General features: G+C 39.7%; 8 protein-coding genes and 1 long non-coding RNA gene across 13 annotated transcripts in view; 3 read left to right on the top strand and 6 right to left on the bottom strand.

Moving 5' to 3' along the window:
* The window catches only part of rrbp1a (ribosome binding protein 1a), a 20,314-nt gene extending 13,441 nt beyond the window's left edge, over positions 1-6,873 (bottom strand). For all 3 annotated transcript variants that reach the window (XM_012859286.3, XM_036128663.1, XM_036128662.1), the window contains exons 1-4: positions 6,655-6,873; positions 3,428-4,436; positions 1,690-1,847; positions 1,465-1,587 (exon numbers count right to left, since the gene is read on the bottom strand). In XM_012859286.3, coding sequence (XP_012714740.2) covers positions 1,465-1,587; positions 1,690-1,847; positions 3,428-4,418 — 1,272 coding nt within the window. In that variant the 5' untranslated portion in view covers positions 4,419-4,436; positions 6,655-6,873. The remainder of the gene's footprint in view (positions 1-1,464; positions 1,588-1,689; positions 1,848-3,427; positions 4,437-6,654) is intronic.
* A 9,792-nt stretch (positions 6,874-16,665) lies between these two features.
* snx5 (sorting nexin 5) lies at positions 16,666-25,554 on the bottom strand. Its single transcript, XM_012859272.3, has 13 exons — positions 25,381-25,554; positions 22,878-22,982; positions 22,635-22,745; positions 22,338-22,459; positions 22,099-22,222; positions 21,659-21,754; positions 21,441-21,546; positions 21,273-21,348; positions 21,129-21,168; positions 20,914-21,000; positions 19,663-19,822; positions 19,470-19,555; positions 16,666-17,878 (listed from the first exon to the last, which is right to left on the bottom strand). Exons 1-13 carry the CDS (start codon positions 25,411-25,413, stop codon positions 17,828-17,830), a joined length of 1,197 nt encoding a protein of 398 aa, XP_012714726.2. The 5' UTR covers positions 25,414-25,554; the 3' UTR covers positions 16,666-17,827.
* A 1,479-nt stretch (positions 25,555-27,033) lies between these two features.
* mgme1 (mitochondrial genome maintenance exonuclease 1) lies at positions 27,034-34,564 on the top strand. Its single transcript, XM_012859273.3, has 5 exons — positions 27,034-27,803; positions 28,413-28,650; positions 28,727-28,859; positions 28,981-29,111; positions 32,260-34,564. The coding sequence occupies exons 1-5, from the start codon at positions 27,290-27,292 to the stop codon at positions 32,294-32,296; spliced, it is 1,053 nt and encodes a 350-aa protein (XP_012714727.2). The 5' UTR covers positions 27,034-27,289; the 3' UTR covers positions 32,297-34,564.
* LOC105923351 (glycine N-acyltransferase-like protein 3) lies at positions 32,695-34,722 on the bottom strand. Its single transcript, XM_036128675.1, has 3 exons — positions 34,658-34,722; positions 33,263-33,389; positions 32,695-33,126 (listed from the first exon to the last, which is right to left on the bottom strand). Exons 2-3 carry the CDS (start codon positions 33,370-33,372, stop codon positions 32,730-32,732), a joined length of 507 nt encoding a protein of 168 aa, XP_035984568.1. The 5' UTR covers positions 33,373-33,389; positions 34,658-34,722; the 3' UTR covers positions 32,695-32,729.
* A 2,172-nt stretch (positions 34,723-36,894) lies between these two features.
* Positions 36,895-40,377, bottom strand: LOC105923283 (glycine N-acyltransferase-like protein 3). The gene is made up of 5 exons (XM_012859174.3): positions 40,287-40,377; positions 40,093-40,200; positions 39,056-39,170; positions 37,787-37,919; positions 36,895-37,703 (listed from the first exon to the last, which is right to left on the bottom strand). Exons 1-5 carry the CDS (start codon positions 40,359-40,361, stop codon positions 37,304-37,306), a joined length of 831 nt encoding a protein of 276 aa, XP_012714628.2. The 5' UTR covers positions 40,362-40,377; the 3' UTR covers positions 36,895-37,303.
* A 2,956-nt stretch (positions 40,378-43,333) lies between these two features.
* LOC105923366 (cystatin-C) lies at positions 43,334-44,396 on the bottom strand. The gene is made up of 3 exons (XM_036128678.1): positions 44,094-44,396; positions 43,811-43,921; positions 43,334-43,645 (listed from the first exon to the last, which is right to left on the bottom strand). The coding sequence occupies exons 1-3, from the start codon at positions 44,292-44,294 to the stop codon at positions 43,571-43,573; spliced, it is 387 nt and encodes a 128-aa protein (XP_035984571.1). The 5' UTR covers positions 44,295-44,396; the 3' UTR covers positions 43,334-43,570.
* A 6,197-nt stretch (positions 44,397-50,593) lies between these two features.
* LOC105923357 lies at positions 50,594-63,962 on the bottom strand. Its single transcript, XM_036128664.1, has 6 exons — positions 63,595-63,962; positions 62,100-62,210; positions 61,823-61,897; positions 51,664-51,927; positions 51,136-51,246; positions 50,594-50,934 (listed from the first exon to the last, which is right to left on the bottom strand). The coding sequence occupies exons 1-6, from the start codon at positions 63,787-63,789 to the stop codon at positions 50,800-50,802; spliced, it is 891 nt and encodes a 296-aa protein (XP_035984557.1). The 5' UTR covers positions 63,790-63,962; the 3' UTR covers positions 50,594-50,799.
* Positions 55,777-57,083, top strand: LOC105923358 (cystatin). Its single transcript, XM_012859291.2, has 3 exons — positions 55,777-56,068; positions 56,449-56,559; positions 56,771-57,083. The coding sequence occupies exons 1-3, from the start codon at positions 55,862-55,864 to the stop codon at positions 56,867-56,869; spliced, it is 417 nt and encodes a 138-aa protein (XP_012714745.2). The 5' UTR covers positions 55,777-55,861; the 3' UTR covers positions 56,870-57,083.
* Positions 63,963-64,793: 831 nt separating the features above from the next.
* LOC118558191 overlaps positions 64,794-68,914 on the top strand; it is a 5,924-nt gene continuing 1,803 nt past the window's right edge. Inside the window, exons 1-3 of one of the 3 annotated variants that reach the window (XR_004928207.1) lie at positions 67,409-67,710; positions 67,797-67,914; positions 68,448-68,509. This is a non-coding gene — a long non-coding RNA (uncharacterized LOC118558191). Of the gene's footprint in view, positions 64,939-67,408; positions 67,915-68,447; positions 68,510-68,914 lie in introns of those variants that run through there. The other 2 variants (XR_004928205.1, XR_004928206.1) reach the window with 2 other exon arrangements.

Genomic DNA, 68,914 nt, shown 5'->3' with positions numbered 1-68,914 from the left:
GTCATCTTTGACCTGGTAATATAATTATTAATAAACCCCAGATTAGAAGAAAATGTGATCGAGTAAAAAGATGCAGCAGGGTTCCTACAGCATAAGGCAAGTTAAATTCAAGACTTTTTAATGCCACTTGAAATAAAAAGTTAAGGCCAAATTCATGATAAACCTGGTAGCGACAACTTCACCCAAATGTTTATTTTAACATAAACCATTACTTTCTGGCCCAGTAGACATGTTTAAATTTTTGAAAAACATTTAATATAGGAAGAAAGCTAAAAAAACACAAATTACAGATTTATTTTTAACAACTACTGAACTGAATTCTCAAACTTTGTTTTGTTCCCTACTAAAATAAACTATTTTGGTATCTGGTAAACAATTTTAAGACCTAAGAAAGACTTATTTAAGACATTTTAATGCCAATTAAGGCCTTAGTTTTAAGTTACAGAATTCAATGCCTTTTAAGACTTTTTAAGGATCCGCGGGAACCCTGTGCAGGTAGCAGGAGACTCTGCCGCCCTGCAGGACGGATTCGGACTTTAATACAGAGGCTTTATAAAAAGATTTGCTCCTTTGTGGCTTCAATCGTCGAGTTATCGTTTAAACTTTCCTCTAGTGCCACCTTCAGGACAAAAACTAAACTACACTCTAAAGGCTGAGACGGATTCTAGTCGATGATCTTCCATAAAAAGGCTGAACAGAAATGACTTGAACCCGTAGTTTGGCTCTAAATGGGCGTGGCCCAGGAGGAGATTGTCAAAGTACGATGAACTTGAGTAAAAACGCCACTTTTACAATATCTACGCAAAAATCACAGCACATCCCTTCCACGTCGGACATGGACGACAATAATGGTTCTAATCAACTCCTGCGCCATTGCCTCAATCTGCCCACCTGTTCACGGTGTGTTCATGTGTGTCCTCCACACGGCGGCCTGCGCTTCATCTTTATTGCTGCGTTATTGTGTTAATGAGTAACCACATCACCACATGTGCGCACATGACTGGCAAAATTAGCCGACTTTAATTCTGATTTTATTCTATTTTTTAATGCTGAACATGATCCGCTTGCTTTCATTTCACCCTTTTGCCCCCCTTGACTTTTTTTTTTGGACAGGTTGCATATTTCAGGATAACCTTTAACAAATTGTTTCAAACTAAATGGAACAATCTTTTTCCTTCAGCGTTTTTTGAGCCATTGACTCTCATTCAAAATGTATTTTGTGAATACAATCTGACCCCCTCTTTACTCTGAACACCAACACGTTAACGGGACTTTTAAATCGCAGCAATACAGACCATTTTCTGACGTTGGGGGAAACCCTGTTTCGTTGTACACTGGTTTACCTCCACACTGACAAGCAGCTCTACGAGCAACCGGCATAAACCTGTTTGACCACTGCGAGTATTTAAAAGGATGCCAACGTGGCACAGAGAATGTGTTGTGACGGGTTTCTCGGTCCTGAACCTTGGTGAGCTCTCTCAGGCGATTCTTAGCTGCAGAAGCATCCTCCTGCTCCGCCGTCAGCTGCTTCTCTCTCTCATCCAGCTGCTTCTTCAGCACGGCCACCGGATCTCCCTTCTGAATGGCCTAGAATAAAAAAAAAAAAAAAACGTAATATATAAAAAAAAAAAACAGCTCTTTCTGCGACGTTTCTTTTTATCCTCACTCGCCGCCTGCTGTGCTCCGTACCATGTGCCAGGTATCCTGAATGATGCCGACCTTCTCGGAGAGGATCTCAATGAGCCTGAGCGCCTCTCCCTCGTTGAACATCATGCTGCGGATGGTGGACACCAGAGCTTTGTAGGGCAGGTAGAGCGGAGCGTCGGCAGAGTCGACCGCCGCCGCCGCTACAGAGGAGGGGACACGAGAGCAGCAGTGAGAGACGACAGCATATTGGTTCATCACTTAAATCCGGAGGATTTGAAACGGCGCTTTAGGAAGAGGACACGGTTGAGGTTCGGGACCGGGCAGTTTTCGCTGGCTTGTTGTGGCACCAGGCGGCGACCGGCGCCAGGGGAAAAGGAGACGGGGTCGGCCCCTCCTTTCTGCTCATTGTCAGAGGCACTGAAAAGCTTTGTAAGCTAACCAAACAGGGCCAACAGTGTTTGAACAAGCTGCTGTGCTCTATGTCCCCTCGGATCGGAGCAGAGGGCCAGACGTTACCCACGCTGCCCCCTTGGTACTGCGGGTACACAGCTGGTAGATCATCAATACTGAGATTGACCAGTTATGTAAGCCAACCATGCAGACGTGCCTTCTCCCTCACGATTCAGCAGCACGACGCGCATAAATCAGCGGCGCCGTGGCTAACGCAGGTTCCGGCTCCACCGCCGTTTCCTGCACCTCAAAGGAAAAAAAAAAAAAAAAGGGCTCGTTTCTGCCACTGTGGCAGCTCTAAAAGCGACACCGAGCGGCCACGATGGCGTCGAGCCTTCAGATAAACGACTGCTGGAGAAACGCAGTTGATGTGAGACGATAAAAAATAAAAATAAAAAAAAAACAAGATTGGTTTTATTTGAATTAGCAAAGTAACACTTTGGGCATGAGCGCAGAAAAACAAAACTGAAATAGGTAATATAGCTTTGGTGACACCGTTCTTATAAAAACAGACTTCCTGTGCCGCCCCCCCCCCCCCAATGTCATGAAGGATGGAAGGAAGGAAAGGCTGATAAGGAATGGACAGATGGACAAATGGATTAAGGACATAGACAGTGGACTCAAAGGATGTATGGATATATGGAGACTGATGAATGGGATGGACAAACAGATTAAAGCATAAAAAGGGACAGACGGATAACCGTGTGGATGGAAAGACGGACTACAGTGTGATGAGTGGACAGATCGACAAATGAGGGGATGTTAGAAGGACAGACAGACAGACAGAAGGATGCACTGCAAAAACGTATCTAAAAATAAGTCAAAAATGTATTTATCCTTGATTTGAGCAAGTAAATATGATTATCTGCCAATGGAATGAGTATTTTGACCCCTAAAATAACATAATTAGACATCCTGCACTTGAAATAAGATGACGGAGATGAATTGTTCCTATTTTAAGTGCAAAAATCTTATTCCATTGGCAAATCATCTTATTTACCTGCTCAAATCAAAGGACAAATGCACTAATTTTAAGAACATTTTACTTATTTCTAGTTCTGTTTTAGCAGCGTGGATGGATGGGTTGGTGATCAACAGCAGACTGATGGACGGCTGGACAAACGGGCAAAGGACAAATGACTGGCTGGAATGGATAAACAGATTAAAATGAAGAATACATGGAAGGATGAGGATGGATGGATGTGATTTTTAGACAAGAAGCCCACTGAAAATAAGACTAAATCTCAAATCTACTTGGGGTGAAAAAAAAAAATGTCTCCTAAAAAAAAATAAATCTTAAAGCAGACTTATGTGGACAGCAGGATCTTACCGGGCTCAGACTTCTTCTTGGAAGCCTTCTTCTTGGGCTCCTGTGCTTTTGCCGGAGCAGCAGGAGCCTGCTGAGAGCCGACGGGAGGCACGGCCATTACGGGGACCTCCCTGGTGACCGCCTCCAGCACCGGCGCCGCCTTGGATGGAGCCGGTGAAGGCTTGACCGGGGCCGTGGCAGACCTGCTGGGTGCCGGGGCAGATTTGGTCGGTGCCGGGGCGACAGATTTAGCTTGGGCGCTGGTAGACTTGGCCGACGCGGGGGCAGGAGCAGGGGCAGGAGCGGGAGCAGGAGCGGGTTTGGTTGGTGGAGGAGTCGGGGCAGACTTGGTGGAAGCAGGCGTGGGTTTTGAGGACGTCGGTGCGGACTTGGCTGAAGCGGGTGCAGAGGTCGCCGGGGCCGCTTTGCTCTGCGCAGGCGGGGGGGCGTTGGTTGTAGAAGAGGCGGCTGAGGACTTCACAGGCGCCGCTGGAGCGGGCTGGGCTGAGGCTGGCTCAACTTTAGCCACCTTCTTCTTCTTCTTCTCCTTAGGCGAGGGCACCGGTGAAGGCTCAGCAGCAGAGATGGCTTCAGCTGCGGTTTTGGGTTGCGTCTCCGCAGCCACTGGGGCTGCAGAGGGTTTAGCTTCAACCACCGGAGCAGGCTCAGGCTCAGGGGCAGGAGGTGGAGCAGGAGCAGCGGCAGGCTCAACGGCTGCTTCAGCTTCAGAGTCAGCAGCCTCTTCAGCCTTCTCCTGCTCCGGGATTTTTCCGTTGGGCTTTTCCTCTTTTTTCTTGCCGCGACTCTTCTTCTCCGCTATTTTGTCCTTTTTCTTTTTGTCCGCGCGGCCCGGCTGTACCTTACCCAGCTCCCTGCGCTGCTTGGCGAGGGCCTCCTCATAGGAGGTCTCCTTCATGGAGAAGGTGGAAACCAGGGCGATCCCCACGGCGGAGATCACCATGAAGCCTCCAAACACCATAATCCCAAGAGTCTGGGGGTCGTAGATGTCCATCTTTTGGTTTCAGTGAACCTAAAATAAGAAATGGGGACGTTATGAGGTGCTAACTAAATATGTTTGCAAAAACCTAATTGCCAATAAATCAGGTAATTAGGGTAGAATGGTATTGTATATCAGGCTAACCAGTAAATGAAAGAAGAAAACAGAAAGACAGGGAACAAGCGTGGTCTTTACTCTTAACAGCCTCAAGGTGTCGCTAAAGTCCCTAAATCGTTTTAGAGACGGCATCAGACTGGAGCAATGAGCTGAAGCTCAAAATTTGACCTAAAATATTACACAGAATGATCTTATGTACAGTTTAAATGCTGCTTATTAAAAAGAGATGTAACACTGAAAGTAGCAAGTAAAAGCACAAGGAGGCTGTGTGACCCAGCAGCTTCTTTGCATAGAACAAATATTTGAGAGAGGGAGGAGCTGTAGTTGTTCTGCTCTCTTCTTTTTTATATATATTAACGTTTGTCATGTTCAGAATATTTCTGCACTCTTTTTTCCCTTAAATCTGCAAGTGAGAGTATTGTGTTTTGTTGAGATCATTTTTAAATGTAAATTCTTTAAAAACAATAGTTTTTGCAAATATTTTAATATTAAAACATTGATTCAATATTTTTTTGGCCTATTAATGTATAAACTACATTTAGTATTTTTTTTATTTATGTCAAAATTATGAATTGTTTCAGAAATACAAGAAAATTATTTATCATCAATAAAATGAAGTATTTCTACTCTATTTCGATTCATGTCAAAATTATGAATTGTTTCAGTTTTTTAATATATTTTCAATAATAAATTAATTATTATTATTATTATTATTATTATTATTATTATTATTATTATTATTATTATTATTATTATTATTATTATTATTATTATTAGATGTTGAAAAAAATCTCTGTACAAGAAAATTCTTAATCATCAATAAAATGAAGTATTTCTATTAGCAAGCATTTCATATTGTGAATTAATGCGTGAAAAAAATTTCTACTACACATTCACACAAAGCAAAGTTTTTTGCAGAAGTTGGCTCAAACGTCCCCCCCCCCCCCCCCCACCACAAAAAAAAAGAAAGGGGGAAAGGCCTAGAAGGGCTATGAACCCACGACTCCACTCACAAACCAGAATGTTGAGCCTGCAGGCAGGAAAAGCTGCCTTAGATGCACTAAAACACCTTTATTACTTTCTCCCAGCAGCTGTTTCAGCTTTACTTGCACTTATCTATGTATTGAAATCCAAAAAAAAAGTAAAAAAATGAAAAGAAGGGAAATGTTCCACAAAGGGAAAATGTAAAGATGGATTTCTGCAAATAAATAACCAACTAAATAAATAAAGATAATTAAAAACAAGAAAACTCAGGAAGACTTTTTTTTTTTTTTTTTTTTTTTTAAAAGGCACTTAAAGTGCAATCAGAGTCCAGAGTCCCTGTTCATTGCAGGCTCCTGAAGGAAGAAGAAGACAGAAAAAGAGAGTGTGCTCTGCTTCCTGATCTGCGGTGACACACGTCAGTGCATCTCCACTCAGACTGAGCAGAAGATGAGGACTTGAAGAAAAAAGCTACAGGCTCGGTGGAGCCTCCGCAGAGGACCCGACCTACTCAAGAGTTTCAGGCGACGTGTACTTTCCGGACCCTAAACTCTCCTGCCTTGCATTGGTTTGCACCGGAATTCCTTCTATCGGCTACTTTGGGAATTAAAAGTCTTAATCCACTAGTCATTCCTCACACAGACGTGATGTAAAGCAATATCCAAGCACAGAAAAGTCAGTTTTTTAATATTACTATTATTATCTGTATACTGTTATAAAAGTAGTTTTTTTTTTCCACCAACTTTCCAACTGTTTGTTTAACGGATTTATAGGGCTCGGGGGAGGGATTAAAAAAAAATCATATGCACTGAATACAATAAAACAAAGACATAGTGTGCAGAATTATATTGACCAAACATTTACAATCATAGTTAAAAGCTAGCTGTAGAGCTATCAGAATTAATCAATGGATTTTTGCTCACGTCCAGCACCAACTGTTGGTCTAGGCGATTTAAAAAAAAAAACGCTATAAAGCCCGCAATAAAACCCGAAAATAAAACAAAAAACGAAAAGTCTAAATCATCCCTTTTACGTTTTTACCGGCGGTCCTTTTGTCAAAGTGTTTGTTTAACGGTTTAGCTCGGAGATAGCTGTCAAAGCTAGCTAAAGCCAGGCTTCAATGAATAAAATTTTCCAAGAATCCCATACTTACTGCGCTGGTGCTCCTCGGAAAGCTACGTCTCCTTGCTTCAAAAAGGTACTGGTTGAGGGCAAAAACGGGTTCTGGGTCGGAGATGTGGTGACTTCTGCTGAAAGCTGCCTCTATAATCCAGCTAACTTGATTCTTCTTCTTCTTTTTTTTTTACCCCCCCCTCTCTAACGGCTCTCCCCCCTCGCTCCGCTGGATCCGTGGTCTGCTGTGAAGTCGTGGCACTTCGAGCTGGCTAGACGCGCTGGCCCCGTGCCTCTTACAGCTACCATAAATCCAGAAGGCATCCGATTGGCTGAGAGGGAGCTCACACCGGAAGACGCTGCTGCTGGGACTTGTAGTCCTTCGCTGTCGCTCAGACAAAAGCGGGTTGTTTTTTGAACGAAGACCTTCCATATTCCCATCACTATGCCGCGATAAATACATTCAAACTTTCAAATACTTTGCGCTGCGTGTAGCAGCACTGCTAGAAATGTTAGCGGAGCTTTGTACAGGGGAGAAATTAAAGGGTTTTACAGACTGCAGAAAGATTTTCCTTCCTGTAGTCTTAGGAATGTGAATGTGAGAAACCTGAAGACAATTTATATGCAATCTGATAAATTTGTTGTTTCCAAAGTATATTTTGTAAAGTTTTGGGTATACATTCAAAATTCTTTTGTACCGTATCAAAGAAAATTTATATGAAAACTTATCAGTCAGTTTGTAGTTCTGTAGTTCATTATTGTAGTTAAATAATGTCTCTTTTTTGTTAAATTTCAATTGTTTGTATACTGTATATTTAAAATCTACTGTTTACTTCTAAATCTCTGCCGCATCTAAAACTGTAATTTAACTTCTACTGCGATTTACAAAAGTTGTACGAAACAAAATTTCCTTCTGTACGCACTTTGTGCATACCGAATGACAAATAAAGTTGTCTACGTCTAAGTCTAAGTTCTACCAATAATCGGCCTGGAGGAGTAATTATTTTTATTATATTGCTATCAGGGAGCCATCGTATTGCATAATTTAAAGAAGAAGAATTTGTTTATCATCATACGTTAAATAGTCATTTAAACAAGGCACACAGCACTGGGAGGATCATGTTCTTTGATTTCTCCAGTGCATTTAATGCAATTCAGCCTGACTTTGTCAGAAACTCCAGAAGACCACTAAGGTGGAAGTCTCAACAATAGTCTGACAAACAGACCACTGTTTGTGAGAGTGCAGGGGTGTATGTATAACCAAGTAGTCAGCATCAAGTGGCATGATGCAGAAACAATAATCTAATCCTGAATGTGAATACAATAAGGGAGATTATTGTAGATTCCAGGAGAAACAGAAATAGTACCAACACTATTACCATTCTAGGAGAAGAAGTGGAGGTGTGGGGGAGTATAAATTTCTCAATGTTCACCTGGAACACATGGACTGGAGACGCAACCGTGAAACTGTCTACAAGAATGGACAGAGCAGACCGTACATCCTGAGGAAGCTTAGGTCCTTCAGGGTTTGCAGAAAGATACTGCAGATCTTCTATAAGTCTCTTGTGGATGATGTGACTTCCTATATCATCATCTGTTAGAGTAGAAGCTTCAGAACAATTGAGCTATAAAAAGCTCAACAAGCTTATAGAAAGGCCAGCTCTGTTCTGGGATCTTTCTAGAACCTCTGGAGATGACATTGCAAAAAAAGATTCTTCACAAAATGAAGAAGATGATGGATAATTCTGAGCATCCTCTTAATCAGACTTTCATGCAACAACAGAGTGTCTTAAGTCAGAGGCTTCTCCAGTTCTGCTGTAAGACAGATCGCTACAGGAGATCCTTCCTTCCTGCAGCCATCATCATCTACAACTCGTTGAGGAACCCCCCATCAATTACACCAGCATTTAATTTCCCTTAGGGATCAATAGTGTTTTTGAACTGAATTGAATATGAATTTTCAGGCTACCAATGTTGGCACTTCAGCTGAAATATTATGATTATATCGGAACAATTCAGTAACTGAGTGAATAATTAACGCACATACAATTTAGGGAGAAAAAAAGTCAAGTTAAACAAAAAAGAAGCAAAGGACAGTAATGCCTTTCCTTCCCAGCCGGTTCTGACGCCAGAAAACACCCTTAGAAAAAAACGAGATACGTCTTACTTTTGGCGTTGGTCTTGTGTTACCTCTTAGTGAACTGGATTGGGCTCCTGGACCTCCAGCTTCTCAGGTCAGTTGTTTGTTTTGTTTTTGTTTCGTTTTACAAATAAAAACTTACTTAGGGGTATTCTAATACCCCTAAATAAAATGTAGTGCAACCAATAACCTTCAAAGGCCACCTAATGAGTGAACAAAGTCCACCTGTTTCCAATTTAATCTCAGCTGTTCTGTGAAGGCCTCAGAGGTTTCAGAACATTAACGAGTAAAAATCATTGTAAAGACCAAAGAACATAGCAGAAAGGTCAGCGAGAAGGCTGTGGAGAAGTTTCAGGCATATAAAAAAATTATCCTAACTTTTGGACAGCATGGAGCATTGTTGAATCAATCTTCTGAAACCTAAAGGCGTATTGAATCAACTGCAGGCCTAACAAGAAATGGGTTTCAATCTAAAACTCCCAGGCTGCCAGACCAGGAGAATGTTTATTAGAGGTAGCTAAATACAGGCCATACCTGGAGGAAACCCTGTTGGACGCTGCAAAAGGTACTTAAAGGGTAATTCACCCCCAAATCAACTTTTATTTGTTAATAAACTGTTAGCATGGTTGTCTTATAGTACCACTTACATATCCTGGTGATTATTTTGACAATTTACTACATTTGTTTAAATCCTGTATTTGTGTCTAAAACCGTCAGTGTGGCACCCTCCTAAGGTTAAAATAGTGATCTTGCACTGAATTTCGAATCAATATTGTTGTTAGTTCAAAGGTTATTTTGTGGCATCACTTGGAGAAACTGAAATGTCAGCAGTTCTGTCGCTGAGGGGTATAAAAGCAGCTCCGTCTTGTGCCTCCACGGTGAGTTGGAGTTTGAATTGTGAGTTTTGAGGTCCTTCTATCGATTTCCAGGTTAGGGATTTATTAGCTCAGCATTTTATTTGGCATTTATTTATCTTTTACTAGTAGCCTGGACCCCGCTCAGCCCTCACTCCCACACGTTTCCAGGGTTCGCTGGGTGCCAACCTCCTCTCAGCACATTTTTCAGGGATGAGATTGGGCGGAGTGAGGCTCTGGTACGGGGTGAGTTACACTTTAAGCCTGGGGTGGAGGCTCACCTTCATGCAGGTTAACTCTACACATAGATCCAGAGCTACAAGAGAAAGGTTTAGCTCAAAGCACGTTGGTTGGGTAGAATGGTCCAGTCAAAGCATAGAGGGAATTCCAATTAGAATCTGTTGCAGACATTGAAAATTGATCTTCACACTTGTATTAATGCAAACATCTAAGACTTCCAAAGACTCACTGAAAAACTCTCTTGCATTCACGATCTACAACAAACAGGTAGTCGGCCATCTTGGATTGAACTTTTCAAGCTTGACCTCTTATAGCTGTTTCTAGCCTCTGCATTTAATCAAACTCTTGATCAAATGCACCACCAGACCTTCTGTGATTGATCCACATCTGGTCCCCAACTAAATCAAGGGTCAATTGCTGACATCATCTTAGCCCGTCCACTGCAAACAGGAAGTCGAATATTTTACTTTGGAAGGTCCATATTTGACCCGCGTGGCCTAACGTGTTGGTGTAACTTGATGTCCACTACTGAGACTTTTTGCCAGAGGGTGTGGCTGTGACGGCGTTGCAAAATCTGATGTCACAACATGGTTCAACATCTGTTCAACATCTGTTTGGCTCTGATTACCACATACATAATTTCATCTGCACCAAATTGAACATGATCGATCTTAATTCAGCCCGAACAGATAATTAGTAAAAAAAACGTATTCCTCCAAAGCACCCCGAATTATCATCAAAACAATTAAAAATAATTGGTGCACATAACCTTTTAAGACCTATAAAGCCATCAATTGGAGCCATGCATGGTGCCAACCCCATGAGAAGTTGGCTGTGTTGGGTCAAAGCCGCAATTTAGCCACTTTTAGACACATTGCATCTAAGCGCTCTCCTTCAGTTTTCGACATACAGACACCGAAGATCAATTCAATTCAATTCAATTCAATTTTATTTATATAGCGCCAAATCATGAAACATGTCATCTCAAGGCACTTTACAAAGTCAAGTTCAATCATATTATACAGATTGGGTCAGATTATACAGATTGGTCAAAAATGTCCTATATAAGGAAACCAGTTGATTGCATCAAAGTCCCGACAAGCAGCAGTCACTCCTGGGGAACCGTAGAGCCACAGGGAGAGTCGTCTGCATTGTACATGGCTTTGCTGCAATCCCTCATACTGAGCAAGCATGAAGCGACAGTGGGAAGAAAAACCACCCATTAACGGGAAGGAAAAACCTCCGGCAGAACCGGGCTCAGTATGAACGGTCATCTGCCTCGACCGACTGGGGTTACGGAAGACAGAGCAGAGACACAACAAGACAGACAAACAAGCACAGAAGCACACATTGATCTAGTAATCTGTTCTACATTAGATGGTAGTAGCGGGTGAGCCGTCTTCTCTGGATGATGTCACAGTTAACAGAACGCCAGACCAGGTGTACCTACTATGAAGAAAAAGAGAGAGAGCAAAAAGTTAAAAGCTGAAATGACGACAGTCATTTCAATGTAATACAATGCAAAACTGGAGAACAGTAGAACTCAGTAGAGTGAGAAAAATAGACCCTGATGTCCTCCAGCAGCCTAGGCCTATCACAGCACAACTATAGAGATAGCTCAGGGTATGAGCCACTCTAACTATAAGCTTTGTCAAAAAGGAAAGTTTTAACATTAGTCTTAAAAATAGATAGGGTGTCTGCCTCACGGACCAAAACTGGGAGTTGGTTCCACAGGAGAGGAGCCTGATAGCTAAAGGATCTGCCTCCCATTCTACTTTTAGAGACTCTAGGAACCACCAGCAGACCTGCAGTCTGAGAGCGAAGTGCTCTGTTAGGAACATACGGGGTAATCAGAGCTCTGATATATGGTGGAGCTTGATTATTAAGGGCTTTATACGTTAGAAGGAGAATTTTAAATTCTATTCTTGAATTTAATAATAATCAAAAGTTATAAAAAGCGCTCTGAGGCATTAAAGCAACTGGGCGTTGCCGAACCTCAAAAATTGGATTTCTTGCCATAAAAGATGAATATGCAACCCTTCCACACGCAAGGTGATAGCTGTACCAGACTTTCTGAGCATCCTAAGAGGTCAGTACTCAATGCATTCAAAGGGTGACTTGCTGACATCACTGTAAATCCACCCACTTATAACAGGAAGTGACTTGTTTCACTGGTGGATGTCCTCCTTTTACACTCTGACTCATTAAAGTTTCAAATCTTGTCTGATGAAACAGAACAAGGTGATGTTGAATCCTGCTGTGAACAGCGTCTGTGTGCTAGACTGTGAGGGAAGGCTCAGCGGCAAATTTCAATATCTCGCCGCTTGCATACCATTGACTCTAAATCACACATGCATGATCCAATTTGTTCCAAACTTTTATCTGGATGATCTTTGTCAACCTAGTAAAAGCTCAATTGCATTACAATGGAACTGGAAGGAACTGCACCCCCTAAAATATTTGAAACTGCTATATTTCCCTCATGCATTAGCAGATCTACTCCAAATGACTGTTCAACACATTGACGTGGTAAACTGATGACAAAATGTCAGCCACGCCCACTGAGAACAAGGTGGAAGGATTCTGTGGTGAATGGCCTTCAATGAGAGTATGTAGAAGTTTCAAACTCTGACTGATGAAATATCCATCCACCCATCCATTTTCTAACACATCTATCCCTTGTGGGGTTGGAGGGGTGCTGGTGCCTATCTCCAGCCGTCAATGGGCGAGAGGCGGGGTACACCCTGGACAGATCCCCAGTGTATCGCAGGGCAACACAGCGACAAACAACCATTCTCGCGCACACTTACATCTGAGGAGAATTCAGAGAGGCCAATTAACCTAACAGTCATGTTTTTTTGGACTGTGTGAGGAAGCCGGTGTACCCAGATAGAACCCACGCATGCAGAGGGAGAACATGCAAACTCCATGCAGAAAGACCCAGGGCAAGGGTAGGACTTGAACCCAGGACCTTCTTGCTGCATGGCAACAGTGCTATCCACTGCACCCCTCTCTGATGAAATATATTAATTTTCAAAATACTGCTGGAAGTCTTCATTATTCTACCAAAGACGAAGTGACCACAACTTCCCGGAAGGACGGATTTCACACAAACTTTAAAGACTTCTCACTAGACCAGAACTGAGCCTGACTGAAGGTACCCCCCTTATACTACCCCCTAGTGGCGGTGTGCGTAGTTGAGTGGCAGGCACACAGGGGGTGGTGAGATGGCAATGAGAAGGTTCAAGGGTTGTTAATTGCTGTGACAATTTTATTTATTTAATATTTTATTTAGCATTTAGCTAATCATCTTAACTGTTTGACATAACACAATCTAAAGTGATTCTGGTCTGAGAGAAAAAAAATCTTGTGTTTGGCCTGTGCATGCTGGTGTTTGAAGTAGAGATTATCTTTTTTAAATAGTACATGGCACACTGACACACTGTAGCAGGTAAGAAGAAATTATCTTTCTTAGTTTTGCATTAATGCAAAAGCATCCTCTAAGTAAAGTGTCTAGATTATTGTTTTTCTCTCCACGGTGACAGCTAATATGATCAGAGTTATGGAATAAGTGAAGCCAGATACAAGGCAAACCTGAAAGAAAACCTGTTAGAGGCTCCAAGACATTTGAGACGGTGGTGGTGGTCCATCTTCTGACAGGACATCTCAAAGCTTAACCATGTGTTGGAATGACCCAGTCAAAGTAGAACTAAATCATGTCGAGAATCAGTAGCAGGACTTCATTAGTAATAATTAGCTGTTTTCATTCAATCTGAGTTTCAGGCTATTTGCAAAAAAGAATATTGCATTTGTTCCTGAATGTGCAAAACTGGTAGAGAGATACCTCAAAGGACCGGCAGCCGTAACTGCAATGAAAGATTTCTCACTGCATGCAAAATACTCGTGGATTGCAAGCGTTTCAGGATTTTCACTCCTGACAACTTTTGAAAGGAATGTCTAATTTTCCTCCCACTTTACAACAATGTACTACCTTTTTCAATAAAATACATTGGCGTTTGTAACATGAGAAATAGTGGATTATTTCAAAGCCTAGAAGTCCTTTTGCACAGTGCAAAGTAAAATTTGCTTCATGGGAATGGGAACCAGAAAAGTCAGAAAAACTCTATCTGTGTGCAAATTTCACTGGATGGACACCGGAAAGAAACATCTGGTTCTGTTTCAAAAAGGAAGCACCAGATGATTCAGTTAAGTCAGCTAACCCTGCAGGTGTAGTGTTTCTTTAACGAAGGCCCTTCAGGAGACAGTTTCTGTTTGAGTAGGCTTTCATGCAGTGTCTGCATGTCCTGTTTCGAGTCTTCAGTCTGGGTCTATGCCAAAAGCTTTTCAGTGGACTCACGTATAACATTGGGACATCAGGTAAGTGCTTTATTGGCTCAACCAGTGTAAGATCCTGTTAGGCGTCGCTTAACCATGAACCGTAGTCACAAGTTTGGGATATTTTTTATTCAGCGACATGAAATAGAAGACAAATAGACTGAGAGTGAGACTTTCTTTCTGGAGGCTGTCATAAATCATCACAGCAAAGCAGCAACACAAAATCAAGATGAAAAGACTAAATTTAGAAACTTCCAGGACTGAAGCCCCAGTTAGGTGAAACAATCCCTATAAATAAACGCCTTTGTTCACAGAGTTCGAACAAACTCATTTAAATGTCTGCGCCTCATTAAGCCTGACGTTACAAAAGCGGTTCTTGCTCTTTGGATCTGGCGTGGTAAAAACTCTTCAATGTTGTGCTTTTAAAATCTGTTTGCTCTGACCACAGCTGGCAAACTAATCTGTTTGCACAGATAATTCGTCATCAGCTCATTGGCTGAAATCTCCGGTGTTATCCAATCAGCGAACAGACCAAACCTTTGGAGGTCATTGTGACTGCAGGACTTGGGTCATCAGTATTGACTAATCCATCAGGGAGATACATTGCGCCTGTCTGCGCAAGTGTCATAACTTTTTAAGTCTCACTTATACCCTTTCACCACCATAATGTTGGAATTTACATGTCAGTCACGATTTAATAAGCCAGTTCGACCTATGGTAGCATTGGGTTTTATTCATGGTAAAATCATGACTTACTCACTATTCATACATAACTGCTATGATATGAAGCAGACTAGTTAATTCTGCTTGATAAGGTAGACAAAAACGTTTTGACATGTCCTTGGTAGTAGCTGTTTGTAAATGGGTCCATGAAGCATGCGCAGTTTGCTCATAACTCCCATGAGATCCTTGGCATTTCCTTAAAGTTTACCTAACACAGCATGCCGTCCCACACCGGGATTCACAGTGGTCAATGGATTTAACACAAGCATGCACACACAGCTGTGTTTAAAGAACCCACATGGCTAAACTTAGTGGGGCAGGATGCACTGTGTAAATAGATACTGCCCCCTGGTGGAGTTTGTGGGCCTTGTCTTACCCCCCCCCCTCCCTTTTTTTAATTTAAAAACTGAATCGCCTATAATTTATATTCATACAGCAATATATTTTAAGAAAAGATGTTCCATCTTCCACCTCAGTCATGGATTCTTCTGCTTCCACAAGTTTCCTTTCAACCAACTCAGGAGATGTCCCTGTGCCTCCCCCTCCCACTTTTCTGTCTCTAAAAGTCAGGTGAAGAGGCAGCTGGAGAGACTGAACTGCAACAAGGCTGCAGGTCCAGATGTTGTATATAAGGGTATTTAAGGATTCCTGGATCAATGTGTGCTTTTGTGTCTCTGCTCTGTCTTCTCTAACCCCCAGTCGGTCGAGGCAGATGACCGTTCATGCTGAGTTCTGGTTCTGCTGGAGGTTTTTCCTTCCTGTTGAAGGGGAGTTTTCCTCTCCACTGTCGTTTCATGCATGCTTAGCATGAGGGACTGCTGCAAAGCCATGGACAATGCAGACAACTGCCCACTGTGGCTCTACGCTTTCAGGAGTGAATGCTGCTTGTCAAGACTTGATGCAACCTGCTAAGTTTCCTTAGAGAGGACATTTTTGACCAATCTACCTGATTTGATTGAATTTGACATTGTAAAGTACCTTGAGATGACATCTATTGTGAACTGGCGCTATATAAATTTAATTGAATAACTGTGAAGAATCTGGATCAATAGCAGTTACATTTAATTTCCCTTAGGCATCAATAACGTATATTTGTTTCCCTTAGGCATCAATAACGTATATTTGAACTGAATTTGTAACATGACACAAAAGCTGCACAGAACACATTTAAATCTTCTGCACTGCTAGAGACTCCTAGTAAACAAGAAAATGCATTTGGGAGATAAAGAAAAGTGCATTTTGTATATGTTCCCTTTAATAGAAAGTTAAGTGGAAGGAAAAAGTGTGGTGGACACAAAAAGGTATTCTCACTATACTGCAGAGTGTTAAGTGGGTATGGAGGAATATGAGATAACAGACCTACCAATAAAAGGCAGCTGTTAAACAACCTGGGCTTCCATTAAACCTCAGCAGAGCTCCTCCTCATCATGCTGCACTCAGGTGGTAATTAATGCAAAAGGAGCCAGAATCAAGCATTGAGTACAGTGTAGTGCATGGACAAACGTTTCAGTAGGTCAGCATTTCCATATTACAAATCCAGTTTTGGCCTTATGAACTTGATTGGTCAAAGCCATAATCCCCAAGGCTAAGAGGGAAAAAAAGAAACATAACACGATATGTAATTGCAGTGAAGAGTTTTACTTTTTTTTTTTTTTATTATTACAAATTAACTTTTCCATATTCTTCATTGAGATGCAACTGCAGATTCCATGTGGCAGATTCAGAAAGAACATGAGCAGCAAAACAAATGAACACAATGTCAAAAAGTTATACTTGTGAAAGTACAATTTATTCAATGCCATTACAAATCCATAAAATTTATTTTTTTTTTGTAAGAAAAGGCATTATGAAAAAGAATGTGAACAGTTGTAATCATTTAGAAATACATTCAATTTCTTTAAAAAACTATAATGCATTGTAACACTCCGATGAGCTAGGACACGATTGTAGAGGGCCTTTTTCCATCTTTTAAGTGCATATCTTTGTTATTCCAAAATAAACCGTTTACAGGATGTGCTGAGTATACCTGGTTCATTTAGAAGACCAATAATAATCATCAATAAGGGGGAAAAGTAAAGAAACAAGTAACATAAAAGTAAAGAGATTACTGGCAAAAGATGGCTGGGATGAAGAAATGGGGCAGCGTGGTGCAGTGAATGTCCTCAAACCTACGAAACCTTTTTTTTTTGTTTTTCCTGGATGCTTTTCAACATCTTGGTTAAATATTATAAATGTAAAATATGAGGCAACATCTCTAAGAAACAAGAACCAGGTGCAAAACTAGTTTTAAACATAGCCATCATAATATTGTAATCCCTTTTATTTCCAATTCAGTCATGATTTTCTGTGCTGTAGATCGGTATATGACGCAGAACACAGGAATATTGTCGGCATCATTTTTCACTTTTGTTAGAGTTCCATTAGAAAAAAAAACAACTAAATATTCATCATGATGTGCATGGATGATGACAAACAAGCGTGTTTTTAAAGTTATCTTAAAGCGGAAATGAAGGAGCTTAGGAGTCAGAATGGTGGGAAAAAGTGTTCATGAAGAGAAAAAAAAAAGGGCAAAAAAAAAGGACTGACACTAAGTGCAGGAAAATGGGAAAATGTCATGTCTATTAATGTTTCATATTTATGGAAGGCCTTGATAACGGCAACCTAATTTTCAGGAGACATTCACATTGAGCTAGAGCTCCACATTAAATAAGAAAGATGGACCAAAGAGCAGAAGACAGGGACTCTGTAAACATGAGGACATTGTGCTTAGAAGATACGGCGTATCTTGCAGGGATTTAAAGTCGCATCAGACCCAGGTCGGTGCTCGGAGACATGTTGATGCAACATCCTGGGGACGCCAGGTTTCCATTTGCAAGGATTGGTCACTTAGTGATGCTGGGGCATTAATACTTGAAGACAGGTCAGTTGGTCTTAAGGAGATCAACGCATCCTTGCAAAAGAGACACGTTGTTCTGTGGGGGAAAAAAAAAAAAAAGCAATCATATGGCTGATCAGGAGCAATGTTGGAGCATTCTGGAAGTTCAAGCTGACGGGGTACATGGTACTCATGTTACGCAATGAGAACAGGAAAAAGGCCTGTGCACACCTGTATAATTAATATTTTTATTTATTTATTTATTGCACAAAAAGGCTCCCACATACTCAGACGTACTGTGTGCCGCGCAGACTCTCCACGAACGTTTTACCCTTCATAGTCGAGCGTACCGATTGCCTAAATTTCTTGAGGCAAACTCCTACAAGCTCAGTGCATCAAACTCTGTGTCACATTTAAAACAGTTCGATGTGAAGACTTCTTGCCGCCAAGAAGTTTATAGTGTGACACCGCGTACGTGGTTGTAAAAATGTAGCTCTGCGCGTACCTGTCAACACGGAGTCCACCTTCAGTATGCGTGGACTCCGCAGACTCATGTTCGAGCAGGTACGTAGGGGGCCTTTATTATGTCAACAAAAGTAAAGAAAAAAAAAAAAAACTCCCGTCTCCTTAAACTTTAGAAAAACCTGTAAATTAATTAGCCCGATAACTCTAAATATACGTATTTGTATGGTTAATACATTTATACCCCTTCAGCTTTATCCACATTGTGCTATTTTACAGCCAATTTCTTGTACTTTTATTGATAAGACACAAAGTAGAACATCATAGTAAGGTGGAAACGGATTACATGTTTGTCTCTCTTGTTGTGTCTCTGCTCTGTCTTCTCTAACCCCCAGTCGGTCGAGGCAGATGACCGTTCACACTGAGCCTGGTTCTGGTTCTGCTGGAGGTTTTCCTTCCCGTTAAAGGGGAGTTTTTCTTTCCACTGTCGCTTCATGCTTGCTCAGTATGAGGGATTGCTGCAAAGCCATGTACAATGCAGACGACTCTCCCTGTGGCTCTACGGTTCTCCAGGAGTGAATGCTGCTTGTCGGGACTTTGATGCAATCAACTGGTTTCCTTATATAGGACATTTTTTGACCAATCTGTATAATCTGACCAAATCTATGTATATCTGATTGAGTTTGACTTTGGAAAGTGCCTTGAGATGACGTGTTTCATGAATTGGCGCTATATAAATAAAATTTTATTGAATTGAAAAGCCAATGCATGGCATGTTCATCATGTAGAAGCGCCTTTGGCTGCAGTTACTAGTAGCTTTGTACATATAGACTGAAATTTGTGTCCATGCTTTGGAAAATCCTCAAACTCCATCAGATTGGATGGAGAGCATCTTTGAACACTAACTTTAAACTCCTGCCACAGAATCTCCATTAGATTTACACTTAGACTTTGAATAGACCATTTCAACACAAACATTTCTTGGCCTCAGCTATTCTATTGTAGCTCTAACTGCACATCTAAGATTGCATTTCTGCAAGGGTTGCACGTATTAGCTACGCAGATGACTTTTTAATGTTGCTACTTCTGTAAAAGATGATCTTACTTTCACACATAACATGATTTACTAGGGGTGCCGATGACGGTTCATGGTGTTTTATCCGCAAGCACGAAGGTTCGACAACAGACAGTGAATAAATGTGGGGTGAAATAAAGATACAGCTTACCTTAGCATGTTTTATCTCAAGCTCAGCCATTTCTATGAGGTTTTTCCTGAAGGCCACAACTCGTCTGCCCTTAAAGCTGGTGAGCTCTGTCACAGATTGTGCAGCAGAAAAACAGCTTGCTCAGTACAAATGTTTTTACGATTAAATGACTGAGCACAGACGTGTCGCGTCTGCAACACGCCCATGGACAAACCTTTCTTTGCAGATTCCGACAGCTTGTCAAATTTCTGAAGACACTGACGCTGGTGGTCCTCTGCCTGAGCAATGTCCTTGCCCTTCAGTCGGGCTTTATCCAAGGCCTTGTTAGAGTTCTCGTAGTCCACTAGTGCTCGGGCTCGCCGGTACAGAAGGTCCTAACAGGTTTCAAACAATTTCGCAAGATAAAAAAAAGGAAAAACAAAGTTGACTTAAACACAAATGATCAAAATCAAACTTTTTTGTAAAAACAACACCAAGCTCAATGCTTGTTGTTGCAGGAGTAAGACTATTGACCATTTAGTTTTATTTCCTTATTATATTGAAATTTTTCCACATGTCCCATTCCAACCACAAGCAACTTTGTATTTTATCGGTATTATATGTGATAGACCAGCACAAATTAATGCAGAATTAAAAAGTGAAAGAAAAACTGATTTTCAGATATTTGTTTTTACAAATAAAGTCTGAAAAGTGTTGCATGCATTTGAACCAAATACCCTTGAGTCAACACTTTGTAGAAACTCCATTCATCAAAATGACAGTTGCATGTCTTATGAGGTATGTCTCCATTGGCTGTGAACATCTATTGACGCTTTGCCCGTTTTTGGGTTAGGTTCGGTCAGATTGGATGGAAAGTATCCGTGAAGTTCGATATGGCATGATGGCTCGTCATCATGCCAGGTCAGACGTGATGTGGGGCGGACTTCTGCAGCTGAGCATCTCGTGCAATATGTATAGACAGAGCCAAAACCAACTTTTTTCCTGTTCATCCCACCCAGACTATGAGAAAAACTCTTTACTCCCATGGAGGAGTATGTAGGGGGCCTCCTGGCTGCTTGTTCGATTAATGCTCTCCTTCTTCAGCATTTCAGTTTAGAATATCGCTGTGTGAGCAACTTATACCTTGTATTATTGTTTTACATCCTAACCTTGCTTGAAACTTCCACACAGCCCTATCCCTCCCTGGTATGGTTGCACTCAGCTTTATTTAGGGGTTATCAGCATGAAGGGGCATGATTTTTATTTGAAAATAAATACCTGTAACTTTTCCTTCTAAACAACTGTGCACTACTTTGTGTTGGTCTGTCACATAAAAGCCCCGTAAAATGCATGGAGGTTCTGTACGTGGGTGTAACCCGACAAACGTGTAATGATTTGAGGAGTATAGATACCGTCTGTAAGGCACTGTGATCTCAATTAAATAAACTAAATAAAGCTTTTTCTATGTAGGTGGAACACATCTTACCTTGGCCGCCTGGATGTCCCTCATGTAGTACCTCAGCAGCTCTGTGAGTTTCAGCTCCTGGTCAGAGGCTACTCTTCCCTCCACTTTCTGGAGACACGCGTTAAAAAAAAAGAAAAGAAAAAAAGATCAAATTCAGTTACCAGAAATGTGTAGATAGATTACGGTTACAGCGTCTCTAGGTGTCTCAGATTGTTGTTGGATACGCTTATACTTACCCTGAGTCTCTCAAACAAGTCAGACAGCTTCTCAAGATTCCTGAAGTGAACAGGGGGGGAAAAAAAGAAAGTCGCAGCAATGGCATTAGAAACTTCTACCACCAGGCCCAAAGTAAGCCCGTGCAAAACGTGTGTTAACCTCACTTCTTATTTGGTGTACTGTCTTCAGCACAGATGCTGTTCAAAGTGGCAGAAATGTGAATGTAATCATCTGCAATATCTGTAAACGCAGAGGTCGAAATTAGAATGGAGCAAGCACAACATTTAAAAGAACTTCAATTGATACCTGTGACGTTAAAAAAGGTGGAATACTTTTGTGCGAACGCGTCATTTTCTCTGCTTTGGCAGTGGAATCCTTTATTTTGCTGAAGTAGTCGAGCAGAAAGGTTTTCTCCTGCTCAAAAAAGTCGTCCACTTCCTGCTCAGGGAACAAAAACATAAAATATTAATTGAGGAAGTTACTATAACCCTACAACTGTAACGCTGCGACCGACAGAGTGAGCCGGCGGTCACGCCGACGCAAACTTCACCTTTATTCCAGAGATGAGGACCTCGTCGGCAGACTTCACCATGTTTTTGAAGAATCCTCCAAACATCTCCTTGGCATTCTTTCTCCTCACACTGAGCTAAAATGAGAGAATTCAGAGAGCGTTAGAAATGTGTGTGTTTAATAAATAACTTGTATGTGATCAAGTCTTCTGAACAATGAATTTAGATAATTTAATGCTCATGTGTCCTGGGGTGAGTTATCTAGGCACCGGTTTGTTTCACAGTAGCCAGTGTTTTATTATCTTACTGCTCTCTTCATTACACTGAATGAAGTGGCCGAGTTCTGCTAGCAAACAGAGATAAGTGGAACTGCTGATCACAGCAGGATGCGTGCCATGTGTCACAAGTCTCTGGTAAACTCATCTTCCTTTCTTTCCAACAGACAGCACGGAAAAGGAAGTCAGCATTATGAGAAACTCACATCCTGGTCATACTCTAAGAAAATCTGGAAGTTTCTGTCCTTGCTTAAAACAGGGTGGGAAGACAATCTCTGCAAGAAGACCTCGTGCACTTGAACGGTTTTCTTAAACACAGCCAGGTATTCCCTGGAAAACAATGAGAAAACAAAAGAGACAGAAAGGGGAAAGCAATGTGTCCACGTTTTTTGGCAGCATGTCATGAAATAGAGCTTTTTTGCCTTGTGCTGAATGTTAAACTCACGCCTCCAGCTCCTGCTTCATTTTGGTGTATTCCTCTTTAGTCATGGTGGATTCACCTTCCCCCAGTTTGTGCATCTTCTCTCTCGGGCCCTCAAAATCCGGCTTGGGGGGAGCTGGAGGGATCTAAAGACGATCAAGCAAGGTAAAAGTGCGCTCAAAGATTCAGAACAGATTGACAGCACCTTCATATCCTGAACCCTTCCTCGTTTACATGCACAGATCTGCTTCTTTTGTGTTATATGCAGGCACAAAAGACAGCCATTATGTAATAACTCCTGTCTCTGTCAGTCCAACTCACGATCAGACCAGCATAGTCCTCGGTTTCAACCAGAGCGTCATGCAGCCAGATAAAATCCTCATGCTGCCTGGGAACAGAGAAATCCGGCTTCTGGAAGGTGCTCAAGGTAGTCTGAGAAAAGAGATCACGTTCTTTGTAAAAAAGATATTGTAAATAAAATAGGACATTTACAGAATCGGGGAGGGGAGGGGGGGAATAAGATGAAGCTTGTGGAGCATTTTCATGCTTGGGATATTTTTATACCTTTGTATGGACTGTGAACTTGACTTTATCCCTTTCACACAGAGCGTCAGGAATGTCAATGAGAAGCGAGGCGTCATTGTTCAAGTCCACAGAAACAGAGCGCAGCTAATGAAAAAAAGAAGAAGCATTTTATTAACAAAGATATTTCATATTCATAACAGAAGTTTGATATTTTTCAAGTACCTATTTCTGTTATTTTTGATGATTTTGGCTTACAACTAAACCCAGAGTTCAGTTTGTTGGAACTTTTCTGTCAAACCAATAAAATAAACTTATTTTCATACAGAAATGTCTGAGTGCTAAAAAGTATGACCATGTGCTGTACAATATATGTACTTTACTTGGTTGGGACTCGTTTTACGTAAATGACTACATCATGCAGCGCGGCATGGAGGGGATTAGCCCAGGTTGCTTTAAGAGCGACTTTTAGCTCATCTTCACCGCTGGATCTGGTGCCGATTCTCTTTGGGTTTTAAGGGAATTCGGTGTGCTTGCTAATCAGGCACAGAGGTGCCATGGACATTAAACCAGGTAGTGGTACGCTTGGTGATGTGGGGAAGTGCCAAGTTGTGTTGACGTCAAATCAACGCCTTCATAAAGCTTGCTAGAGAAGGGAAGCATAAACAGACACAGCTGCACTGAGCTCATAAGGCACAGCAGGCAAACAGATGACACGGTTCTCCAATCTGTCACTGAGGGTTATAGAACGTCACACTGGACATCCAACACCTTTCCACTCTTCCCTCCAGACTCTGGGGCCTTAGTTAACGACTGAAATCCTAACTTTACTTTCTTCTGAGAACCGTCCAGTTCGTTTTCTTCTTAAGACAAAGAAACGTCACTGTTCAAGCTCATGTCATGGATACCTCTGTGTGTGGTGGCTCTTGAAGCACCAACTGTGGCCGCAGTGCCCACATTGTGAACCTCCCCCAAACTCCTGAATCCATCTTTGTTTCAGTGTGCTCTCAAGGTCGGCTTATCCCCGTTGCCTTTCTACTACACTTTTTTTTTTAAATCTTCCTTTCACTCCACTTTCTACACAGCACTATGAAAGACCAGCTACTTTAGCAATGACTTCTTGTGGCTTACCATTGTTGTGGTGGGTATCAATAACCATCACATTTTTTGCATTCCAAATTTCCTTTCTTATTTGCTTTGTTCTGCCTTACTAAGAAACTGAATTTTGGGTTTAAATTATTTGTAAACCATTATAATGAAAAATTAGAAGCAATAAATGATCAAAACACACAACTGAGTTCACCTTTTTGAATACAATAACCGCTGGGTATTCGAATTCACGGAGAAGCATCAGTAAAACGTAACTGTGTGTAACAACAATCAGGATAATCTTCGTAAAGCAAGACTTGATTCTTAAAACATCTCGTCAAATCATCCCAGCCTGCTGCCTTCCATAGCCCGACAAGCTGTTCAAAGGAATGTTGGTTTACAGACACCAGTTCAGCAAAGCCACTTCCCATCACCACAAAATACAAAAAACAGGTTGCAAAATGGACCACAAAGTAAAGAGCCTTTTGACTCACAAAATGATCTATCTCCCTTTACGTGGAGTCTACAAGCATACTAAGGAATAATTTAAAAAAAAGCATTTACAAAGGCAACAGAAACAGTAGGAATAGCAAACATACTACCTAAATCTACTGTTGCCTAATCTCACCCATAACCAGATATCCTACACCATAATCATTTAGTTTCATTTCCGTAGAGGAGCTCAGACCCCGAACACTTGTTGATCCACTATCCCCAGCTCTGGGAAACCACTGTTTTGGCCAACTACCAGCATAGGAGGCGCATCAAACTGGAACACTCCAGGTACTTCATGCTTCCAGGACGCAGGAGGAGCATGCTTGGGCTTAGAAGCAAGGCCCACACCCTTCTCTGTGCAAACACTGCTGAAATTAAGTCACCGATTTGATAAGCAGGAAAACAGGCAACGCGTGATTAACTTTTTATCATTTGATCAAACTTTTTCAGTGGGCTACAAAATGTAACTTCTACTTTAGCTCGCCACCTTTCTTTGACCCTGAGGAAAAAAAACAAACAAACAAAAAACTTTGACTTCACTGGTAACACAAGTTAGGTGATAAACAGCTATTATTAAAAAGTATACAGAGTATTATCAACAAGTGAATCTAACAAAAAGGATCTTTCCATGAGTTACTCCTTAAAAACTAGCCTGGCTTTTCGATGCATACTTCACCGCTAATCGCTGCTCGTACCCAAAAAAAAAAAAAAAACACAAACAAAAAACGGGGGTAAACTTCCTCCTTTAACAATTTAATGCAGCGAGGAAACAAAAGCAAACAACCATCTTAACTTACAGGCCCCCTGTTTGAAATTTCACTCATTGATCGAGCTATCAATGTACCGTTGGTCGGGGTTTTAGCCAGAGGCTAACGCAAGCAGTCAATAACTTTTGCTAAAAAAGAAACCGTTAATGTTAGCTAACCGTCTCAGGCTACACGGCGATACGCTACTGCGGTACCTTTTCCTTGTTGCTGTCGTCTATGGACGTCATGGTAACGCTCAAATTGACGAAAAAAGAGAAAAACAAAAGGTTAAACTAAATCAAACTAGATGCAGGAAGCCGTCTATTCGGGGACTGTGTTAGCTACCCGACAAGCTGTCAAACTGTTTTTCCGCCCCCATCCTGATGACGAAAGATTTAAATCCCGCCTTGATTCAACCCGATTGGTTAAGAATTTATTCCACCAACGCTCCCATTGGATACACTCTTGATCAATCATACCAGATCTTCCCCGGTCGATGAAACATTTTTTTCGTTCTATGTAACAATGTTACAACTTTTGAAATATTGAAAATGAAAAACAATGATGTCCAAAAAAAAAAAAAAAAAAAAAAAATACATAATGTGATCTCAAGGAGTGCCCCCGGAACAAAATAGTGATACATTTAAAAACCTTTTGGCAGGAAATTAAGCTCAATGCAAGTGGCCTTTTGTGTTAAAACATTTGCAAAAAGCTTTGCAAGTTATTCCAGTGGTTCGAATACAAGCTTTGACAGTGTGATGTGAAGGATTGGCAGCATAAGGTCTCTTCTATTTTTCTGTTAAACCAAATAAAGTTTAAGTACTCTAACTATTATTAGATTAAAATTTGTGATTTGCTGTATTTTTCTTAGAGGTTTTGCAGTTTAGAAACGCTGTTTTATCATGCCTTAGATTTGCAGATATTGTTGTCTCATCATCTTTGTCTTAATTACCATAATTATTTGAACTCAAAAGGAACATGTAATATTTTATTTAAAAACAAACAATCTAAATGAATTAACAATAACAGCCATGGGTCGGAGAACACAGTTTCTAATGAGACTGTTAATAGTTTCCAACAAAAAATTGCCACTCACAATATGGCGATAGGAATTACGTATCTGGTTTTGACAGGGCGCACCACGGCGTCTAAATTCTCTAAGTATGTTAAATGGCCGGTTTCACCAAAGGTTAAAGAGACTCATTTTAAAATCTCTCACAATATTTACCCAGTGGCAGAGTTTTTGCACAAAAGATTTAAATTTTACTTAACATGCTGTGCCTTTTGTGAATCTCCGGATGAATCCCTTAATCATCTCTTTTTTTCCTGTCCTTTTTCCTTTAAACTATGGAGAGACATTAAAAATTGGTTGTCCCTTAAAATTGAGGACATCCCAGAAATAACCATCACTCACATATTGTATTATGTTGATGACCTTTATAGTAAAATATCAGATATGGTTAATATTGTATTCCTTCTTGTCAAATATCATATACATTGCTGTAAATGGAGAGGTTCTACTCCTTGTTTTGATTTTTTTCTTAACCAATTTAAACTGTATTACACCTCACTAAAACATTTGAAATCTGTATCTGCCAAAAAAGTAACTGCCAGTATTTCTACATTTCTTTTGTTTTGAATCTTGCTCCATAATCTTTCATTGGCCTTATTGTTTATGTATCTGTTCTTATTGTTTAGACCCATTTTTTGAAAACCTTTTCTACCCATGTTGTAATGTTTGTACCTCAACGAGTCTTTGTACACTATTTGTTTGATATATTAATAAATAAAAAAAACCCACGGCGTCTAAAGAGAGCTACTAAAGGTTACGCCTCTCCTTGTAGGTAATGTAGTTTTTATTGTCGCGGACGGCCATGCGAAAGGCCCAACAGAACTTCATTTCCCATCTACACGTTCTTGTGCCACCAAGAAGGCGCGTCGTTTAGAAACACGACTGTTTCCTGGAGCGAGTTAGCTGGAACATGCCGGGGCAAGTACCCAGGCTGAACAAGTGCTAAACTTTGATTTGAAACTATTTAAAACGCCGAAACTACCAGAAACATACGTCGTTTGGTAGCTGATAGCGTCATTTTCTCTGCGACTGTTTGTGTTGAAGTTGCAAGAATGTTCGTTTTGAGCCGCGTTTTGTTTGCTGGGAGCGTCATGGTCCCTGAATGCACCTCCCTCACTGCGTGCCACTTCTCTGCTGTCCACCGCCTGTCATCCCCCAGGAGAAACAGTCCCTACAGCTCCGTGGACAGCGAGCGCTACTCTTCTCTGGTGAAATCCGTCATGTCTTCCAAAGTCAGCGCTCAGACCCCGGAGAGTCTCCAGGCGGAAGACGACCAGGTCTATGGACCCGTTGTCAAAGCCCAGACGCCTTCACGGACCGAGCCGAGGCTCCCCAAAACCCTTCACCCTTTCTTAAATCCTGAGCGGGCTGCAGAGGCGGAGGAGCCGGATGCGGGACCACCGGCCCGGATCTTGTTGAATCGGGGACGGGGTCGGTCGTCTACCCCGAGTGTGTCTCGCATTCTTCAGCAGACACTTTCTCCAGAGCAGATCTTCTACCTGGAGAGATGGAAGAGGAGGATGATCGCTGAACTGGGGGAGCTGGGCTTCAAGGAGTACAGTCAGAGTAAGATATTGTGTATTTATCATATTTTTTTTGTTTGTTTAATTTTGTTTGGTAGAAAACTACCAATCGTAAATATGTCATAGTAACAATGGTGGACGTATCTTAGTTTAGGTCTTAGAGGGCACAAGAACTTGCTTGTAGTTTTTTGATCAGGTTCTATTCTTTAAAGCTTGTGTGCTGCTAAAAAAACGTCTGCAATAGATTCCGAGTGAAGTATAGTGTTTTTTTTACATTTTTGACTCTACAGTGTGTGGTTTAAAGTACTTTTTTAATGACGCCCACTTAGTGCCGGCCACTGCCTGTCAGCTGGCTGAAAGTAGCCTCCAACGCTTTCCTTGGCCTAGCAGTAGGACAAATTCAGCTGTTTAGGGATATTTCCGGTCAGCACAAACATGACCAGTGAACAAATAAACTAAAGGTGCTCCATTCGAGGTTTTTATTTATTCTAATCCTATTGTAAAGCAGAATGTATGAGATAAATACTCCAACCCCTGTGCTTTGATATTATCATACTGGCCCATGCGTATGTTCTAGTAGGGAATATAATTGAATCAAAGAATTGATAAAGTGAAAACTGATTTTATGTTTGTTTTTTGTTTTTTTGTCCAGATATATTTAGACAGGGGAAGGTTTTCCACTCGGCTCTGGAGGACATTCTGACCTCGGCTGAAACACTGAGGGACAGGAATCTGTCAGAGGCCCCGGAGTGTCCTGCGGAAGCACAAGGATACATCCAGAGCGTCTCTCATATACTGGAGGACGTCAGGGCGGTGAGGGCCGTTGAAAGCACCGTGCAGCACGCCGCCCTGAATTACCTGGGAATTGTGGACTGCGTCGCTCGCTACAGGTGAAACTTTCTCTGGGTTTGATTTTTTTTTTTTCTTACCGCCTTCGCGCGTCTCACAGTCCCGTTCTTTCCACAGGGGTGTGCTGTGTGTTATCGACTGGAAGACCTCGGAAAAACCCAAACCGTTTTTGAGCAACACCTATGACAACCCTCTTCAAGTAGCAGCATATGCCGGGGCTCTGAACAGTGACGACAACTACAAATACCAGGTGTCTTTATAGAGATCTGCTATTATCTTATGTTTATTTGTGTTTCAGTACCTGGCTGTAGTTAAATTCCCTTTACCGTCTCTGTGTTAACAACACAATGTCTCATGTGTTCTCGCTGCAGGTTGAAAATGGGCTCATAGTCGTCGCCTACAAAGATGGCTCGCCTGCTCACGCTCACCAGATAAACTCAGAGCTGATGTCAGAGTACTGGAAAACTTGGTTGTTGCGTCTTGAGGAATTCAAAGAACTCGGGTAAAGAGTTTTTTTTTTTTTTTTTTTCCAGAGAGACATTCATGTCGATTACTGTCCACATTTACTGGCACCTCAGATGTTAAAAGGTCAACTTTACTAATTTTAGCCCATTTACTCCCATAAATCCCATAAAGTTAAAGTGTTTTGTAGAAGGAAACATTTTCAGCACCCCACATCCCTACAAAATGGGTGAAAAAATGTTACTTTTATTGTTCTGTGTTTTTAATCCATTAAAGCTGGCATTATAAAGATTACCCACAATCCCTTTTAAAATGTATAACACACACATGTCAACATTGCCACACTTTAACTATATTAACGATAATATAAATGGCTTTTAGCCCGACTCGTACCTGCAGGCAACCTTTTAACTAGCTATGAACCTCATAAGGCAAAAATAATATCAATACATTATTATTAAAGACAAGCTTCAGTTACATTAAATTTTGTACTTTATTTATCAATTTATTTATTTATCAATAGTATTTATACTACTGACAGCAGGTAAAGACCAAACAGCAGGATTTAGAAGGCCTGTATTTTCTGAACAAAAAAAGTCAGGGCTGTTCTTAATCCCCATGCAATACCTTCGTCCCTCCCTAGGGGGCGCACACTACTATTTGAGAAGCGCTGGTCAAAGGTCACTTTCATTTCTGTTGCTAAACTACAAAACACCATTTCCAAATTCCAGGGGTTGGACCAACCTACAGGTTGCTTTGGGGGATAAGAAGTTTGTGCCAAGATAGACAAGTGATTAAAACAGTAATTAAATGTTTGGGACTACAAAGCATTTATGATGTGATTTTATGAATTTTAATGCATTGCCTGAATCCGCTCTTCATAAAACAAGCCGTACCAAAAAGACAGTTATCAGAGGCGCACAAAGAACGAGGTGAATAAGTGACTGAAGCTGTGTGTGATTCAAATTCAGGGAATTATTTTAGTGCAGCAGTTTTAGATACAAAATAGACTTTAAAAACTATGTTTACTTCATATTTATTACCCGCTTTTTAATCCAGTGCGGGATCACAGGCACTTTAGTGCATGCATGATCAATTTGGAAATGCAGTGGAGTGGGATTCCTCTCTGCTCTTTTCCTCCAACTCCCTCTAAAGCAGGGATTTCAGGAGAAGGCAGCAGCTGCTGTGTGCCTGTGAGACGGCGCTGAGGGAAGAGGGAACGGCCTCCTGCTGCTGCCTCAAGACAGTGACTCAGAACTTGGTGCTTCCACTATAAAGGCCCTATTAACACAGACAAAAAACGCTGGTCGTGTTTTTTGAAAGAAAGTCACCAAGTGTAGCAACAAAGACGCTAAATGGGCAAAACTGGACTGTCTCTAGTCTTCCTTCCCTCCTGAGAGCAGCAGCACAGTAGCCGCTAGCTCCAGCCAGACAGGAAGGAGCGGGCGGTGTTGGTTTTTCAAGACAAGCTAAATCTTAACATTTCATGATATTTAAATGTTTTTTTGTCGCTCTAAATTCGGATCACATTAAACACAGAAGTTTAGTTATTGAAAAGGTTCAATTACCATATAACAGATAACTATCAAATAAAAAAAATAAAAAATGAAACCACTGTTCATCGTATTTGTCAGTTTTGCCTTCATTATGTGTAATGTGAACTGTAAGAGAAATTTCGGCGCGGTGACGAATAAAAATATTCTATTCTACTCTTATAAAAATCTACGATTGTTCCCATGTTGTATGTTCAAGAGGTTGACTTTTCAGACTCTTTTTTTATTATTATTTATTTAAGCACGAATTTGTTCAACATGCTTATGGTGAGATTATTAAAAATTATGCCCCTAAATTCTCAGCTACCGGCTTAATTTATAAGTTTGTAATATATATCAGAAATAAAAATAGTCAGATATATAATACAGGTGAGAAGGATTATAAGGTAGATTGGAATAGAGTAGAGGCCCAGTGCTCTAAGCACTGGGCCTCCACTCCTCTAGTTATCAAAGGTCAAAGGTTCAACCTTGTGAAATGGACTGAATGCTGATCTGTTACCAACAGGGGATGTACAAACGATAGACCGCAGAGTCACCAAAAAATGTGACACCTCTGATTTAGTTAAAAGAGAAATTAATACATTTACTGAAATTAAAAGTAGGATTTTTCTAACATTGTCAGTGAGAAATAATGGTACTACAAAAAAGTTATTTCTAAAGCTTTATGCACATCTTTTATCAAGGGTACAGATGAGTGCTGCTGGCAAATTATATATAAACATGAATGAAAAATTATAGCTGGAAGTCCCAAAATTTGATACAGAATAAATGATTGGTTTCATTCTGTGTAGTTCTTCTATTAATCTTGTGGGTCTCAGACGATGAAACGACATTAAACTCTACTATAAGTGAGTGCAGCAGTAACATTAATGACAGCGCGACATACAGGTGCCTCTGAAAGATTTCCTGTGTCACCCACGTTATTAAAAAGCTGCCGTTGGCATAAAAACAAGGAGCAGCACAGAGAAGTTGTTCAGAACTGAGAGCTTCCCCTTGTCATGTTAGAAGAGCGATGTGCAGGTTGAGAATATTTTAAATAAATCATCGACAGCGGTGAAAAACAATAACCCTTGAAAGTATATTAATCCTGAAATGAAAAGACATTTAATCGTGGTCTTATCAGCCTCCCGACAGGGATTTATGTGGAGTATTTGTGCTCCAGCATACAGGCACCTCCAGAAAAGGACCTGCCTTTCCCGACGCTTTCATGTGCAGATCTCAGCTAAAAAGAAGGAAAAACTCAGAGTTTGCCCAAACAACTCTGCTCGGTAGCAGGGTTGATTCGCAGAGGGATTTGTCGTCAGAATAACTCAGGTTAAAGGCTTCTGAGCTTCTTGAAATGGAAAAGCCTAAGTATGCAGGAATTTACCACAGAAGTTACTCTGGATATCCACTAACCCAGCTTTCTGAAACGGGGCCCTGGTGTTTGGTTTTGAGTTTGAGGGTTGTCAAAAAAGCCTGACTTTGCTCTTTGCCTTTATGTCCTAATACTTGGGAGTAACTAACCAGATCATTAGTTTTTAATGATCCAAAGTATTTGGACAAAGATTTTGTTTGTCTCTTCTCTAAAACCTGTATATTTAACATTAATCAAGTCCTTTAAAGTCCTCTTTTTTTTTTTCTTCCAATTTTCAGATCAAGTGCTTCATCAGATACGTCTCCTGTAAAGTGAGCCGTGTCAAGAGATCTGCGCTGACAAAGACCCAGCTTAAAAACTGCAGCCTGAAATAGAAACTAACAAAAGGGGAATGTTATCTGTTTATGCTCGGCTCTCCTGTCGCTTGTTGTTTTTAAAAAGACAACTCGCACACATATTTCAATCATAACAGGGTTTCCCCCGCCGTATTATAAACCTGACACGCTAGCTGTTGTTAGCTCGACGCACACTACGTTCACGCTGCACTCCTCCTTCGAGTTGCATGACACGAAGCTCCTGGTGCTTCCACCGTTCTGCAAAACCCAAATACCCTGACGCCCGCACCTCCTGCAACTCAACACGATACCTACCGCGAAGATTACCCCATTTTCTGGGGGAAAACCCTGCATAATTTTATGAATTAGAATTTTTTGGTTATTTATAAGCTTAGTTTTTGTCATTGGAACATTTAAAAATTGAATTCGGACCACGTTGCTCTATATGAGGGATCCTCGGAGAAGCCCATGCTTTTAAAGAGCTGGTAGGAGACCAGGTTCTCCTCCTCTATGAAGCAGAACACCGGGTAGCCGTGACCAAAGAACTTCTTAGCCATGCTGCTGATCAGGACTTTAGCGTAGCCTTTCCCTCTGTGCTCTGGCAAAGTGTACAACACTCCTATGGCGCCGGACACATAGGTCAGAATCCAGGAGACGGGCTTTCCTTCGGCATCCAGCACGCAGCAGGACGGGAAGTTGCGAGCCATGTTGCGGATCATCCCGACGACCTCCCGGTTCCTTGCGAACTTCCACGTCCGGGTCACCAAGTCGACGTGGGATTCGTCCAGGGACTTGAGGCAGATCCCTGAGCTGACGCAAAGCAGAGGAAAGGAACATTTCAGATAATGTTTATGTTCTGGTCATAAGATGTTATTCTTATTATTAGTTATAATTTGCTGGAACCAGTTTGTTTTTTTGTAACTGTGCTGTGTGTAGTAAGCCGTACCAGTCTACTCTGCGAAGCTTGGATGCATCATCCAGCATCATCCTGTGACAAACTGCCTGTATGTTGCTGGGAACGTTTTTTTCTGATGCAACTGCTTTGACGATCTCCATGTTGGGAAGACTGCTCCCTTGAACACAAGCAATCACAGTTTACACGACAAACCTTTTTTTTTTTTTTTTTTTTTTTTTTTGCATTACCAGTAAAATTCATATAAAATCTGTCGTGCAGGGCCACAAATGTCCCTGTGGTTTTACTGGGATTTTATATAACAGACCAAAACAAAGTAGTGGATTGTTACGACCTGGAAGTCCTCAATCATTTTACAAAAAAAGAAAATTGAGCCATGCATCTGTAATAAGCCCCTTGTAGTCTGACACTCCTAAACAAAACATCTACAGAAGTCACCTAATCAGTAAACAGTGCCCACCTTTTGTGTAAGACGGGTGAGGAATACAGTAGAGTGTGACACAGCTGCCAGGAGGATGTGCTCTGGTCAGATGAGGCCAATATTTTAATATTTTTAGTAAGGGATTGCTGCAAAGCCATGGACAATGCAGACGACTGTCCATTGTGGCTCTACGCTCTTTCAGGAGGAGTGAATGCTGCTTGTTGAGACTTGATGCAATCTGCTGGGTTTCCTTAGATAGAAGCTTTTTGACCAATCTGTCTGGAGGATATAATTAAATTTGACCTAGACAATATTTTACTCTTGAGTCTGCATGTAAAACACTGTGTGGTGGAAATCTAACACTGCAATTGCAAAACAAAGATAATCATAATGAGGCAGATATTTCAGTCTAGATTGACTAAGCTCAAAAAGCATTGATGTTTATGGTTGTAATGTGACGGGGTGTGAATACTTTTGCTAGGCTTTCTATATCAGTACAGAAGGAAGTTGTTACTGTGACTGCACTGCATGACAATGACGACGTGAAAAGGAGGCACAAGCAGAATGTGGGGGGGAAAAAACTGCATCTGTGTGCAGATTTCCCTCATGGGACAAAAGTAAGAAACATCTGGTTCTGTTTTTTTTTTTTTTTTTTAAAGGCAGCACTGCCCTGCGGATGCACTGGTCCTGGCTGTTCTGTACATGTGGAGCATTCCTGCATAAATATGAAAAGGCTTGTTGAAGCGGACCGACTGTAGAACTTGTTAATGTTTTTTTTTATGTTTTAAGTTATAGCACGTCATCAGGATTCAACTGTCTGTCTTTGTGACCAACAGGGATGCCATGTTTTCCTGTCTGTGAATGATTTAAAGAGGACTTTGGACACGATGACAATAAAATTCTAACTAAAGTGATATTATAGCTTGGATTCTGGTGTAATAAAAAGTCACCCATACATGCGCAGAGAAAAGAACTAAAGGAACACGTTATTACCGAGACAAAGGTACCTGTTCCAGTCAAGTACCGAGGCTTTCCTTATTGTCTCCATGAGAATAGCTCCATCGTTTGCAAAAACCATCGTGTCTTTGAACAGATCAGTTTGCTAGAAAGACAACAGATTTGCAGAACATTATGCACTGGTGTACACCGATAAGGTCTGCGTGTTCTTCTTCCAAATACCTGCTCACAACGGGCTTTGCAGACAAAGACACTGAACTTTGGCCACCGGTCCACTATGACAACGTACGGGTCTGATTTCACTCTGTTCCTGAGGACCAAGAAGGCGTAAATCTGTTGAAAGACAGAACACTGAGCAAGACTTTTAATCCAAAGCCTGGTTTAGGAGGCACCAGAAACACGCGTGTGTGTCCGCTAAATGAATCCACGTGTAGTAGACAATAATTCATGGAGCAAACCTCTAGAGACTGAGGAAGATATCTTTGCAGTTCAGTCTCGGCCGCCTTCAGCTGCTCTTCTGTCAGCTCCATGGTTAAAACCTGGAGAAAATGAGGCAAAGTGGCTCAGCTCTGCCCTAAACCCGGATTTTTTCACGTCACATTTGAGCCACGCCCACATGTGGTCCTGAATCCGGATTCGTATCTGATCTGTTGGAGTTACTCCAATGGGAACCAAGGCGGCCTTAACGCGTCTTTGACGTCACTTTTAATCGACACGCGTCGCGCGTCACACCTTTGCGCCGGCAGCAGCTGGGAGGCGATAGCTAGCAGTTAGCATCATTAGCATTAGCCGCCTGCCACAGCGAGAGGCTGTGCGTCTCCGCAGCCAAACAGACCTCTTTTTAGGCTAAACTTTGTAAAATGCCAGAGTTTCACTTTCGTTTTACCCCCACTGACACATTAATTGCCTCCGTTGGAAACTTTAACCCATTGAAAAGTGTTTGCTGGACAAAAGCGTTTTGCGTGAAGTCATTAGTATTGGTCTTTTGCGCATGCGGGTCAGTTTTAGCCGCAAACAGTCCCCGCTGGAGTCCATGTACAGCATGGAGACGTGGGGATTTTTATTTTATTTTCGCATTCCCTCGCAAAATGTTTTGCGATAAAAACTCGCGATAACCTACTAGACAGTTCCTGCAGCATGTTGAATACTGAGAGTCTTTCTGCTACAATATATGGTTTTATAAGGTTTGCCCGTGTATGTTAATATCTGGTTAGTGAAATATCCGAAGTTTTATACAATTTCTTTAAGATACAAATGCACCACAAATTTATGTTCAAAATGCAAAAGCAAAAGGGGTTAAATATGGGCTTTCCATCTTTTCTAAGACAAACTTTTCATAAGAAGTAAAGAAAGAAAAAATACATTCAAGCTATTTGGACTATTTTGGGGTTATTTTCACTGGGTAATAAAGTCATCTGACAGTTTTGACTGTGTCTTTTTTGTGTTACAGCAAACAGTCTTAAATCAGAGGCAACTGGACTTTCATTGAGTTCTTTTTGAAAAGGATTTGACATGAATCCAGGAGTTTTTGTCAATTCTGGTGGCTCGCACTTGAACAACCTGCTGTTGGTGTGCTGCTGTTTTTAAGGACATGGAGGCCCATCCTCCTAGGTGCTTTCTCAGTCAGATGCAGATCAGTGACCCACCCGTCACTGTCCTGGGTGGTTAGAAGCTATTGCTTTGTGTGAGCGCAGTACTTGGTCATCTGAATCATGATGAGACTGCTAATATAATCTCTCTGGAATGAGTTGGAGGACCGAGCTGTAAACACTGGGAAGTTGGAAGCACAATCCTCCTCCTCTGTTCAGCTTTTCTCTTTTGACCAAGATGGCTTCTTTCACCCATCTTTCAAACCATCTGTTCTGTTCAAAATCTGGACATCGTTGTCGTCAAAAGAGTGCCCTTTGTTCTTGAGGTGCAAGTGGACTGCTGAATCTTGTCCTGAGCTGCTGGCCCTCCTGTGTTGAGCCATGCGTTTACATTGGGTAAAATTTATTTTTCTTCCACCCATTCATCCCTTGCTTTTCTCTTTATTATAGATCACTTTTGTGGCTCTGCTGTCATTTGTTCTAGTTTTTCTTCTATTTTTTTGTATCTATCAGTATCCCCCCCCCCCCCCCCCCCCCAGGTGGGGTCAATAAAGTTATATGCTATGTTAAATGATAGTTTATTTATTTAATGATAATAGTTATTATTAATATACTTTCTGTATATCAGTTCGGAAAGCATTTTACAGCTGATTACAAAAAGGCTGATTGATAGAAAGGACTCTCAATGTATTTTCAAATTATATAAAATCTTTATTTTTTGAAAATCGCAAAACAAAAAAGCGCTAGAGCAGAACTAAGTTCTTATAGGATGCTAACTGAAGCTTGCATAGAAGCTTGAATGGCGACCATGGAGTAGTGTGTCATCATTTGTATTCCTGCATGCTGTGCTATTAGCACAAAAACATGATATAGTTGCATTAAAAGTGCCAATGACAGATTCCAAGTATGAATCTAAATATGTGTAATGTGGTGCAAAAGCAAATCAGTCTTTCAATGCACGAATGCATAACGGAGCCCAAATCAACAACGATTCAAGTAATTATGTTGTTTGGTTGTTTTTTAGGAACTACTGATATAAACATGAGAGTTTAATACCATTTTGACAATAATTAGTTAATAGCTGCTGCTTCAGAGTCATCTAGAAGATCAGAAGTTAAACTCAAACCACAGGGCTCTGTAGGTAGGATCGTCAGTGAAGCCCATGTTTTGGAAGAGTTTGTAGGACACCTCGTTGTCTTCTTCTATGAAGCAATAAACTGGGTAGCCCTCTGCATGGAGCTTCTTGGCCATGGTGCTGATCAAAACTTTGGCGTAGCCTTTCCCTCTGTGCTCTGGAAGAGTGTACAATATTCCCAAAGCGCAGTAATCATACACCAGGATCCAGGCCACCGGCTCACCCCGAGTGTCCAAAATGCAGCATGTTGGGAAGTTGCTAATCAGGTTTTTAATGTTCCTGTAACCCTTCTCGTTCCCGCCAAACTTCCAGGTTTTATTCACTATGTCAACGTGGGAGAGGTTGAGAGATGAAATCCTGCATTCGAGTTGACTGTTTAGAAAAACAAGAGAAAAAAATGTAAGTTTTCTCATTTTTTACATAGGCTAAGGACCTGATTGTATTTTCAAGCGTACCTTTCAGCATCTGGTGTGAGAAGTTGGCTGATATCTGGAAGGTACAGAAGGCGCACCAACGTAAAGCCTTTGTGGTTCACGTTTTTTTCAGCGGAAACCTCTTTAAGTGTCAGTAAATAGGACATATCAAATCCTACAGGAGAAAAAAAATGCTTTAAAAGTGTTTTTCCTATTTATCTTTGTTACTTTAGGTCAAAACAGCTGAAAAGAACACAGTAAATTTGTAAAAGTAGTCTAAGTATTGAAATAATAAAAAAAATATATATTAGATTATTATTAGCCTGCTATAATTCTGTCCTAATGTTTTCTTTTCTCTTGATTATCCTGCTCTCATAGGAATATACCACAAATTAAAAGTTAATTAAGCTACATAATTTGCTAAAAATAATCGGAAACAGCAACAAAAGTTGTCAATAGAGAAACTGGGTTGGAGAGCCACAGCTCAGGTGGAAGAATCTGTCTACAGGTCAGCTGTTAGTTAGGCTAAAAAAAAACAGGCATTTATGTAAGAGTGGCAAGAAGGATGCCCCTATTAAAAGAAAACCATAACGGTCCGGTCTGCAGTTTGACACGGGCCATGTTGGGGGCAAAAATCTAACATTTTAGCAAAATGCTGTGTCTGTGAAAACCAACACTGCACATCACCCTGAACACATCATTCCTATTGTGAAATATGGTGGTGGCAGCTTTATGCTTTGGGGACACTTTTCTTCAGCAGGACCAGGGAAGATGGTCAAATTTGATGTGAAGATGGGCAGAGCTAAATGCTGGGCAAGCTTGGAAGAAAGCCTGTTAAGAGGTCGCAAAATACTTTAGACTTGGGTGAACCTACAATGAAATGGTTAATATTAAAGCATGTATATATATATATATATATATATATATATATATATATATATATATATATATATATATATATATATATATATGTGTGTGTGTGTGTGTCTTAAAATGGCCCAGTCAAAGTCCAGCATTAATCCAATCGAGGACCAGTTATGGTAAGACTTATAAATTGACGCCCTCCAACTAATCTGACTTTTATTTTGATTTTCGAATATTTTACTTTATGAAAAGACCAACATCACAAAAACAAAATAGCATTTGCTCTGATGATCATTTGATTTAAGATGCATTCATATATATAGTTTGTTTTTTGGCTGGTTCTACTGTCATATAAGAGCTAAGCAAACTACATGCCCTGCAAAATCTTATCTGAAATAATAATAATTATAATTGTAATAATAATTGTTAATTTTCTATAAAACTTACCTCCAACTAGGAAATAAGTGCTCCAGTCAACTTCTTCTCTCAGCATTTTCCTTAAGACTTCTTCATCCGTGCTGTAGAAGGACACCTTTTTCATGAAGTCCTGGGCACACTTGTTCTACATTAAGGGTCAACATAGGTACAACAATAAAAATAAGTACTTGAAAATATCAATATAAGTGATAATTTAAATACAAGCAGAAATGTGTATGTTGAATGAATAAAAAAATGTTTCTATAATTATCTAACAGTTTTAATAGGTTATAAAATACTTAAATAATTATACAGGGAAATTATTTCTTAAAATTTGAATTTGTTAGCAATTATACACATATAATTATTTTTAGTATTTCTTAAAATATTTTACAGTACTGTTTAGTGACTTTTTGTGAGTTCATGTTATCTGTCAACCTGTTAAAATCAGTAAGTGGGGCTAACACTATCACATAAAGTGATCGGTCTGTAGTTAAGCTGCCTTACAGGTCAGCCAATCAAGTATTAGAGTCTAATTACTGAGCCATGAATAAACTAAAATAACTATACACAATTCTAACATATAATGAATTCAGGTTTATAGTAATGAATTACTCATGTAATAATTTGGGTATTTAGTATTGTATACATTTATACAAATATTGATATAAACATTTGAAATAAAAACTAATATAATTAGGACATATAATTAATTAAACAGATAATTATATATCTAAAAGTATTATTATTATTATTATTATTATTATTATTATTATTATTATTAGTAGTAGTAGTAGTAGTAGTAGTAGTAGTAACTAGTAGTAATAGTAGCAGCAACAATAATAGTAGTAGTAGTAGTATTAAGAAACAATTTCTTGTTTTTATTATGGTTTTATTTACGCTATCACATATATCTATACTATTTCAACAGCTTATTTATTTGTTGGACTGTAGTTTTTCTGGTCCTCGATAGTCCTGAAAGGGTAATGGGAATTTATGCCAAACAGAGTTCCCCCATTTTTACACAGTTGCCCCATTTCCAGTTCTCCGCCGGGCCGTGAACTCACCTTGGGATCCGGGCGCAAAAGAATAACTTTAAACTCCGGCCACGAATCAACAACAACCTCCAGAGTGCTCGGCTTGTTCCTGTTCATACCGTAGAGGAAGCCGTAGACCTGGAAAAAAACAAAGCAGTCACGGCTGCAATGTGTTTTTTAGAGCATTAGAGTGCCGTTACATAACGGCATGCACAGCAATGTACCTTATAGCTCCTCGGGATGTGTTCCAGCAAAACTCTCTCAGCGATCTGAAGCTCGTCTTTATTCAGCACCCTCATGTCTGACTAGTTTATTACGTATAGTCTATTTATTTCCTCAATTTCTACGCATGGTCTCTCCGATTGAAAAGCTTGTATGAACTCGAAATGCTTCCACTTTTTTTTTTTTAAATAAATCATTTACATAAGTTCATGGTTTCACCGCGGTGGAGTTTAAACATCTTCCTGTGTTGAGTTTAAAAAAATAAAAGCCTTTGGTTTATTTCCTTTCAAAATATAGGCTTAGGTATTTAATAGAGACTCAGGGTCCCTAGATGTTTCTTATCAACCTCACAGGCTTTTCTCATTTAAAGTTTGGTCTGGACTTTGGGACATTATACCAAAATGTAAAGGAAATTATACATGTATTTTGTTTCTGGTTTTTTGAGAGCCTTTACACAGCAAGACACACAGAAGGTATTTTGCTCAGATGAAAACAGAACTGAACCTTTTCACCTACATTCAAAACATGATGTAGGGCAGAGAAGTAATGCTTCACACACCCCTAAATGCATCATCCTAGTGGTGAAACATAGTGGTGGCAGCGTCATGATGTGAGGAAGCTATTCTTCAACATGGACAGGGAACCAGGTCAGACTTTATGGGGCGTGGGCTGAAGCTACAAACAAGGCACTCCTGGAAGAGAAGCTGCTAGAGGCTCCAAAAGACTTGAAACTGGGTCAGATGTTCACCTTCCAGCAGGAGAATAGTCATAAAGTTTCAGCCAGAGCTAGAGTAGAATCATTAATTTCACAGTGTGAACGGTTATGAAACTGGGGAGTAAACATGGCAATGCACAGTGTTGCAAAAGTATTCATCATACAGCTTAGTCTCTGTCTAATTTTGTCACATTGTAACCATAAACTTCCAATCTTTTTTTATATTTTATTTTCCATGTTTACGTGATAGACCAACAAGCCTTAAAGTTGGAATTCTGTCTGGGAAAATCTATCACTACTTCTAAAAGGGTATATGTGGAGAGCAATGCATTGTTGGATCAAAACATATTCATGTCTGTCACATAAAATGCTAGTTTTCCACTGCACACAGCATTTTATGCATAGACCAAAAAGTTTCATGCTGATTTCATCAGACTGTGGAGACCATAGCTAACGCTTTTGTCTCAAAAGTTGGAGCTTGGAATGCTGTTAAATGGCTTGTACTTGTATAGCACTTTAACTAGTCCAATGATCCCAAAGGGCTTTACACTAAAGTCAGTCATTCACACCCTGATGGTGGTGAGCTATCATAATAACCACAATTGCACAGGAACAGACTGACAGAGGCAAGGCTGCCATACATCGGCATCACTGGGCCCTCTGACCATCACCAGCAGGAAATTAATGCGAAGTCTCCTGCCCAAGACTGAACCAGTTGGAGCAGGGATCAAACCAGCAACCCGCCAATTTCAGGACAAACTCCCTAATTCCTGCGCCACTGTCACCCCTTAGCAAGCTTGCATGTCAGAAAACAATGGCATTTGCTTTTTGCCATGAGCAACAGGAGCTCAATAACAATGCATTGCTAAGTGTATCACTGTCACTAGCTCTTTCTATTATGTTAGAAGATTCAATAAAAAAATTAAAAAAAAAACAAACAAAAAAAAAACCAATGCATTGCTCTCCGTTTTGATGCTTTGAAACAAAAAACGAAAATGTTCATAAGTAGAGATTTGACACCACCGTGTGTACCAGTGGGTTAATGACATATACACGTTTAGAAGTAGTGATATATATATATATTTTTAATCTGCAACCGTCAAAACACTCCACATTTAATGCATGGCAGCCGTAAATAAAACTCGGGGCTGCCAGCAAACTCTGATTTTCCCAGACAGAATTCTAACTTGTTGGTCTATTGCGTGACATGGAAAATAGTTGATGGTTACAATGTGACAAAATTAGAAAGAGACTAAGATGTATGATGAATACTTTTGCAAAACTGTGCATTGCAATGTTTACTCCCCGTGATAACCGTTCACACCTTGAAACATGTGATTGAAACACTTTGCATATCAGGTGACAACCCAAATGACTCACAGGGTGGATGGGTGAGTCAGTGAATCATGTGAACTACGCAAAAAACAAACAAACAAAAAAAACAGCCAAACAAAGAATTATTCAGTGCATGATTGGACCAGAAGAAGCACTTTGAAAATTCCAGCTACCGTCGATGCAGAGCTTTTTCCTCTTTTTACAGCGTATTTAGTCTGGCTCTAGCAGGGCAACCGCTACCACAGTAATAACTAAACCTGAGGCATGTTGTTCGCTCAGTTCTCAAAAAAATAAAATAAAATCACACAAAAGCAACTCAATACATGATGGCCAAGAGGTGATGGCGATGACCTGCTGAAGTTGAAACTGATCATAAATAATATGTGGCATGTTTGTCGGTCCAAGCGGGCCGTTCTGAGTAATAGAAACTGCAGATCTACTGGAATTTTCACGTGGAACCATCCCTTAGAGGGGAAGAAAAAAAAAAAAAAGTAAATATCCTGTGAGTAGCTGTTCTGTGGACGAAAACAAGCAGACGTCAGAGAACGGGCAGACTGGCTAAAACAATAGACAATAGTGGCTTAAGTAATGCAGAACATAATCTCTGTCTGCAACACATCGGACCTGTGTAAGGGATGTTCTTGGCAAACTTTGGGTCCCTTAACTAAGCATTGTTAAAAAACACATCTACCCTGAGCATTATTTGTTACCATTTTTATCTCTTCTTATGCCCACTTCCACCAGGATCCTGTTTCAAAGCTCAAATCGCCTCACTGGCATCAAATTCTGCTCAAAAATACTTTATTAACACCAAAGGGAAATTAAATCATGAAAAAGAAAATGGCCTCAAAGCATGGACCTTTTCTAAAATGTCAAGAGGAACTTGAGGACAATGTGAGGACCTTTTCCATGCCGTTCTAGCAACCCCTTTGTTGTCCAACACAATCTGTACGGTGCAAACCAAGAGCGCATTATGTAAAAATGACATGGAGACATTTATAAAAGTTCAAAAGCAGCTTTATTCTAAAACTGTGTAGGTTTTACAAGTTTAAATGAACAACTCAGTTTTGTTACTTCTCTGCCTCCTCCTTGTTGGAGCTATAGTCAGAGTTCTAAAAGCATTCGAAACAGAAAGTGAAGAAATAAGACTGTTATGGCTACGTTTGTTCGTCTAAACATAAAATGCGTTTTAATAGATGAAGTTTGATCTGCCAACGGCGCTGAGAAGATTCCTTTCTAGCATTTTTCATCGATGACCCTGATGTCGTTCATCCACGGGCGGTCCCACACGGTGAATTTGCACTGGTAGGGCTGAAAAAGAGAGATTAACATGGCTGGGATCATTCAGTCCTGTACAGTAACATGACGCAGACAGGATTAAATACAATCATTTCAGTTCAGCTCAGCTCAGAGGGATTTGTACACTTTATATGGAAGAAAAGAAGCGGCCTTTCATTTCCTCATCAAAATATTTACCTGAGCGTCAGCTGACTTTCTTTGGGCGTCGCACTGCTCGTTAGCCCGGTCCTTTCTGCAGCTGGTCTTCTCCAGATTCACAGTTAAGACGTACTTCAAGCCTGCAACCACCTTAAAAGGAGAAGCAGAGGATGCAAATCCGGCTAAAAGTCAGCAGACAAAAAAAAAAAACAAAAGGGCTGGCTACCTCTGCGGCCCTGTTTTTAGGCAGCAAAGGGTTGTTTACGTCGTCTTGTATCAAACAAGAAAAGCATTCTCAGATTTTAATAGATGAAAAACCGACCTGAACTTGAGCCTTGACCACTTGAGCCACCTGTCTGAGGTAGACGTCGTTGCTCTTCCGGTTGTGTTGGACAACCGCGAAGTTCAGCGCATTCTGGACACCTTCGTTGTTGACGTCTATGTCCCTGAAGCCGCCGACCATCATGTCGGCCTCCACAGCTAAAAGAGCTGAAAGCAGAGCGAAAACAATCTTCCACGTCATGGCGATGCGAGCTGTGAAACAGGAACGGCAGCGATGAGACAACTGAAAAGAAGCTTTGCTGTTATGTAAACACGATGGGCCGAGTCCAGGAAGTACGCGCAGAACACACAGCCAATCAGCGACACAAGTCCCGCCCCCTTGTTCCAAACAATTGTTTTGATTTGACGTCATCCTCTCTGGTTGTCAAGGGGATTAATGTCACATTATTGGACTAGAGCCTGTGTTGTTGGTCAATGCAGGGCATTGAGCTGAAAGTTGACATGGCAGCAAAAATTAGTAATAATAATAATAATTAAAAAAAAAGCCAGTCCACAACCGTCCTTATTCACAACATGTTTACTTCGAGTTTATTTACGTGATACAGGTTCACATTATTTATTGGCTGTATCTAAAAAAATGTAATATATTTTAAATTTAAATTAAAATATAAAATAATACAATGCAACATACAATGACTTAAATTTGTATTATTGTGTATACTTGGTCATCAAATCAGTGTCAGTTAACTCTGTCCACCAGGTTGCCTGTAGGGATTTTTAACGTCCAGCAGGTGTCAGTATTCAGTGACATAGTATCGGCACAGTATCAATACAGTTTGGCAATAGACCCTTTTCACATGACGTCACCGTGAAAAGGGTCTATGTGTCGAAACGCCTCATCGACCCATCACTAAACAGTAGCCTACTAAAATAAATCAAATTCAGCGCAAGACTTATACTATAATTATGACAATCCAAAGGTTGCGCTCCTATATGGGTGTAATAATTAGATACACACTACATAAACACATTTTTGAAGGGACTAATTAACAGCTCTTCACCTCAGCACCATAAAACCCACCTGCTACACTGCGTAACCCTCCATATGCTCCATACGACTGACTTATGACATGTTTTTTTGTCTTGTTACGCTTTATCATTATAGGTTGCAAAGCGAGTTCAATAAATGTCAAGTCCTTCAACCAAGTTTAAAATAGTAATACAAAAATGTGCCACTTAAAGCCCTAGTTATTCCAGCCCACATATAAACTCTACACTGGACTTAAAAATCACACAGACCCTGACATAAACCAGAGTGATTAACCAATAATCGCAGCAACGTTAACACACCTCAGGTTTTAACGCAACAAATTTCAGGATCCCAAATAAATTCACACCTGAATTACAACAGGATTAGGTCTGCTGGATCTAAGGGCTTGTGTTTATAAACTTTAAACGTCTAGGTGTTTATTTATATTAGACTTGTCTGACCATAAAACCAGAGCAGAAAATTAAAAACTAAGCTTAAAGTTGCCCTTTTTTTTTTTTTTTTTTTTTTTTTTTTTTTTTTTTTTTTGTTTGCACACTCTCAATACGTAAATAAAACTGGTTTCACTGTGAAAAGTGAGTGTCTTGTGTATGTGTGTGTTTTAGCACTTTCCAGCTCATGGGCAGAGCAATACCACCGGTTATTGAAGGGGACAGTGTGGCACAGTAACCTACAAACAGCGAAAGGACAAAGAAATTTCAAAGAAAAAACAAAAAAACAAAATCGGAAACTAACGCAGAATCGCCCTCTAGTGGACACAGTGGCTAATAGCAACGCCAGTTTGGCAACATAACCCATGGGGACAGCGATAGGATTTCCTCTTCTTTTATTTTTGGACCACATTACCACTAGCAGTATTCATTTAAGTTTCTAATAATGGGTTTAGTTCTCCTGAACCAGCTTTGACCACATAAGGTTAAACAATAAGCCCAAACACTCTGGAACATTCTATAATCTAAATCACATATCCAAAACTTTACCAAATGGAGGAACTGAAGTTATCATAAAATATGACTTAAAAGAACTCAGCTATTTGTTTTTTCTTAAAAATCAATCAAAACAAACAAACGCGAGAAGATTAGAAGCCCAAAGATCAGATTTGGCTTTCTTAGAACCAGGAGGAATATTTGTTTGAGGCAGATTTAGCATCTGATAGAATGGCCTTCAACTTTGATAAAGCTTCTGCAGATTTTTTGTACATTTCTTTTTTTTTTTTTGCAAATTGGTTCCTGGTTCCATAATCTGAGTTTGGATGCCTCTCAAAAAATAGAAAAAGAAAACGACAAATGATATTGAAAGAAAATATTTTTCTCCTTCTCCTTTTTATCTCCGGGTTTATTGTGTACTCCCTGGTTGGTATAAACCTGGCGGGCCAGATTGATAATGTGTAACACTCTGTTCTGCACATTATCAGTTGATTGGGCATTGGGGGCCCCGCAGAGCCAGCTGTGCCCGCCCTGCACAGGAAACAACATTAAATGCTCCAAAGTAACCAGTTTACTTTTAGGTGGTGACATGATCAGGTAATCGCAAATGCGTGCTGCAGTGTTTAGATAAGTGCAATTATTTACCAACCCATTTCCTGTAACAGTTTTATCACGGTTGCATAAAGAGCCGGGTTACACAAATATCCCAGTGTTTTTGGAAATTGAACCCTTTTTATCTTTGTTTGGTTGGCACAAGCCTAAAGCAAACAGAGGACGATCAAAGGTTTTCCAGCAAATTGATGACACAGCAATGTAAGTAAGAGTAAGTAAGTAAAGTAAGAGGTCGCTTAGGTATTCAACGCTGCTGAGGGAAATTATTGTACATCGGCTAAAACGTTTTAGGAGACAGAGCCTTCATGACTTCTGATCCATCCACACTGGGTTAAGGAGGAATGCAGCTCTACAATAAATAAGCTGTGATTGCTTCAGTTTTATCTCTATCTCTTGTCAAAAAATAATAATGAAAACTAAAAAGATTTTTTTTTTTATTTAAAGGTGTAGGGTTTTGAGTGCACTTCATTAATATGCACCCACCGCCCAAGGGGGATCAGAAAGATTTGCCAGCTTTGTTCTTTGAGTTATAAAGAATTGATAGAGCTATTCTATACAGTTACACCTCAAGTATTATCACATTTAAAACTGCTGTTGATCTCAAAATGTCAGCTTTTATAAATGAAAACATAACAAAAACACAGTTACCCTTACTAGACATAGGTTTGTTTCCATCATGTTTTTGTTGACTGGAAGTTATATGATTGTTTTAAAGTGGCCTATTCAAAGTATTGAGTCAAAATCCGACACATAATTTATGGATGGAGCAAAAGATAAGTTGGATGGCAAGCAGCTCTTTCAACCTCACAGACTTGCAGCTCATCAAGGCCTCCACTGGTATAAACTTTATGTGTGGCCAAAATAGAAAAGAATGAGAGAAAGATCCATTATTGTCCCACAGTGGGGAAATTCATGAGTACCAGCACCAAATACCTTATTTGGAAAATGAGAAAAAAGTACTGTTCAGTTATTAAAACTAGCACACTCAAGAAATTAATGAAGTGTGCAACTGGGTAGGGTGAAACTGTGCGAAACATGCATGCATATCTATGCATCCAAAATGCTAACAGACAATTTACGAAAATGTAAATGACTTTCTCACTTCTGCAGCTGTTTTGCGAAGACTTGTTGAGTTTGTTGGGAGCAGTGATGCTTAGGAAGGCTGGCAGAAAAATAACAGTGGAGACGTACAAAATGCTGGTTAGCAATTCTAAGAAGGGTTGGACATCTGTAACGCCAGTGTATATCTTTCCTTTGATACCTGAGAAGAGCGTAAGTAGTTTAGGACATGTCTCTTAAAGAATAAAATCTGAATCAAAAGACAGAAAGATGCAACTAACAATCATAAAAGTGTGGTGTATATTTATATTCAGCCCCTTTACTCCTACACCCTTAAAAAAAATACAGTGCAAAAATTCCTTTTAGGCTATACCTAATTTATGAGTCCAACTGTGTTTAATGTCACCATAATTGTTTGCAGGGACCAACAAAATAAAAAATAGAACGATCCTAAAAAACTTGTTAGAGGGTGCAAAATACTTGATAGACAGGGGAGAGGGTCATCTTTGTAACCCCTAACCTTAACAGGTGCTTTAGAAAGTGTTCGTGTAGGATTGAATAAAAATGCCAAGCACCGTTTTTAAAAGACTCCGAAAACGCTGAGAACCATTTAGCACTTCCGTTCCACTTCTCAGTGATCCATCATTTTTGTCTTTGTCTTTGCTGTGATTTGACTGATTTTTGGAAAATGCTGAGGATTTCTAACCACCGTATTGACAAACTATCTTGAGTACAAAAGTCACTTACAGCATGGCAAATATAGGATAATTGACAAAAACAGAAGATAAAAGTCTGTTGCACTGAAAGCATTGTGAAGAAGCAGAATGTGATTCTTAACTGGACTTAAAATAAAAGAACTATGAAGCTATGAAGTAGATGAAATTTTTTTTGAGAGATAATGCCCGACGAGCTGTCCATAATCGGAAATTAATGGACGATGTGGAGGGGTGATAATGGACAGCTTGAAGACCTTTATCCCGCTTGTACCATGGTCACTTACAAAAAAAATAAATAAATTAAATAAATTATTAATACCTGAATGTTTTTTTTCACAGTATTTATTGCAAAAAGTTGTGAAACCAATCTAATCCAAACAAGTTTATTTGCCTTTCACAATTATGCAGTACTTTCATAAAAATTAGCAGATAAAGTCTCCTTTTATTCATTGCAAATGTCTATATATTGTCACAGAACATGAAACAGCTCAAGCAGCATACTTTTTCAAGGTACTGCCAGTATTTACTGAAATTGTGCCTTTTTTCAATTCTAAAACATGCATTTAGGTATTCCATACTGACCATCGCATTAACCATAGAACACAATATTCAGTTTCAGAGAAGTTTAAATGTCACTTTAATGTGAAACAGTGTGGATTTTTTATGCTAATAACTTCATTTTAGTTAGATTTTTTTATTGTCGCACATAAAGCTGTTATAATGTGGAGGTTTCTGTTAAACACCGTACATTTTAGAAGCTGTTAGGTTGAATTTACTGAAGAGACCTTGAGAGGATATAAAGATAGCAACACCTTGCATATGTTCAATAGAAAGTGTTTATCACATCAGCAAAGATTAAGACATTTACAGTTTTTATTGATTGCTTTGACCGGTTTAACGAAACTGGCAAACCATTCTCATTGGTTTGACTCATTTTCCCCGCCCTTTTACAAAACCGTTTACGCAGGTGTCCTTCAAGCAGTCCAATCTCCATTGCTTTAACTGAGGTAGCAAAACAGAAACCATTTGTTTCAAGCTCTTAGAAACTTCTTGATCAGTATGAAATCACTGAAGCACCCTTTTGACACTTCTTACCACAATTTTTCAATTTGCAATCAGTTTGCAGGCTTTACGTAAAAGGTGCCATGTTGTGTGTTGTTCTTTGCAAGCATGGATGGTCTAAGGCAGATGAGAGTCAGAGTAAGAGGTAGAGGGGTCAGGGGAAGAAGATTATGAGGAAGAGGAATCCATGTGCAAGGTGGAGGTGTAGCTGGAAGGGCTGAAGTTACAGATGAAATTCAGGCAACTATGATTGATCATGTGGTAAATCATGGCCTTTCACTTAGAGGGGCGGGACAAAGAGTCCAACCTGTTACATCCATTGTAAATGTTTTTCGACAGTAGAACAGGTATTGCTGCTATACAATATATACATCTCTATCTATTCCTATAGAGGAATTCTTCAGTGCATGGAGATGGAAGGTATATGATCACTGCCCCTATGAGCAGATGCTCTTGCTCAATGCAATGACTGCTGCTGCCCATGATATACATGCAGAGGCATGTCAAGGGTGGATCAGGCATGCAAGAATGTTTTACCCTAGGTGCATCACAAGGGAAAATATTGAGTGTGATGAAGATGAGGCCATGTGGTCTATTCATCAAGAGAGAAGAGACTAGAAGAGACAGACAGCTCTAGTATCTTCTGTTGGATTATTTCATTTGTAGCCACAATCTGAAAAAAAAAAAGAATGAATAATCAATAAAATCTGGATCACAGCATATCTTATTCTGGATCCATTTTTTGCAAGAAGGCAAATTTGACTACAAATGACACTGACATGTAAGCTGTGTACAGTCTTTGGCTACAATGAACCAGCAATGCTGCACTGATTCACATTGAGTGTGGTATTCTGCATTTTGTTGCCCCTTGTGTAATGAGTGATTGGAAGGGCTCAAACATTTGTGTGCAGGTTGTGTTGTTTGAGGGCAAAATTTGCTTTTGGTTCATATTTTAAATGTTTTGGCAGAGTTGGAGCCTTTTGCAAACAATTTTGATCATTGGTGCCACTGTTTAGGCCTCTGCGTTAATTTTTTTGAAAAATGTGGGTTTTGAGTTGACTGCTGCGTCAAAGCAATCTATAAAAACTGTAATATAAATCACACAAGCACATTCTGAGAAGTTTAAATATTGCTTTATTTTTTTCAAAAGTGTACATTGTTTATGCAACTGAAAACTTCGTTTAAGTAGGATTTGTTTCTTTGTTGCGCACAAAGCTGTTTTAAGGTGGAGGTTTCTGGAAAATAGTGTATGTTTTAAAGCTGTTACGGTGCATTTACTGAAGTGACCTTGATAAGATTCAAAGATGGCAACGCTGCAGATCTTCAATCTTCAATAGGCACGGGAACAGGCTTGAACCCTAAAGGAGGTGGAGGTGCAGAACTTGAGCACCGAATTTCGGTCAGCTGGGTATCGTTGAGCCATGGGCGACTCCATACGCTGAATGTGCACTTGTAGGGCTGGAAAAGAAAGCCCGCAACACACTATAAGACTAAAACTACATCCACATTTATCCAGACAAACATTATTTGTGTTTTTAAGGTGGCAACAATTCAACATTATGAAATGTGAACTTGTCGTTGGTGACTGAAAATGTTTGAGCTTCATCTCTTGAAATCCCAGAATTTAAATTTCAGGCTTTCCTCATCCAGCATGTTTACCTTAGCTTGCTCTAGCTCACTGTGGACGGTGCAGTTTTCCGCTGGTCCCCTTTTTTCACAGTTGGTTCTTTCCAACATCACAGTCATGATGTACTTGAGCCCTTCCACCACCTTTAGGGAGGGGCAGTCAAGACGAGGAAATAGTTTATTTTAAGATAATAAAACAACGTTAAATATTAAAGACAGGCTAAATCACAGTTTAAAATAGTTTTTCGCTTGGACTTTGGACACATCATGCGTTAAAACAAAGTACTTTCATATGTGACATCTGGTGCCAAATTTGGACTGATGTCTACATTTAACAGTAAATCTTCCTTTTTTTTTTCTTTTTTTTCTTCCTTTTTTTCTTCCTTTTTTCCCTTCTTTTTTTCCTTTTTTTCCCTTTTTTTCCTTTTTTTCTCCCTTTTTTTCCTTTTTTTTCTTTTTTTTCCCCCTTTTTTTCCCTTCTTTTTTTCCTTTTTTGAAAGAGAAAAAAAAAGTAAACCTTACTTTAATACTAAATACATCAATATTTAAAATTTTACTGACCTGACTCTCAGCCGACAGCACCTTAGTGACCTGCCGGATGTGCATGTCATTGGTCATGTTGTTGTGTTTGGCGACGGCAAACTGCAGCGCTCTCTGGAACCCCTCGTCGTTATCTGCATCTTCTATCTTCTTTACCCCCCCAGGCATACAAGACAACCCGACGAAAAAAGCGGCGAGCAAAGGGAAAACGGCTTTCCACATCTTCGCTTTAGAAGTGAAATAGTAAAAACGTAAGACTTTAAACTCTGAAGCTCTCTGCCTGCTCTTTCACAAATGAGGCGCGTCTTTATAGTGTAAGAGATGTGTCCCACTCATTACACGTCCAATAAACAAACAGCTGTCAAGCAAGGGGGCTGTCGCTATAGTCTCCGATGGTCGGTGAGTAAGAGGAAAAATACACGTTGGCGAGGTCAACAGTCCATCAGAGATACACAACCATGCAAACACACTCACACACATATGGGCTTTCTTGTTTTACTATTTATTATGAGATCCTTGCATCTGACCCTTTTAAATGTTTCCATGATCTGGCCCTGACCCTAAACCTAACTATTACCCGTACATGCCTAACCCAGTGATTTTGAAATGTTTTCTGTTGCGCACCCCTTGAAGAATGAAAAAAGTTGAGGTCCCACCATCCCAACAAAATGGATCCAAAATTTTAACTTTTATTGTTTTCTGCTTTACTGTAATACATCGAAACCGTCACTGTGAAGATTACCTAGAATCTCATAAAAAGAAATATCCAACAATGTTTTGGAAAAAAGCTGTTTTTCCCACAGATATTTCTCAAGAGTTCTCAAGTAACAAATTCATTTTTCATGAGTGGACAGGTCGGGGACCTGCTATTCAAGCCAGACACAGTTTTGAGTTTAAAAGGTTTATTAATAAAGGCAGATATCCTTTGCAGCAGCAGGCTAAAAAGTTTGAGGCAAGCATGTGGAACAAGTAGGTTGGGTAGAAGTTAAGAGGAACTATTGTGATGAACAGGATACAGGAACCAGGGATGAACCAGAACAGAATAGCACGGATGCATCTTTGTGTCTGACAAGGAGAGCTGAACTTAAAAAGGGGAAGAGATGGAGGGAAACATTGGGTGCATAATTAGGCACGGGTGTACAAAGGGAAACAATCAGCTGCAGGAAAGGAAGGACAATGAACTAGCAGGAGAAGAGGGAGAACAAAATCTAAATAGAGAATACAGTAATGAGTCTGACATGGGGAAAGGAAGGACTGAGAAGGAACAGACAACAGAACTACACAAATAATAAAGGCCATTAGCTAAATAAATTCATCATAACAAGAATACACAAATAATATACAGAACAGAAACTAAACTAAAGAAAAGTAAGAATAAAATACAGATCTAACAGTCAGGGGATCAGACATCCTTGATTGCCGGAGACAATCCGCATTTTAGTTGACCTGTCGTCGACAAAAGCTGTCTCTGGAAATGTCCCCCATGTCAATGTATAATGATGGAGTAAACAAGTATTTACAGGGTGCCGGCACTGGGGATCGAACCGGGTACTTGCATACTTGCATATATTGTAGACTTTTGTTTCATTTGCACTAGCCTACAGTCACCAATGAACCCTCAAGAGGTCACCAGTGAACTGATGAAACAGCAATAATTTAACACTTTTGAGGTACATCAGGATCCCCAGGGATGGGATTGCGTATGTTAGCTCCCTGGGGATCCTGCAGTCTGTTGGTGTGCACTTGTGTATTATGCATCCTTAAATCATCATTTGTGTCACCTGTTAAGTTTTCTGCTTGGCGTTTAGGTTAATGTTATTCTGATATCTGCTAGATCCAGCTTCTGTTACCTTATGTTCTTATTATTCTACTAGTGTACTGGTAGATTTAGTTAGCTTGTGGTCCTTTATATTTGTAGATCTGTAATATCTTATTCCCTGTTAGGTTCTGTTATTCCCTGCTCCTGCTAGTTCATTGACCCTCCTTTCCTACAGCCTGATTGTATCACTCAGTTCACCTGTGCCGAATTATCCACCTATTGTTTCTCTCCCTCTTTAAGTTCAGCCCACTCTGTCAAACACATTGTTAGGTCCTCCGTCTTTATTTATGCTGTGTTCCTGCTTACCATTTCCCTGTCTATATGAAAGCTTTGTTTATTTATTTAATAGATCATTTAATAAATCATCAAATGAGTTGCCTGTATAGCTTTGGTGCAACTTTAACAACCAAACAAATATTCATTACTGGATAAAAGGGGAATACATAAATAATTGGACACAGCTCTGCAATCAATGAGTAATGATTGTTTACATTTGACATTGCATAGTAATATTAATTTAAAAACTACTAATTTGTATCTAGGATTTGGGAAATACTTCATTTTGCAAGTTATCTCTACTGTGGAACTAACACCTGATTTTTGTCCCTTTGAGAAACAACCTTTTTACTTTTAAAGGTGCATAGCCACGTTATTTGACTTTTTATTTTTTATACATCAATAGCTCCCTCTAGTTGCATGCAATGTTTTTATGAAAGATAATCATGTCGTGCTGACGTATTAGTTCTTATTTTGGTGTTTTACGCTTTGCTTTTGTTTAGTTTGTTAATAAATAAAGCCTTTCTTGTTTATTTATAACAACGGAAGTATGTACTGCACATGCACAGCAGGGGATAAAACAAGGAAGCGGCCTGTGGCTATTAGCATCTCTCAGTGAGACAATGAAGAATGGTCCACGATTCAGTGAAAAAAAACCCCAAAAATATATGACTCCAAGAGGGAAAAGACTGGAATGCTGCTGAGAATACAGTCTGAACTCGGTGTTCACTGAAGCAGACGCTAAACCTGCCGATTGCTCATAGGTGACCACAGAGTTGATGTGAGAAAATGTTCTGATACGAGGCTCTTAAAGTTGCTGTAGATTGGTTTATTTAATTAATAACGGCCGGTCTTTGTCACACTGAGGTACCCCGCTTTACTGCGAGGCATTGCAGAAGGTCAGGCTCGGTCCTGCATTATTTACAAGAGAGGTATTACAGTAATTTAGCAAACCGACATTATGATAGTTCTCCCATACTGCCAGTAGATGGCGCCACTTCTGTTTACATCTGCTCATTGTTTCCATTGTGGGGCTACATTTAGCCTCAAGAAGGACCATCAAAACACTATGAGGACGGACGCTTGGGGTATGTATCATCTATCCATTATCTAACACATCCATACCTTGTGTGGTTGCGAGGGGTGCTGGTGCCTATCTCCAGCGTTCACTGGGCGAGAGGCGGGGTTCACCCTGGACAGGTCGCCAGTCTATCGCAGGGCAACACAGAGACAGAAAGGACAAACAACCATTCTCACACACACTCGAATTTCAAAAGGCCAATTAACCTCAGCTTCCTTCCACAGTCATGCTTTTGGACTGTGGGAGGAAGCCGGAGTACCCGGAGAGAACTCATGCATGCACAGGGAGAACATGCAAACTCCATGAAGAAAGACCCAGGACAAGGGTAGGACTTGAACCCAGGACCTTCTTGCTGCATAGCAACAGTGCCACTGTACAGACCCTTATTTCATCATGATCAAACGTTTTTATATTGTCTTTTTTTAAAGCATATCACTTGGCTATATACATTTTAAAACTAGGCATAATACTAAACTTCTTGAAAAAGGCAGAGGAAGCATGAAGTTAATGGTAGCAATAAAAGCAGGTGATATATTTTTGGAGAGTAGTAGTATAAAGTAGCAGAGTGAGGAAAACTGGCCAGTACGTCCTTCAACAGCCACCGGCTCTTGCAGCATAGCTACAAAGATGTTAGGATATACATAATTAATTTCCATTAATTGGTTGGGTGTGATCCGTGGAAAAAACCCGTGAGCCACCTCAGTAAAAATGCCCTGCTTTGTTATGTGGAATTTGCTCGTTCTCCCCGTACTGAAGGGGGTTCTCTCTGGGTCAATCCTCCTCCCAGAAACATACATGTTGGGTGACTGCAAACTCCAGTCAGTGTGGGTAAAGGTTTGTGTGTCTCAGTGATGGACTGTTGACCACTGGAGATAAGCCCCAGACCTTTGCCAGACAGTTCATTGACAACTGATTGGATGACTCCTCTGTTAACGCATGAACAGTTGCATCACTTTTGCTTTAAAACAGCAGACAGAAAGTTTCAGAGGTTGATTTCATGTTCCAGGGTTTTTTTTTTTGCCGGTTTCACCTACAGGACAAAGATGTTGAAAGTTGTCTTTCTGTTTTCTGGCGCTCTTTTAGGCTTTGCAGTCAGTCAAAAACTCCTTGGGGGCCTAGAGAAGATAGAGGATGCAGGTAACGATGAGGGGTTCCAGAGAGCGCTGCAGTTTGCCGTTGTCCAACACAACAACAGGACCAATGACACACACATCCGCCAGGTCACTAAGGTGGTGTCAGCTGAGTCTCAGGTTGGTACCATTCAAATATAATGCGTTTTAGATTTTAATAAAGGCTTCTGGTAAAATATAGACATTTAAACAACTTAGGGACCAGATGTCACATATGAAACCCTTTCATGTTGACCTATCATCTCGCCCATTTACAGCTGGAGATAGACACCAGCACCTCTCGCGATCCCAATAGGGATAGACGTATTAGATAATGGATGGATGGATGTTGACCTATTTACTAGACTAAATCTATAAAAATGCTAAACTGTTTTTTTTTTTATCTCTCTTCAATCTTTTACTACCACTGAGAGTTTTGTGTTTTTGTTCATTTATGCTAGTTTTTTCTCCATTACCTTTAAAAATCTGCATTTCCTTGTCTTGGCTGCTTCTTCTTATAGGTTGTGGCTGGGACAAGGTACATCATGACTGTGATTCTGGCAAGGACCGGCTGTGAAAAGGGGCAACCAGCAGGAAACTGTACCGTCCACAATGAGCCACAGCAGGCTCAGGTAAAATATATTGGATAAGAAAAGCCTGACATTAACCTTTGTGATTTCAAGAGTTGAATCTTAAACACATCCAATCACTATTTTACCATCTAACATTTTGTAATGTCAAATTGTCGGCGCTGCTTAGAAACGCTTCACAGTAATGTTGGTCTGGATAAATGTGCATGTAGTCTCAGTCTTCTGTAAATGTGTGTGGGCTTTCTTTTTCCAGCCCTACCAGTGCACATTCAGCGTGTGGAGTCGTCCGTGGCTCAGCGATACCCGGCTGACCGATGAGAAGTGCACAAGTGACCAACCTGCTTCAGAGTGAAAAACATTTTACGGTTGAAGATCTTCAAAGTGTTGCTATGTTTGAATCTTCTCAAGGTCCTGACATCTTTTAAAATTTAGTGTTTTCAGAAACCTCCACAATATAAAAGCTTTGTTAGCTGCAAATAAAAAAAAAACTTGCTAAAAGAAAGGTTTTTTTAGCATACGAAAATCCATACGGTTTTCAAATAAAGTAACATTTAAGCTTCTCTGAATGAGTTTTTGTGGTTTATATAAAATGTTTCAAACTTTGCTGCTCTCTGTGGTTTTGTGTTCTTCGATTGGATACCGTGATGGTCTACATGGAATAACTAATAACATGTTTTAGAATTGAAAAAAGACACAATTTAAGTAATTACTGACAGTGCCTTGCAAAAGTATTGATGCTGCTTGAGGGGCTCGAAAATGGGGCTTTCACCTAGAACAACTTTAGGTAAAAACAAACTCATACTCATATTATTATATTACTATTAATATTATATTAAAGGAGTTTTAGAGGATTGCTTTAGCGGAGGTCTCTCCGTGTCGTTTAAACAACTGAAGATAAAATTTGACTTGTCCAGTCAAACCTTTTACTGTTTACATATTGTCTTAGAAAACAATACAACACCTTTTTGAACATTTGACAGCCTTAATTTACCTGGGTGCATCTGTTGTCCAAAACAATTAGTGTGTCTTTTTTAGTGTTGTACTTTTCCTCAGTAGTGACCTACATAACGTATTGAACTCCAAAATAGGATTTATGGATCTATCTGACCACATTCTGAAACAGGAGCACTGTGTGGAGACTGAATATGTCGATCTTGAGTTTAATGAAGGAACAAATTAAAACAGATATCAAGGGATACTTACAACAATAATGGGGAGGTTGAGCCCCTAATTCTTTGGGACACATTATATAACTTTCCACAGAGAAAAACATATTGGCCATACTTCTAATCTCACAAAGTCTTCACAAAGCAAATTAAACCAATGTACTAAAGATTGTTAGAAAATGACAATACACAGGTGAACACAAGTTAAAAGTGCAAAAAAAAAAAAAAATAGAGAAATATTTCAATAGATAAGATCTATACTAAACATAATAAAAGTAAATATTTTATTTACTAGACAGACATACCATGAAAGCGGGAGGGGAGCATTCAAACTGTGGGCCCACAAATGGAAAAAACAACAGGCTGAGAACTCTGTTTAATAAATAATTAATCCTCAAACCTAACAGATTAAACATGAGTTACAGAAGATCCAAAAATGCTTTAAACTAGGGCTAGACGATAAGTCAAGAATATCGATCGATAGACGTATATCGATCATAGAAAAAAAGAGTCAATAAAAAGTTCAATAGAATAGCAGTTTTCCTTCCTTTTGCATTCTAGCCATGTAGGTTAATATTACAGTCATTGCATTCTCCCAGCCAATCACAACGCAGACCCAGGAACCAAGCTCTGCCGCCTTCAAAGAGTTCAGACAGCACGCGTTCTTTTTCGTTTTTGAAATACTTGCAATTTTGGTAAAAAGTTGGTCGAATAAAGGGTTGAGTTTGAATTCAGTGTTGGTCTGTTCTTTATCTAAAATAAGGTCACTGAGCAACAGCATACAATGGCCAGGGTTGCACTTAAAATCTGTTTTGAATTTGTTGATAATTATATTAATAATTATATTATCATATTGATTGATCGATATCAATCAATATGATTTCTATTTTATCGATACGCTTTTTATTCTGTATTGTCCAGCCCTACTTTAAACCCTACTATCAAAATTTACATTCATAGCCACCAGGTGACCACGCTAAAATGGATAACTTTTTTCTTTAGAAAGATCACTGTACATAAAGTTACAGTGAACAAAAAAACTGTATTTTGATAATGAGATTGAAGTGGCCATACGTCATCTTGAGCCCAGTGAAGCTCCACAACCTAAGGTGTTGTCACCAGAATTTTGTACTGAAGGAATCCTTTACTGTAGCTAGAAAGCCCACCTTCAACTGGGTACTTAACAAGAACAAGACACCCCTCTCCTGGAGAGAAGCAGAAATTTCATTAATCCCAAAGTAAAATAAAGAGAGGCCTGCATGTGGCCGTTTAAGACCAATAGGTTGGCGTGGCTGCCGCAGTCACAGCAGGTCAACAGTTTGCATGGATTTCTGCAACTTTCACCCAACCTTCATTTTTATACATCCTGAGTTAATCTTTAAACATTTAATTGTAGGTTTTTTTGTGCATAGACAAGCTTTATGCATGAGGGCGCTAAGATTGCAAGAAAAAGCAGCAGTCAGATTATCCTCCAGCAGGCTGAGTCATAATGTTCGCCATCTTTGGACCCTTTCTTGAGAAGCAGAGGGATAAGATTTCCGGTTAGAAGAGAATGAAGTAAATTTGTGTTGGTTTAACCTCTTAGTTTAACCTCAGCGGGGCGGGCCAGGAAAAAGGAGAGGCATGCTCCAGTCAAAGCAAACCAATGACATTAGAAAGGTACTTTGTGGAAATATTTTACCTGATTTTATTTATTCTTTTCATTTACCTTCGATTCATATTGTTGTAATGATTGTTATTTAATTAAATCTTTATTCATTGGGTACCATCTATTTTGTAAATATTTCTAGTTTCCTGATGACCCCCTTTCATTGTTTCTTCCTATGAATCAGTCAGGATGGACTGGTTAGAAAACACAGCTAGTTGCTTTTAGTGCGTGAACGGGTTGGTGTATACAGGACCTGCAGTCCAACAATAGATCCACCACAAAACTTATTTCATTTCCATTAAACATTGGGTTTCTGCTGGTCAAAACTGAAAATAGGCAGCATTGTCAGTTGTCGTTTAGTACCAAAAAATTTTTTAATTAAATCTTTCCATTAGTTGGTTGGTGAGCTACCCTCTACAAAAAGTGCATCAAATTTGCATAATACTTTGAAAGTATAAAGTAATCTAAAACAATCTAAAACCCTAAAGAGGTGCTTTATTTTTTTGATGGTAGCCAGAAACTGTAAGATGTTTAAAAGCGTCCTATGAACAACATGTACAAAAATTTATTTTAATTATTGTTGCATTTATTCCCCAGATCCAGAGGGATGTTTTGTGATGAGTGGTACCACAGGACCTGTGTGTCAAATCTGGACAAGATCAAAGCCCACATCTGGGCAGTTTACTGAGGAAAAGTATCAGTTAATGTCCTGCATGTCAATACAAAACTGTTGTTATGCATTCATTCAAAAGTGATCATAATATTAAGGTACCTGTGCACTGTGACCATTCTCTCATGATGAAAGAGCTGATTTTAAGCAGAATTTTTAAGCCATTTTTACTAAACCACTGGGCTTGCTCGGGTTCTTCCTTCTTTTTTCTTTTTATTTGTGCCACTCTCTTCAGCCAAGCTGATTTGGTCACAGAATATGGTGCAACATCGTGAAAGAAGCTTGGGCTCCTTCTGAATACAACTAATTATAACTCCTAGGTCCTGTTCCTTGACCTTTCGTGTGGTCAACAGTAAGAACTCTATCATGGGTAGGAAAGGAGCTTTGGACTGCTGCACTGATATGGGACGGCCTTTAACTCTGCCGTCATTTCACAATAGAAATGCACATGGACGATGCGAGTCAAGCCTATAGCCTTCCTAATATGAACTACAAAGAATAAGCTCTCCTCTCGTTGGACATTTTCTGTGAGGTGGACTGTGTTTATCCATCATGTCATGCAAAGGATTGTGGGATTGCCCATAGCTCCTTAAGGACATTATGAGGTTTTTATGCTAAAGTAGCTGTGAAAAGAAGCACACAGGCTCCTTTTACTACCTCTTTCCTTACTGACTGCACTATTCGGACAGTACTTAGCGACTGCTAATGCACTTTATCAGAGAGAGCCATGATGTAAAACTTAAATCTGTGAATCCATGTTTGATTACTCTGGTCTTTCTCAAGGAAACCACAATCCTTTGCGTGAAATGACATGTAAGCACAGCCCACCTCACGGAAACAAAAGAAAATGTCCAGAGATTAGAAGAGAGCACACACTTTGTGGTTTATAATCGGAGGGCTTTAGGTCTGTATTTGACTACAATCGTCTATATTTGTTTCCGTCACGTAATGATGTGTGTGTTAAAAGCTGTCCAAAGTCGACACATCAGTCCAAAGCTCATTTCCCACACACAATAGCCTTATTACTGTTGACCCCATGAAATATCAAGGAACAGAAGCTATTAAGAGTATTCGGATGGAGCCCCTGACTGTAAAGATTTACACTAGTCAAGCCACTAAGCAACAAATGCAGCATCTGTCACAAGTAATAAACTAAGCTGTTGTATTTTTAAGGCTTTGATCCAACAAGGGCAATTTCAAATTGTTCTAAATAATAAAATTATAATTCTGTGGTATTTTGCTTTGATCTATCAAATTAAATTACCATTAGATATGCCAACCTTGGAAGTTATAAAATACAAAAAACATTTTGTAAGTCACTATAAATAAATAAAAAAAGGAAATGCCATGGTGACTTTTACTTCTTCAGTTTAAGGGGGTAATACCTCAACCTTGGTGTGCTTTAGTTGAAAGTTTCATATTTGCTGCTGTTCCAAGAGCAAGGAAAAGTGAAAAGCCCAGAGGAGATTTATTTCTCATCTCACTTGTGCAGAGAATCATTCATAGACGGTATTTTATAGTCTCAGCATCAACAGTAGCAACAGAGAGAATGTTCTCATGCAGAGTTAATCATCACATGGACAGATTCAGATAAGTCAACTTATTTTATTTTGAAATTGTCAAGCCAATAAACAATTTGATTCAGGTAACTTATCAATGTTGTTTTGTATTAAATCCTTCCCTTAAGACTTTATATGAAATACTGCAAAGGTTGAAAAACATTATGTAGTATATAGAAAAGTCACAAAGAGGATTTAAAGATGTTTACATTGTCAGAAGAACAACGTATTTCACCCTGAATGAAGTCAAGGTTTAAATTTAATAGCATTTCTTTCCAAGCAGCTGGAAACCGTTGGAATTCAGAGGACTGAACACGGTGAACGTGCACTGGTAAATCTGAAAAAGAAAGCCCAAAATAAATCTATGCATGAGGTTACACAATTTCTACAGACAAACGTCACACGAGGTGCACTTTGTTTCAAGGAGAGTATTTTAACAGCATTAAAATACATAATGGCTCAGCAGTAAAACAGTTGAAATGTAATGCTTAAAAAAAAAGCTTTAAAAAGTCTAATTTCTAATATTACAGCTTAATTACCTGGGCTTGAGCTGGGTCAGAGAAGACAGTACATCCATTATTTGGTCTGCCCTTTTCGCAGTTTGTCCGTCCCAACTGCACAACAATTATGTAGTTAAAACCTGCAACCACCTAAAAAGGAGAGGAAGTGGAAAATTAGGGATCCACATTATTAAAAACATTTTTTTCTCTCAAAACATGCAGGCTATACATTTTGGTTGTAGTCAGTACATTTACACTGATAAATCTGCAAAGAATGACCACTGGAGGTGTCTGACCACCTGCCCTTTTCCCCTTGGTGAGAAAAGGGCCCCTTCTGCAGGAGCCAAAATCAGCTTTTTTCATTCTTCAGGATTTAAACAAAATTAAACATCTTGTCATCAATTCTTCCTGAAAGTGTTTTGCAATATGGTGCATTTGGTTGAATTTTGGCAAGAATTCAGCATTCAGCAACAAGAATTAATGACTAAAATCATACAGCCACCTTAAATAAAAGACTAATAACTAATTTTCGTTTCTTAAAACAAATTTTAAGTTATTTTTCTTATAAAAATGAAATTTCCTCAAACAGTAGCAGCCGGTTTAATTGTATTCTATCTGCTTTGTTGAATTTGTTTGATGTATTTGCGCTCGAAAATGTCTGAAAGCAACAAGCAATGTTTTGCATGTCTATTTATTGACTTTATTTGATCTGAAAGTGTGTTTCTAAACAAGTAAGCAACCGGTTATGCTTCCTGTATGCAATGATGATTTTTTACCTCACAGCAGCTGTTGAAGAAATAGTTATGAAAAATATCTAATGTCTTTAATATTATCATTTGCTTTTTTTTCAGTAACAAAAAAACGTCACATCATGGGGCTATCACTAATAAAAGGCACAATACATATATTTTTTAGTTATTCTATATTTATTTTGGGTATATATTTAACAATATTATTTTCCATTCATTTCTCCTTTGTGGTAATATCCCCCCTGCAAATCCTCTCAAATTTCGGTTCCTGCAATTTATTTGCCTCAAATCGATTGCTTGTTGCAATTTTTAATAATTGTTGACAGTCCAGTCATTTTTGGTGTCGCAGTTATGACACAGAGGCGCAGGTCCATGACTTTAAGCCGTCGGTTCCCAATCCTACGGTTTTGGACGCTTGCAACCTGCGCACTCGAACCCTTAAGTGCACACTTCATAGAAGTGCGTAGGGTTTAGTGTGAGTACTGAGACAGGACTATCTAAGGTCTTGTCATGGCAACAGAGCCAAACGGAATCAACCTCCTCTTTTCTTTTTCTTTGTTTAATAATGTTTTTTTTTTGTTTGTTTTTTTTTTTTGTTTTTTTTAACCAAACGGAACATTATTGTGGGCTAAATAACAGTATAAAACAGTTATTTACGTATACTCTGCATAGCTAAGAGAAGCTACCTTAACAGCTGAGAGACCACTAACCGCCCCGATTTCGTGGACCCTGAAAGCTCTGGCGTAACCATGACAACAGAGACACTGAACGTTCCCGTGACTGACCTGAACCTTGGCGGAGATGATGAAAACCACCTGGTGGAGGTACGGGTCCGTGATGCCGTTGTTGTGCAAGGCAACGGCGAAGTTCAGCGCATTGTTGAAGTTCGGGTCGTTGATATCGACGTCATTGAACCCTCCGGGTATGCACTGCCCCACGGCGACAACAGCCGCAAAAATGGCAAAAACGATCTTCCACATCTTTGATTTTTTTTAAGTAAACGCTACTAAACTTGGAAGTAAAGCAAACTCCTCTTTGGGTGATTTTTTGATTCCTTGCATGGCTGCCGGCTCCTTTTTATAACAGAAGGCGACGTTATCGCTCGCAGATTAACAGGAGGAGTGACGCATCACACTCCTAATTAACAATCTGTGCAGGACAACAACAATCTGTGCAGGACCATAGACATAATATAAGAGTAGACGCGTCATTGGGCGGGTTCTGCCTCTGCTGTGATGCGTCTGAGTGTCCGTCATCTTAAATGTGGCAAATCTGCAGTTACACAGTATCAGAGGGACTTTAATCTCTGAATATACTTTGTATTCGTAGTATTTTATTTTTGTAATATTACAAGTTTATTTTCGTATCCCTTTAGCTTCATTCTCCTGAATTTATTCTCCTAAAGAATAAAAATATATAAAATAATCTAACCTGGCCCTATTACTCCAGGAGTGAAATAATTCTGCAAACTGTGATTATTCTGGAAATGTTCCCCCTTAATTCTCATAATATGATGTTTTTATCATAACATTATCACTTTTGTGTCTGTTTGTTTATTTTTACTTTATTGACCTAGGACTTTTTTTCCCTCATATTATTAATTTTACCTCTTTAATACTCACCCAAAAAGTCTGTTCCTAAAGGTTCACATGTGACACGGTTATATGAAATAATGAAGACCACAATGTTTAGATTTAACAAATTGATAACACATACACACAAAAAAAATAATATATATATATATATATATATATATATATATATATATATATATATATATATATATATATATATATATATATATATATATAAAATGTGTGTGTGTGTGTGTATTTATTGCAGCACAGGAATGAGGCATCTCCTCTGATTCACGTTCACAATAACTGAACTCAACTTTTTTCTGCCACATACAATATGGCGGTGACGTTGACGTGCGAACCTGCGCCCTATGACGCGTCTACGTATATATGTCTGTGTGCAGGACAACCCCTCCTTCCGTTTTTCCTTTCCTTTCCGGACGGAACGCGATTCGTGGAGATTCAGCGCCTACGTAGATAATATATCCCAAGGTTTGCTTTCTTAGAAGCGTGATGACTATCTAGCCATGCGGGTGAAACGCGATAAACGAGGTTTGTCAAAGGGCACACCTGGTCTCAACTTGTAAATCTTAACATTTAGAACTGTTAGATAATTTATTTTGAGAGTGAAGAGTTGTTTATTTTAAATGTCCAACTTTACAGTATAATGTAAATTCAAGAAATATTAGTAACTTGGATAATATTCCTGCATGTATGCATATTTTCACTTGCTTTGAGTACCTTTTGCCTCCGATTTATTTTATTTTTTATAAATCCCTTTTGTTGCATTGCACCAACATCTTAAACACATGATGAACTCTGAAGTAAACCCATCACCCTTTATTTAATATATGCCAAGCAAGCTAAAAGTGACAAATTAAACAGTAGCATACAAAACATCTTCATATTTTCATTGAGTGAAATATTGAACTTTTCCTCCTTCACCACAATCAGTGGAACCTTTGACACAGTCATAAAGCTTAACATCAGGAAATAGGTGACATGCAGCATCCAAAGCTTCCAACAAAATCACTATTCCAAAGCACAAACTTGGGTGAAAAGGATAAATTATTCATGCAGATGTGAAAAGACTAGATTTTCAGACACTCAGGTGTCTCTGGAACATCTGCTGTCCGATCACCATCAAAGCTAATTGGTCTCTCCCAATCAGTGCCATAGTCCTCAAGGTTGCCCTACATCACATAACACAGTTATTCAGCAAAATGTTTTTTTTTTCAGAAATAGATCAAACTTACAACCAATAGACAAGTACTAAGAATGCCTTGAAAATGACAGAATTATCAATGTCTATTTTTGCCAATCAGTAAAACCATTTATGGCAATGCATAACTCAAGAAGCAAAAATTACTTGAATGTAGGTATATATATTGTAGCGACCAAGCCAGTACTTTAAGCCATTCTATTACCTCTGTGCTGCACCGAGGTAATAGAATTGACGCGCTGATTGTTACCTTGTTTGATGAATAAAGGTTGGAGTCGCCAGGGCTTGTTGAACACTTCGTCCATTTATTTTCTTCCCAACTTGTCAAATGTCCATCACAACACAAACATCTTTTCAATATCAACCTTATTTTCGAACGCGGAAGTAACTATGGTTGAAGTGGCAGGTCAGTGCCACAGCCTCAAACTATTCCTGACTGAGAGGAAGAAATTAAGAAGTGGCCTCATATAACTTACGAGGACATTTTTAACCAGTTGGTGTCGTCACTTGGTGCGGATGGCTCTGCAATGCGACTTTTCCGAGGCGAACCATCCACAGTGGAAAAGTTGGCTCGGTGTTAATAAATAGCAACATGGATGGCCTGGTATTTATGGAGGCTGAGGTCCATTCAAGCCAAAGCGAGTCAGACGTTCACTGGATCCTGACTACATCAACCGGCACTACCGAGACGGCTGGAGCGCTCTGGTGTTGTGGCTCCAGGGTAAGTCCTCAGTCATGCAGCGGCGATCTGATGGAAGGTAGGCTAATGAATCGTCTGATTCAAAAACATACTAGCTGTTGCCTAGTTGTGATTAGATTGCTGGTCAGTTAATTTTACAAAGTTAGCAGTACTAAATGTTTGGGATTGAACTGATGCTGTAATAGGATATGAAAAGATTCTGCCTACTTCATGTTTAGGCTTGAATTTTGAAATTGTGCCAATCTAATGTGGTTTCAAAGCTCTTGATGCAAGCTTGTCACGTTAAAATGTAAGTTAGCTTCACAATGAAGCTGTAACTTTATTTCTAGTTTAGAGTATTAGTGGTAAAGGAAGTAGGGCACCTCACACCCACAGCTCTTGTACACGGTCGATGATTAAAACACTCCTGCTCCACATTATCCTTTCTTTTACACTCATTATGACAGCCTCTAACTGTACAAATGCTCCTTGAAATCATAATGATGAGTAATTTGGTACGAAGGAGCTGCATAAATCGCTTTTTAGCCAGCTAAACAGTGACAGGAAGTGACCGACTGGAAGTCTTGCACAAAAAAACGTCTACTCGCTGTCTCCGTATTTCCATTGAAAATAAGGTGAATAGAAGGCCGACTTGTTTTTATTTACCTCTTCAGCGGTCAACAATTGTTTTCCCCTTCCGGGTGGAACACCTAACTCACAAAGAAAAGTTCCTACCTTTAATAGTCATGACCGCTAATTACCCATTCTCAGATAACTAATTCATTCGTGCTCCTACACACACACACACACACACACACACACACACACACACACACACACACACACACACACACACACACACACACATATAGACATACATGTGTGTCTGTATGTATGTTTAACTCAGAAACATACATACAGAGTATACCTCTCCATATTATTGCTCAAGTATAATTAAAAATGCAGCATATTACAGTAGTGGATGGTACTGATTGCAATATCTACTGGTATCAACATAATTTGATTTGCTGTATAAGTCAGTGTCTTTCTATGTCTGAGTTGAATACTTTTAGAAGCAGTTTAAAGGGTTAGTGGTGCATCTGTTTTTCTATCTGTGGCCTAACATTTATTGCAAAAACATCAGACATTGGCCCGAGCTGTGATTGGATTAGATCTGTGTTTGCTATAAGAATGTAGTTGTTTTTGGAAAGACCTTGCTTGTCCTAATTCACACTCATTTCCGGTTGGTGGCGGTAATGCACCAAGTTGTTCTTTTGGATCTGCCATAAAAACATCACGTCAAAGGAGAAAACCCATGAAACGGGACAAGGGGGTGAAACAGCGCATGCTCAGTATTTTGGTGGACACCAGCTGTTCAACAGACTTCATCTTCGCAGCAGAGGACTGTCGGACCAGAAGTTGGGTATGAAAAACACGAAAAACTGTTCTAACAATTGTTATTTTATTTGATGATTAAAGGTGATGTAAACATTTGTTTGCTGCTCTGAGACCTCAGCAGGGCAAAAACAAAACAAAGCACCAAGCTCCCCCTAGTGGTCGGAGGAATGGACGCCACATACATCACTGGAGCCTTCACACAAGAGACAAAACTGTTTCTTGCCAAATAGTGATCCTAATTTGTTCAACTATATATTTAATCCAGAATTGCTTATATTAAACATTTCAGGCCAAGATACTGCCTTGTAAGCAAAATCAGTCAGTTTTGTCTCTTTTTTGTCCTTAATGCATGATAAACACTTTTGAATGAGATATAGTATTTATAAATTAATTAATGACATATCTTTAAACTATGTATTAGCCATCTATAAGGGGAGCCTTATTGTAAAGTGGTACCAATATTTGTCAGGAATGTAGGGGCAAACCAAAAAAGGCATTTTTAAATGTACATGAAAATTATGTGCACTGTAGGTTATGCAGGACTGTTCTCCAGTCTAATATTAAACTGCTTAAAGTTGATTTGTTTTTCTAAATAAAACTTGTGTGTCTTATATAGCTTTATCGATGGATTGCAAACATTGGGTGTTGGCAATGCCATTGAGAATCACCATGAGGCAATAAAACCACTTTTTGTTGGAGAACTTAAAATGGTGAGCCTCCAGGACATGCAAAACCTCTTACTCGTACAACTTTCTCTGCCAGGGAGTAACAAGAAGAGAACCAGATGACTATCTTCTGGAATGATTGGCTGATAGAGGTGGATGGTATGTCATAACTACTGTATGAAACATTCAAAGGACTCAAAGTAGCTATAAGTAACTTAGTGATTAAAATCCGAACAACATATACACAATGCCTTTCATGGAGACTAGCCATTGACTCAACAATGCGTTGCTGCTGTAAAATAGCACTGAAGTTTTACTTCCACAATATACAGTAGGCATATGATGTTGTATTCTGTTCTATTTCTGGTCTGCTTCTCTTACTGGCTAACATGTTTGCAGGCTGCTGCTCTTTTGCCAAAATAAAGTACCAAATGATGCGCTCTGTGTTGGGAACTCTGATATGATTGGATCAAGAACCAGGAAGTAATCATGGGCTACACTCTGAACCAAAGTAGTTCCGTACCGTACCTCTAGGTTTGAAAGGAGAAAAACGTGACTAAGACA

The sequence above is a fragment of the Fundulus heteroclitus genome, unplaced genomic scaffold (assembly GCF_011125445.2).
Source record: "Fundulus heteroclitus isolate FHET01 unplaced genomic scaffold, MU-UCD_Fhet_4.1 scaffold_106, whole genome shotgun sequence".
Taxonomy (NCBI): Eukaryota; Metazoa; Chordata; class Actinopteri; order Cyprinodontiformes; family Fundulidae; genus Fundulus; species Fundulus heteroclitus.
The sequence above is the reverse complement of the archived record's forward strand: the minus strand, read 5'-3'. Positions and strand labels throughout refer to the sequence as shown.

Bases quoted from the DNA above. Each gene is read 5' to 3' on its own strand.
- LOC105923358 (XM_012859291.2), top strand. From the start codon at position 55,862: ATGTTGAAAGTTGTCTTTCTGTTTTCTGGCGCTCTTTTAGGCTTTGCA. The intron at 56,069-56,448 runs GTTGGTACCATT...TTCTTCTTATAG, and splicing joins TGGTGTCAGCTGAGTCTCAG to GTTGTGGCTGGGACAAGGTA. The intron at 56,560-56,770 runs GTAAAATATATT...TTCTTTTTCCAG, and splicing joins ATGAGCCACAGCAGGCTCAG to CCCTACCAGTGCACATTCAG.
- LOC105923357 (XM_036128664.1), bottom strand. From the start codon at position 63,789: ATGTGGAAGATCGTTTTTGCCATTTTTGCGGCTGTTGTCGCCGTGGGG. The intron at 61,898-62,099 runs GTAATTAAGCTG...TTTCTTTTTCAG, and splicing joins CTGACCCAGCTCAAGCCCAG to ATTTACCAGTGCACGTTCAC. The intron at 51,247-51,663 runs GTCAGTAAAATT...CCCTCCCTAAAG, and splicing joins TGCTGTCGGCTGAGAGTCAG to GTGGTGGAAGGGCTCAAGTA.
- mgme1 (XM_012859273.3), top strand. From the start codon at position 27,290: ATGTTCGTTTTGAGCCGCGTTTTGTTTGCTGGGAGCGTCATGGTCCCT. The intron at 28,651-28,726 runs GTGAAACTTTCT...TTCTTTCCACAG, and splicing joins GACTGCGTCGCTCGCTACAG to GGGTGTGCTGTGTGTTATCG. The intron at 29,112-32,259 runs GTAAAGAGTTTT...TCCAATTTTCAG, and splicing joins GAGGAATTCAAAGAACTCGG to ATCAAGTGCTTCATCAGATA.
- LOC105923351 (XM_036128675.1), bottom strand. From the start codon at position 33,372: ATGGAGATCGTCAAAGCAGTTGCATCAGAAAAAAACGTTCCCAGCAAC. The intron at 33,127-33,262 runs GTACGGCTTACT...GCTTTGCGTCAG, and splicing joins AAGCTTCGCAGAGTAGACTG to CTCAGGGATCTGCCTCAAGT.
- LOC105923283 (XM_012859174.3), bottom strand. From the start codon at position 40,361: ATGAGGGTGCTGAATAAAGACGAGCTTCAGATCGCTGAGAGAGTTTTG. The intron at 37,920-39,055 runs GTAAGTTTTATA...TTTCTCCTGTAG, and splicing joins CACTTATTTCCTAGTTGGAG to GATTTGATATGTCCTATTTA. The intron at 37,704-37,786 runs GTACGCTTGAAA...TTTTCTAAACAG, and splicing joins CTCACACCAGATGCTGAAAG to TCAACTCGAATGCAGGATTT.
- snx5 (XM_012859272.3), bottom strand. From the start codon at position 25,413: ATGACGTCCATAGACGACAGCAACAAGGAAAAG. The intron at 22,746-22,877 runs GTATAAAAATAT...CTCTTTTCTCAG, and splicing joins AGTTCACAGTCCATACAAAG to ACTACCTTGAGCACCTTCCA. The intron at 21,349-21,440 runs GTATTCCACCTT...CTGCGTTTACAG, and splicing joins AATGACGCGTTCGCACAAAA to ATATTGCAGATGATTACATT.
- LOC105923366 (XM_036128678.1), bottom strand. From the start codon at position 44,294: ATGACGTGGAAGATTGTTTTCGCTCTGCTTTCAGCTCTTTTAGCTGTG. The intron at 43,922-44,093 runs GTCGGTTTTTCA...TCTCCTTTTAAG, and splicing joins TGGTCAAGGCTCAAGTTCAG to GTGGTTGCAGGCTTGAAGTA. The intron at 43,646-43,810 runs GTAAATATTTTG...TCTCTTTTTCAG, and splicing joins GAAAGTCAGCTGACGCTCAG to CCCTACCAGTGCAAATTCAC.